Genomic DNA, 61,840 nt, shown 5'->3' on the forward strand with positions numbered 1-61,840 from the left:
AGCCCCTATTAGAGAGAATGCACAGTACATACTGCAATGTTCACTAAGAAACTCTAATGTTCTTTCCCTTGTTTTTAAAGTCTGTTTTTAATGTTAGCCTGTACTATAACATGCTGCTAGCAAAGGAAATTATAAGTTGTAGAGTGGCCATGCGTGGAACAGGGATAATTGGTGTTAGACCCATTATGCTGCACTCAAGGCCATGCGTGCAGTCCTTCCCACTGTTTTAAGCCTATTTCGCTCTTTTTTGTGAGTTTTTTTTATACACACATCCATCGATGCTAGAGCGCACAGAATCACAGAGCAAGATCAAACAGGGGGCTGAGAAGACCGTTTCTTTTGTTTGTGTTTTCTTTTTCTTTATAAAGAAAATCTAAAACCACCATGTTATTCCTTAAAAAAATGGAATATTAAATATAATACAATACAATAACAGAATGCTATAATCGACACAAAAAGAGTTTAAAATGCCATTCTTGTTCATTTTTGATGAACAGACACATGTAAGGGTTGAAAGAACATGGGCTTATAATAGTTGGGTAAATCCAATGTAAAAAAGGAATGAATGAAAATTGTAGGACAAATCAATTGTATGAGAAAGCGGTAATAGCTGGGTACTGTATAAAGGAGACTTTTCATTGTGGATGTCTTACCTATCCATTGAAACCTATCCTGAAACAAATACCCAATGCTGTAACATACTGTATGTCCTTAGCACATTGCAAGGTTATTAAACGTAATGAAAAAAGCGTGGGCGGTATACTGTGTATATACCGTATCCCGGGCTATTTTGAAATACCCATGGTATGGGCGGGTTGGACATCTTCATAGGTTTTGAAAACTATCAGGAATAAACAGCACAAGGCAGAAGCGTCAATTAACATATCACTTATTGCCACTTTTTCCTCCATAGTCGTTGCTATCGGAACGTTCAGACCGAAACTGACTCTACAAGGCGTCACAAGCGTTCCACAGGGATGCTGGCCCATGTTGACTCCAAAGCTTCCCACAGTTGTGTCAAGTTGGCTGGATGTCCTTTGGGTGGTGGACCATTTTTGATACACACAGTAAAATGTTGAGCGTGAAAAGCCCAACAGCGTTGCAGTTCTTGACACACTCAAATCAGTGGGCTACTACCACTGGCACCTACTACCATACCCCATTCAAAGGCACTTTAATCTTTTGTCTTGCCCATTCACCCTCTGAATGACACGTACACAATCCATGTCTCAAGGTTAAAAAATCCTTCTTTAACCTGTCTCCTCCCCTTCATCTACACCGATTTGAAGTGGATTTAACGAGTGACATCAATAAGGGATGATAGCTTTCGCCTGGATTCATCTGGTCAGTGTATGATGCCCTGCAAAGAGTAGGTGTTCCTAATGTTTTGTAAACTCAGTGTTTATAACTATAAGTTAATTTATTTGGCACATCTTAGATAGTAATCTCCAGGTCAGGACTCCAGCTATGCATTTGGTGGCTAGCTTTTGCAAGATCAAGCTTCTTTGTTACAGCAGAGACAATCAATCCTCTCCACTTCTCCAAACCCGACCCTGAAAAGACTGTGCCACACGTGATGGGCATCCATATAGGATGCCATTCAATATGTGCAGTTCCGCTATGCAGACAACTCCACGTCCCCCCCAATATGTTTTGTTCTTGCACCAAACTGTGAGTAGCCTTTTTAGATACAGTAGTTGTAGAACTTTATGAGCTGGATTGTCTGCCGTTGCAATTAGTTTAAGTTTGCTTGTTAGTATTTTTATTTATTTTTTACATTTGGAAAGATGTGTGCACTGCCGGTGCTACTGTTTACCCCGGTATGGTACAAGAATGGTATGAAGGTACGAACATCTGTATACTGCCCAACCCTAGTATGAGATATTGTCCTATATTGACCTGAATCCTTCTTGAAAGCCCTCCATAGAGAAACATACAGTATGTTCTACAGTGAAGGATTATTCACAGGACTGTTGCTAACAGACGCTGATCCTTCAGTTGGAAGGAGGGGGATGGGTGGGAGGGCACTGGGGAACTAAGCTACACATTTAGGAGGAAGGACTGTTACACTATTCTTTAGGATAGGATGGCCATCTGGAAGAAAAAACACTATTTAGAGTGAGTGGGCTCAAGAGATGCCAAGGCAGTGTTAGTGGAGCTGGTGCACACTCATCTTAGGGTTGAATTTGTGTTCGATGAGCTGGTCGATAATTTATTGGAATATTCTGTGTTAGTACACTGATAGTGTACAATTCTCTCTCTTTCTCTCACTTACACACTCTCTCTCTCTGAGAGAGGTGTGATTCTACAGCGGCTCCCTGTGTGTGAGTGTGTGTGAGGGTGTCCGTCCGCATGTGGAATGCTTTCCATTTGATTTCACCTGGATGCCAGACCTGTAATATGAAACAGAAAACCCTACAGGAGTCCCTATTTCAGTCTAATCACTTCAGCCCTCTCTCTCACTTGGGAAAAGTGAGAATTGCAGGTACTTCATGCAAGAGCAAATGACATGAAAGTGGATTTTTGAAATTACGATCGCATAGTGACCTTATAAAAGTTTATCCTCATGGTCGGGGGTATTTCCTAAGTCCGTATGTAGTTTGAAGGTTCACAGTTTTCATTTAAATTGCAAAATCTTTCAAAAAGAATCTTGGTTCCCGATAGCTCAGGTTGTTGGAGCATGTTGCTTGCATGCATGTCTATACAGTATATGGCTTAACTGTAAACTGCTTTAAATAACATTTGCAATGAAACAGTAATCTCATGTTTTTTTAAAACTGAAACCTGGTGCCATTAATGCTCCACTACATTTACCATATGCATTTTGCACTGAGTGAGGCCTTTTGCATACAGGCTGTGTATTTTGGTCATGTTTGACCTTGTGATGTGAACAGGATGAACAGTAGACACTTCTTTATTATTATGGTTCTCTTGAGTAAATGTAGTCGATTTGATCAACAGTGTTGACCTCCCATATTACTCTACACACACTAAGACATGTACCATCCCCATGAACGCTTCCGGTGAGCGGCCATCATATCATGCCAGAAACACTAAAATATCACGTAACATCAGAGCTGATGGAGAGAGAACGTTCTCTGCTGCGTTTATAAAACTGTAAAAAGAGCAGCATGGTAACGTTGTTTTATGTACAATGTTGTCAACAAAATTTGGTTGCGTCCCTGTGCAGAATGCAGCCTTTTGACAGCGTGTGCTAAAATCGATTTAATCCACACTTGCATTAGTCCGTTCTTTTGGTGATTAGAATTAAGGTTGTAACAACGAAAAGGCAGCAGAGACCTACAGTATCTTTTAGCAGGGAAGTTTTGTAGGGTGAACTGATTTGTAACCATGAATAATACCATTTTGTCAAACTATTGTGAATCAATAAGGTACGTTTGATTCTATAGGGGAAAGAATCAATCGGAAAATGATTTGTGAGGGTGTAGGGGCAAATTTGTGTAATTGTGTCTTTAGGAGATTTGATCTATTTACTTTATTTAGTCTAATCAGTACAATAATTATTATTCTTAACAATGGGCTAATATAGAGTAATTACTCTGCTTGTGTCTTCACAATTTTTCCAGTGTGTTCACATGTTTTAAATCTAATATTTCTAGTTTTGTCTTTGAAAATTAACTATATGAGGCTATGTATTATTGCAGCCATTCATGGACAATTTTGAATAAGTCATACAAATAAGCATTGGGTATTAATATAATTTTGTACATTTTAGTGTTTTGTACATGCTAGGCAGAGATGTTAGGGGTATTCACAACTCACAAACACATATATTTTGTCATTGTAGAGTAAGAGAATGGCAAGGATCTTCAACTAGTAGGCATAAAGTACCTGAATATTGATATCATTAGATTTTCTTAAAGGTTTGGTGATTTTGAGAAATTAATTGCTATAACAAAAACATTTTCAAACACCCAGCATTTGGGAAACATAGATCAGGGGTGGCAAACCCTCCTGGAGAACAAACAGGATTTTCTTCCAGTCCTATTTTAAAGGGATCGTTCACCCAAATTACAAAATACTAAATGTTTGTGTCTTTACCTTCAAAGCAGTCTATTGACAAGGAGACTACAATCTATGATTTGGTTACCCACTGCCATCAACTATTAATATTAGCATTTCTTGTGGAGAGCCTTGGTGAAGTGGTAGCACTTCCCGGCACATGTTGCATACAGGAAGTTAGCTTTAAAACAGTACAATCTTCCTGGGGGAGGACACCCAGTACCCCCGTCTAGGGGTTGTGCCAATGGGCATTGAAATTCACATTACAAATCTCACTCCAAGCTTTCTTCAAAAGTTGGCAACCCTGTGGAATGTGACAGGTGTAGGCATTAGTCCTTCTATGTTCAAAGAAACATGGCATCAAATCTCTTCAGTAGCCAAGGGTGATATGACTACACAAAGGAATAAAATGAACTGATCAACTAAACCCAATACTTAATGCAACTGCTATTTCATGCACTATACGTTTTGCTTAGCTTAGATAGTTGTATTTTGATCAATTGTATCTGTCCTCACAGAGAGAAGCCCATGTGCTTTGCTCCACACCATCATGGCTGCTTTTCACTTCAGACAGATGTGTGTGTGGCTGCCCTGATCTCGGTTGCCATGGTGACAAGGCACAGAGTTATTCACTGCCTGCCTGGAAACCGAGTTCCTGCTAATTGCTGTTGTCATGGCAACAAAGCAGCTGATGTAATAGTGGGAAAGGGCAAGAATCTTAACCCTTTTTAGATGCAGCCCTAAAATACCATGCACTTCTCCCAGAGCCGGGGTACGGGAGGATGTGCTGTAGTTAAATTAGTATTTGAATGAATGTAAAATATATCTATATATACGGATAACAAAAATACATTTAGGCCTCCAATTAAATATGGCACAAAGAAATTATGGATGACGAACAACAAATTTCTTATTGTGTTCTTTACACACAGTCTCAGTAATTACAAGTGGTCTTATTCTGGTTTTGTCTTAAAGATGGCAATTTGTTATGGCCTCTGGTAAACTGCAGTGTATTGATTTTTGCCAAGTCCATATGATTTAACCCTGCTGTGCCTCTACTTATGCAATCACTTGTTACAATAGAGGTTGCCTAACTGCAATGTCAGTGGTTGATTTAACAATAGCAACAGGTCATGTCATCAACAACAAGAGCCTTCGACGACTGCATCACTAACCCAACATCAAAACCAACATTCTGTGATTCTAGGGCCAAATGCTGATTGTCAATCTTTTACATGAGCAACAAGTAGAATAACATCACTGTTTCAGTATTTCCAAGGTTTAATAGCAACGTTTCAACAACTTACTGTAGTTGCCTGATGAACACAGCATGCAGGGTATTCATTTGGCATAATATACTGCTCCTGTTGGTGTTTGATTTTGTACACTACTCAATCTTGAACATGGACCAAACATTACTCAGAATTTGTTCATATTGTGTATGTACAGTTTGTGAGATTTTACTTTCTTACTCCATCCTCTTTGCTCCTTGTGGAGCATAAGTCTGCAACAAACCCACGCCACAAGGGTCCTTGTCCTGCCCCGGAGTCGTCTCCTTTGTGGTGTCCAACAAAGGACTGTCTTGACTTTGACGTCTGATTACATCCTCAGTACATGACCTAGCCACCTGAGACTGGATTGGTTGACTTGGCATGACCCAAAGCCATGACAATACGCATCTCTGACTGTAGCATGACCCTTGTCTTAAGATAACAACACTTCCAGACATAAAGGCAGTGTTTCTTTATGTGAACCACAGACATCAGAAATCCCTATCTCACCAGTCACTTCCAACAGGAAGAAAAGGGGGTTTAATGAGAGATGGCATTTTATCGAGTGTTTCTTACCAGAGAACAGGGTCCCTTCTGTCCCGCAGTGAAGGAGGTATGTAATTTTCACTTCCCCTGGGTCCTACAGAGTGACACTGTGATGGGGGAGCACCCATTGAGAGGAATAAGGTTGTCATTAATGACAAACACCTCCAGCCCTTCTACATTTAACCCTTGTATGTGACCAGCAACTCTTAACTTGTTTATTTGCAATTTGAGCGTAATCCAATGGAAAGTGCTTGATAAGTTATCATTTGTCAGTATAATTGTTACTAATTTGCAGGACTGGGCCTGGGATAGCTACTTGGATCGGATACCTCCAAGGAAAATTAAGTTGTTAGTGATTGTGTCACATACTTAGCTTCTGACTCTGTGTGGTCACTAAAGATCCTATGGCACTTGTCATTAGAGGGGCTATCGATCCGGTTTCCTAGCTTCCTAATCTGGCCCTTCATACAGTATTATCATACCAACCTAATCATCCCAGCTTCTAATTGGCCCATTCAACCCCTCAACACTCTCTTGCAAGTCTCCAGTTGGCTGTTGTTGGAAATGAGAATGCATTCTCGATCAGGATCTACGTTTATAGATAAATGTATGACAAAAAAGAGAACAGATTGAATCACTTATTCTACCAACTGTGTATCGACTACATGGACCTCTGTAGTTATTGGTGTTTTTTCCTCTAGAGCGTATCATATTTAAATCTTCTATATTGACACACCATACTTCCGGTTTTGATTACGTTGTTCTCTCTTCACAGGGACATAATTTGACATCAGCAGGGAGTGCATACAGTGCATTTATTTACTAACTAGGAGATAAGACCCTCCCTGTGCGTTCGGCTCTGACATATTCATCATCAATGATTCTGTTCCCTTTCCTCTGATGTCGCTGTCACATAGACACTGTTTTTTAATATGACGTTTTAAAAAAGAAGCATAAAAAACATAGTTAGAGAAAGCAGATCATCAGGGGAAATAGCTAAATACTTAAAGTATAAGGACTAATTGTCGAAGGGAAAATAAACAGCAATAGAACCGTCCACTTGAACCCTCTCACACCCTATTGTCAAGACTAGAACATGAAGGCTTAGGAGGAGTTTGCCCCCAACTATTGATCTCACCACATGTATTTCATTATTTCATAGCAGCTATATATCTCAGTACAGATGTTGTCTTTGAAAGCGTGATCTCCACCTGAGGAGAGGCCTGTTACAACACTAAGATGCATGGACTGCTGACAGCTGATATCAAATTGAGTGCTGTCGCCTGGTGATGCAGGCTGTGAATGTATTGGGTGAGGAGAGGAAGGCCTCCCACAGGTTCTGACAGCACCCCACAGCCCACCACACCCACCGTTCCTCACAGTCCCACCACAGCCCACCACACCGCTCCTCACAGTCCCCCCACAGCCCACCACACAGCTCCTCACAGTCCCCCCACAGCCCACCACACAGCTCCTCACAGTTCCCCCACAGCCCACCACACCCACCGTTCCTCACAGTCCGACCACAGCCCACCACACCGCTCCTCACAGTCCCCCCACAGCCCACCACACCGCTCCTCACAGTTCCCCCACAGCCCACCACACCCCTCCTCACAGTCCCCCCACAGCCCACCACACAGCTCCTCACAGTTCCCCCACAGCCCACCACACAGCTCCTCACAGTCCCACCACAGCCCACCACACCCCTCCTCACAGTCCCCCCACAGCCCACCACACAGCTCCTCACAGTTCCCCCACAGCCCACCACACCCCTCCTCACAGTCCCCCCACAGCCCACCACACAGCTCCTCACAGTTCCCCCACAGCCCACCACACCCCTCCTCACAGTCCCTCCACAGCCCACCACACAGCTCCTCACAGTCCCCCCACAGCCCACCACACAGCTCCTCACAGTCCCACCACAGCCCACCACACAGCTCCTCACAGTTCCCCCACAGCCCACCACACCCCTCCTCACAGTCCCCCCACAGCCCACCACACCGCTCCTCAAAGTCCCCCCACAGCCCACCACACCCCTCCTCACAGTTCCCCCACAGCCCACCACACCCCTCCTCACAGTCCCCCCACAGCCCACCACACAGCTCCTCACAGTTCCCCCACAGCCCACCACACCGCTCCTCACAGTCCCCCCACAGCCCACCACACCCACCGCTCCTCACAGTTCCCACCACAGCCCACCACACCCCTCCTCACAGTTCCCCCACAGCCCACCACACCCCTCCTCACAGTCCCCCCACAGCCCACCACACAGCTCCTCACAGTTCCCCCACAGCCCACCACACCCCTCCTCACAGTTCCCCCACAGCCCACCACACCCCTCCTCACAGTCCGCCCACAGCCCACCACACAGCTCCTCACAGTTCCCCCACAGCCCACCACACCCACCGTTCCTCACAGTTCCCACCACAGCCCACCACACCCCTCCTCACAGTCCCCCCACAGCCCACCACACAGCTCCTCACAGTTCCCCCACAGCCCACCACACCCACCGTTCCTCACAGTCCCACCACAGCCACACCGCTCCACCACACCGCTCCTCACAGCTCCTCACAGTTCCCCCACAGCCCACCACACAGCTCCTCACAGTTCCCCCACAGCCCACCACACCCCTCCTCACAGTCCCCCCACAGCCCACCACACCGCTCCTCACAGTCCCCCCACAGCCCACCACACCCCTCCTCACAGTCCCCCCACAGCCCACCACACAGCTCCTCACAGTTCCCCCACAGCCCACCACACCCCTCCTCACAGTCCCCCCACAGCCCACCACACAGCTCCTCACAGTTCCCCCACAGCCCACCACACCCCTCCTCACAGTCCCCCCACAGCCCACCACACCGCTCATCAAAGTCCCCCCACAGCCCACCACACAGCTCCTCACAGTTCCCCCACAGCCCACCACACCGCTCCTCAAAGTCCCCCCACAGCCCACCACACAGCTCCTCACAGTTCCCCCACAGCCCACCACACCCCTCCTCACAGTCCCCCCACAGCCTGCCACACCACTCCTCACAGTCCCCCCACAGCCCAGGCCACTGAGGATACAGAGTTTAAGTTCTTATCATTGACTGGATTATAAGTGTTCAAATTAGCATTCACAGTCCAAACAACATATCAACAACAGCTTCCTAATGGTCCAGTAAAATGCAGACACACACACAACTCCAGTGTAGATTTGGCCTTGTGTTTAGGGATATTGTTCTGTTGAAAGCAGTGGGCTGGTAGGAGGAGCTGTAGGAGGATTGGCTCTGTCACGACTTCCGCCGAAGTCGGTCCCTCTCCTTGTTTTCGGGCGGCGTTCAGCGGTCGACGTCACCGGCTTTCTAGCCACCGCCGATCCACTTTTCATTTTCCATTTGTTCTGTCTTTGTCTTACACACCTGGCTTCACTTAACCAATTACTTGTTTACTATGTAACCCTCTGTTCCCCATGTTGTGTTTGTGAGTGATTGTTTATTGTTACGTGGATATTTGTCATGCGCTGCACACTGTTATAGACAGTGTTTTTGGCACTAGTATGTTTTATGTGCTGTCATTTGGTAACCGGTATTAAAGTGCGCCTGTTTACTATACTCCGCTCTCCTGCACTTGACTTCGCCTCCCATATACACGCCTTACAGGCTCATTGTAATGTCTGGAATGGAATTGATAGAACAGTATCAAACACATCAAACATATGGATACCACATGTTTGACTCCATTCCATTTATTCCATTCCAGCCATTACAATGAGCCTGTTCTCCTAAAGTTCATCCCACCAGCCTCCTCAGGTTGAACGTTGAATTCCTCTCCCAGTGTCTGGTGGAAAGCAGACTGAACCAGGTTTTCCTCTAGGATTTTGCCTGTGCTGTTCTTTTGTATCCTGAAACACTCCCCAGTTCTTAACGATTACAAGCATACCCATAACATGCAGCCAACACAATGCTTGAAAATATGGAGAGTGGTACTCAGTAATGTGTTGTATTTGATTTGCCCCACTCTGCATTCAGGACAAATAGTTAATTGCTTTGCCACATTTTTTGCAATATTACTTTAGTGCCATGTTGCATATTTTTTGAATATTTTTAGTCTGTACAGGCTTCCATCTTTTCACTCTGTCATTAAGGTTAGTATTATGGAGTAACTAGAATGTTGTTGATCCATCCTCTGTTTTTTATCTTACCACAGCCATTAAACTCTGTAACCATTTTAATGTCACCATTGGCCTCATTGTAAAATTCCTGAGCGATTTCCTTCCTCTCTGGTGACTGAGTTAGGAAGGACGCCTATATCTTTCTAGTGATTGGTTGTATTGATACACATTCCAAAATGTAATTAATAACCATGCTCAAAGGGATATTCAATGTCTTTAAAAAAATGTATCTACCAATAGGTGCCCTTTTTTGTGAGGCATTGGAAAACCTTTGCTTAATAGTTACAAGGGTAAACCTGCTTTATCAGAGTTTTGGGACATAGCCATAGGTGTAAACCTGGTTCGTATGTAGATCTGGTTTAAGTCAAAGGTGTAGTCCGAGTTTACAGTTTATGAGTAGTCAGGCTTCGGCACATTTAGACCTGGCTTAGTTGACTAATTGGGTTCAAGCACAGGTGCAGACATTGTAGGTATGTAAATTGGAGCTGAAGTACAGGTGCAGACATTGTAGGTATGTAAATTGGAGCTGAAGTACAGGTGCAGACATTGTAGGTATGTAAATTGGAGCTGAAGTACAGGTGCAGACTTTGTAGGTATGTAAATTGGAGCTGAAGTACAGGTGCAGACATTGTATGTATGTAAATTGGAGCTGAAGTACAGGTGCAGACATTGTAGGTATGTAAATTGGAGCTGAAGTACAGGTGCAGACATTGTAGGTATGTAAATTGGAGCTGAAGTACAGGTGCAGACATTGTAGGTATGTAAATTGGAGCTGAAGTACAGGTGCAGACATTGTAGGTATGTAAATTGGAGCTGAAGTACAGGTGCAGACTTTGTAGGTATGTAAATTGGAGCTGAAGTACAGGTGCAGACATTGTAGGTATGTAAATTGGAGCTGAAGTACAGGTGTAGACATCCTTGATTGCGTTGCATTCATTGCAATACACCCTCTCAGTTCAGATGTCAGACAGCTATCTAAACTAAGCAAATTAATCTGAAACATAAATAGACATAACCTTTCAGTAGTATTCCAATATTCATCCTTGTCATAAATAAAACAAGGACATCTGTTTGCATATGTCATCACCACATTCCAGACCTAAGGTCTCATTTCCAGTGCCTTTAGAAAGGGTTCACACCCCTTGACCTTTTCCACATTTGTTGTGTTACAAAGTGGGATTAAAATGGATTTAAATGGATTTTTTTGATCTGTACAAAATACTCCTTAATGTCAAAGTGGAAGAAAAATTAAATGTGTAAAAACATTATGAAAAATAAAACACTCATATAAAATGAGTATACCAAACATTATGAACACCTTCATAATATTGAGTTGCACCCCTTTTCCCCTCAGAACAGCCACAATTCATTTGGGGGCATAGACTCTACAAAGTGTCAAAAGCGTTCCACAGGGATGCTGGCCTAGGGATGCTGACCCATGTTGACTCCAATCAATCAAATCAATCAAATGTATTTATAAAGCCCTTTTTACATCAGCCGATGTCACAAAGTGCTACACAGAAACTCAGACTAAAATCCAAAACAGTGAGCAATGCAGATGTAGAGGCATGGTGGCTAGGAAAAACTTCCTAGAAAGGCAGGAACCTAGGAAGAAATGTAGAGAGGAAACAGGCTCTGAGGGATGGCCACTCCTCTTCTGGCTGTGCTGGTGTCGAATATAAGAGTAAATAGCTGTTCGTTCTTTAGATCGTTCTTTAGATCGTTCTTTAAGATGTTCAAACCTTCATATATGACCAGTAGGGTCAAATAATAATCACAGTGGTTATAGAGGGTGCAACAGGACAGCACCTCAGGAGTTAATGTCAGTTGGCTTTTCATAGTCGAGCATTCAGAGGTTGAGACGGCAGGTGCGGGGGAGAGAGAGAAAGAGCGAGAGAGAGAGAGAAACACACACACATCGTTACAACACTGTATATAGGCATAATATGACATTTGAAATGTCTCTATTCCTTTGGAACTTTTGTGAGTAATGTTTACTGTTCATTTTATTGTTTATTTCACTTTTGTTTATTATCTATTTCACTTGCTTTGGCAATGTAACATATGTTTCCCATGCCAATAAAGCCCCTTAAATTGAATTGAAATTGAATTGAGAGAGATATGTCCTATGGGTGGTGGACCATTCTTGATACACATGGGAAACTGTTGAGTGTGAAAAACCCAGCATCGTTGCAGTTCTTGACACAAACTTGTGCGCCTGGCACCTACTACCATACCCCGTTCAAAGGCACTTACATTTTTTGTCTTGCCCATACACCCTCTGAATGGCACACATTCTCAGTTGTCTCAAGGCTTAAAAATCCTTCTTTAACCTGTCTCCTCCCCTTCATCTACACTGATTTGAAGTGGATTTAACAAGTGACGTCAATAAGGGATCATAACTTTCACCTGGATTCACCTGGTCAGTCTATGTCAAGGAAAGAGCAGGTGTTCTTATTTTTTTTTGTATACACAGTATATCTTGATTAGATAAGTATGCAACCCCCTGAGTCAATACATGTTAGAATCATCTTTGGCAGCAAATACAGCTGTGAGTCTTTCTGGGTAAGTCTCTAAGAGCTTTCCACACCCGGATTGTGCAACATTTGCACATTATTATTTCCAAAATTCTTCAAGCTCTGTCAAATTGGTTGTTGATCATTGCTAGACAACCATTTTCAAGTCTTGACATTTATTTTCAAGCAGATTTCAGAGAAAACTGTATTCAGCCACTCGAGAACAGTCACTGTCATCTTGGTAAGCAACTCCAGTGTAGATTTGGCCTTGTGTTTAGGGATATTGTCCTGTTGAAAGCAGTGGGCTGGTAGGAGGAGCTATAGGAGGATGGGCTCATTGTAATGTCTGGAATGGAATTGATGGAACAGTATCAAACACATCAAACATATGGATACCACAGCCATTACAATGAGCCTGTTCTCCTAAAGTTCTTCCCATCGTTCTCCTCAGGTTGAAAGTTGAATTCATCTCCCAGTGTCTGGTGTTGTACTCCCTGTTCACCCACGACTGCATGGCCAGGCACGACTCCAACACCATCATTAAGTTTGCTGACGACACAACAGTGGTAGGCCTGATCACCGACAACGACGAGACAGCCTATAGGGAGGAGGTCAGAGACCTGGCCGGGTGGTGCCAGAATAACAACCTATCCCTCAACTTAACCAAGACTAAGGAGATGATTGTGGACTACAGGAAAGGAGCACCGAGCACGTCCCCATTCTCATCGATGGGGCTGCAGTGGAGCAGGTTGAGAGCTTCAAATTCCTTGGTGTCCACATCAACAACAAACTAGATTGGTCCAAACACACCAAGACAGTCGTGAAGAGGGCACGACAAAGCCTATTCCCCCTCAGGAAACTAAAAAGATTTAGCATGGGTCCTGAGATCCTCAAAAGGTTCTACAGCTGCAACATCGAGAGCATCCTGACCGGTTGCATCACTGCCTGGTAGGCAATTGCTCGGCCTCCGACCGCAAGGCACTTCAGAGGGTAGTGCGTACAGCCCAGTACATCACTGGGGCAAAGCTGCCTGCCATCCAGGACCTCTACACCAGGCGGTGTCAGAGGAAGGCCCTAGAAATTGTCAAAGACCCCAGCCACCCCAGTCATAGACTGTTCTCTCTACTACCGCATGGCAAGCGGTACCGGAGTGCCAAGTCTAGGACAAAAAGGCTTCTCAACAGTTTTTATCCCCAAGCCATAAGACTCCTGAACATCTAACCAAATGGTTACCCGGACTATTTGCATTGTGTGCCCCCCCATCCCCTCTTTTACACTGCTGCTACTCTCTGTTTATCTTATATGCATAGTCACTTTAACTATACATTCATGTACATACTACCTAAATGGCCCGACCAACCAGTCACTTTAACTATACCTACATGTACATACTACCTCAATAAGCCTGACTATACAGGTGTCTGTATATAGCCTTGCTACTCTTTTTTCAAATGTCTTTTTACTGTTGTTTTATTTCTTTACTTACACACACACACACACACACACACACACACACACACACACACACACACACACACACACACACACACACACACACACACACACACACACACACACACACACACACACACACACACACACACACACACACACACATACCTTTTTTTTCTCGCACCATTGGTTAGAGCCTGTAAGTAAGCATTTCACTGTAAGGTCTACACCTGTTGTATTCGGCGCACGTGACAAATAAACTTTGATTTGATTTAGTGGAAAGCAGACTGAACCAGGTTTTCCTCTAGGATTTTACCTGTGCTGTTCTTTTTTTTATCCTGAAACACTCCCCAGTCCTTTCAAGCATACCCATAACATGATCAAATCAAATCAATTTGATTGGTCACATACACGTGTTTAGCAGATGTTATTGTGAGTGTAGCGAAATGCTTGTGCTTCTAATTCCGACAGTGCAGCAATATCTAACAAGTAATATCTAACAATTCCACAACAAATACCTAATACACACAAATCTAAATCTAAGTCAAGGAATTTAATTAAGAAAATATAAATATATGGACGAGCAATGTCAGAGCGGCATAGACTAAGATGCAGTAGATAGTATAGAATACAGTATATACATATGAGATGAGTAATGCAAGATATATAAACATTATTAAAGTTACATTCTTAAATTTTTTTGATACCCCCTTTTCTCCCAAATTTCATGGTATCCAATTGGTAGTTAGTCTTGTCTCATCGCTGCAACTCCCGTACGGACTTGGGAGAGGCGAAGGTCGAGAACCGTGCGTCCTCCGAAACACAACCCAACCAAGCCACACTGCTTCTTGACACAATGCCCACTTTACCCGGAAGCCAGCCGCACCAATGTGTCGGAGGAAACACCTTACACCTGACGACTGTGTCAGAGTGCACTGCGCCCAGCACGCCACAGGAGTCGCTAGTGCGCGATGGGACAGGGACATCGCTGCCAGCCAAACCCTCCCCTAACCCGGATGACGCTGGGCCAATTGTGCGCCACCCGTGGGTTTCCCGGTCTCTTCCGGCTGAGACAGAGCCTGGAATCGAACCCAGAATCTCTGGTGGTACAGCCTTATACCACTGCGCCACTCGGGAAGCCTAAAGTGACAATATTAAAGTGACTAGTGTTCCATTTATTAAAGTGGCCAATGATTTCAGTCTGTGTATGTAGGCAGCAGCCTCTCTGAGTTAATGATGGCTATTTAACAGCCTGATGGCCTTGAGATAGAAGTTGTTTTTCAGTCTCTCGGTCTCAGCTTTGATGCACCTGTACTGACCTCAACTTCTGGATGATAGCGGGGTGAACAGGCAGTGGCTCGGGTGGTTGTTGTCCTTGATGATCTTTTTGGCCTTCCTGTGACATCAGGTGCTGTAGGTGTCCTGGAGGGCAGTTAGTTTGTCCCCAGTGATGCGTTGTGCAGACCACACCACCCTCTGGAGAGCCCTGCGGTTGATGCAGCCAACACAATGCTGTATTCAGGAGAAAAAGTGAATTGCTTTGCCACATTTTTGCAACATTACTTTGGTGCCATTTTGCAAACATTTAGACCTGGCTTAGTTGACTAATTGGGTTCAAGCACAGGTGCAGACATTGTAGGTATGTACTGTATATTGTAGCTGAAGTACAGGTGTAGACCTGGTTTGTATGAGTATTGGGGCTGAAATGCATAAGTACACAATTTTTTTGACAATTGGGGCTAACATGAAGGAGTATTCCTGTTAATTTATTTTTTAAATCAGTACTGGGTTAGACATGCAGGTGTACACCTGGTCTGTAAGAATATTGGGGCTGAAGTATGAGTGTAGACCAGGTTTGTATGAATGTTGAGGCTTGGTCACTGGGGTAGACCAGTTTTATGTGAGTATGCCCATGGATTTACCTGTTCTATATGAGTATGCCCGTGGATTGACCTGGTTTATATGAGTATGCACATGGATTGACCTGGTTTATATGAGTATGCCCATGGATTGACCTGGTTTATATGAGTATGCCCATGGATTGACCTGGTTTATATGAGTATGCCCATGGATTGACCTGGTTTATATGAGTATGCCCATGGATTGACCTGGTTTATATGAGTATGCCCATGGATTGACCTGGTTTATATGAGTATGCCCATGGATTGACCTGGTTTATATGAGTATGCCCATGGATTGACCTGGTTTATATGAGTATGCCCATGGATTGACCTGGTTTAAATGAGTATGCCCATGGATTTACCTGTTCTATATGAGTATGCCCATGGATTGACCTGGTTTATATGAGTATGCCCATGGATTGACCTGGTTTATATGAGTATGCCCATGGATTGACCTGGTTTATATGAGTATGCCCATGGATTGACCTGGTTTATATGAGTATGCCCATGGATTGACCTGGTTTATATGAGTATGCACATGAATTGACCTGGTTTATATGAGTATGCCCATGGATTGACCTGGTTTATATGAGTGACTTGGGGAATAGAGGCCTAAGGAAAGTGGGTAACAGTGCTGAGATAAAAAGTAACAGGGATGATGTGTATTGGCAAAGGAACTGGGGTCTATGAGTAACAAATAGGGCATTTAGGGCTAGGAAATTTACATTTACATTACATTTAAGTCATTTAGCAGACGCTCTTATCCAGAGCGACTTACAAATTGGTGCATTCACCTTATGATATCCAGTGGAACAACCACTTTACAATAGTGCATCTAACTCTTTTAAGGGGGGGGGGTTAGAAGGATTACTTTATCCTATCCTAGGTATTCCTTAAAGAGGTGGGGTTTCAGGTGTCTCCGAAATGGGTGTATCGGTACTTTATTGTATCACCATTAGGATATTGGCTTGTGGGTGTTAGGGTTAGGACATGGGCTGGGGTGTGTGGATAATTAGGTTTAGGTGTGTGGGTAAGTGGGCTGAGGAATATAGATATTGGGGCTAAGGAATATGGGTAAATGTCTGTTAATTTTATTATAGGCATAGGATTTATGTTCCCATTGGTCAAGATCGAGAATACAATAAAAAAAATATATATATAAATATATATATATATTTTATATATTTTTTTATATTTTTTATTGTAACGGAATTCTTCGTCCTCCTCTGATGAGGAATAAGAAATGTCGGACCAAGATGCAGCGTGGTGAGTATCCATTTTAATGTGAATACTTGAAACAAACAAAATAACGAATAAACGAACGAAGACGAAACAGTCCCGTAAAGTGACAACACAAACACAAGAACAGGAACAGGAACAGGAACAATCACCCACAACCCACAATACAAAACAGGCTACCTAAATATGTCTCCCAATCAGAGACAACGACAAACACCTGCCTCTGATTGAGAACCATATCAGGCCAAACATATAGAAATAGACAAACTAGACAAACAACATAGAATGCCCACTCAGATCACACCCTGACCAAACAAAACATAGAAACATACACAGCAAACTATGGTCAGGACGTGACATTTATATATATATAATACACTACTGTTCAAAAGATTGGGGTCACTTAGAAATGTTTTTGAAAGAAAAGCACATTTTCTGTCCATTAAAATAACATAAAATTGATCAGAAATACAGTATAGATATTGTTAATTTTGTAAATGACTATTGTAGCTGGAAACGGCAGATTTTTTATGGAATATCTACATAGGCGTACAAAGGCCCATTATCAGCAACCATCACTCCTGTGTTCCAATGCATGTTGTGTTAGCTAATCCAAGTTTATCATTTTAAAAGGCTAATTGATCATTAGAAAAACCTTTTGCAATTATGTTAGCACAGCTGAAAACTGTTGTCCTGGTTAAAGAAGCAATAAAACTGGCCTTTTTTAGACTAGTTGAGTATCTGGAGCATCAGCATTGTGGGTTCGATTACAGGCTCAAAATGGCCAGAAACAAAGGACTTTCTTCTAAAACTCGTCAGTCTATTCTTGTTCTGAGAAATGAAGGCTATTCCATGCAAGAAATTGCCAAGAAACTGAAGATCCTGTACTACTCCCTTCACAGAACAGCGCACACTGGCGCTAACCAGAATAGAATGAGGAGTGGGAGGCCCCGGTGCACAACTGAGCAAGAGGACAATATATATATATATATATATACTGTATATATAATATACTTTTTAATATGTATAAAAAAGTCAATATGGATGACATGTTAGGCTTACTAATTGCAAAATATTTGCATAGTGTCATGTCTGTGAAAAATGTGGGAACAAATGGGTTAAGGTATTTAAAACCATCATACCTGCAAGTACAATTTCCCTGAGCATGATGTTGAGGAAGAAACAGATGGCCTCACTCTGGAGCTGTAATTGGGAAAGCTTGTGTTATTTCTGTCACTGAGCCACAGTAATCACACAGACATGCTCTCTCCCACACAGTAAAGGTAGAAAGATACGAACAACCACCTGTTTGTGAGCTTGACTGTCTAATAAGTGATGGAGGTAGTACGAGAGGGATGAGGAAGAATAACAAACTAGAAGAGGAAACATACTGCAAGCTCTATTTGCTGATGAACAACAGCTAATAGATGGAAAGCAACCTGAGTCTCTCATGCTGCAGTCACAGGAAACAACATCAACCTCTCTGAAACCATTGATTAACCTGATATCAACATTTAGGATCAATAACAGGAGAGACTTTAGTGTTACGAGTACTTTATTGATTAATTTGATGAGATGATTGTGAGATGTGAGTCCTTTTAAAAGTGATATTGAATTCACAGCAAGGGAAACAGTTTTAACTTCATTTTAGGAGCTTTGGAGAAGCAGTAGCAGCTCAGGCCACCATAATAGTGAATCAATGTTCACTGGTGCTGCCACCTTGTGGTATAACACTATTATTGACCAATCTTACATACCCGGTAATTAATAATTTGACATCAATTAAACAGGGGGGGATCTATAGGGGAGGCATGTTTGGTGAGAGGTATGCTGTTCCATTAAGATGATGCCTCCACATAAACCCATGCATAAACCCCCTCAGGCTGGTAAAGTGCCTTGTTCTTGACACTAGGGAGCAGTGCAGGTCCATGTGACTGACTGGTAAACGTATCTTCAAATCAAATCTAATCGAATTGTATTTTTCGCATGCATCGAATACAACCAGTGTAGACCTTACAGTGAAATGCTTACTTACAAGCCCTTAACCAACAATACTTTTTAAAGAAAATTACTGAAAAAAAAGAAATAAAAGTAACAAATAATTAAAGAGCAGTAGTAAAATAACAATAGCGAGGCTGTATACAGGGGGTAGCGGTACAGAGTCAATGTGCGGGGGCACCGGTTAGTCGAGGTAATTGAGGTAATATGTACATGTAGGTAGAGTTATTAAAGTGACTATGCATAGATAATAAACAGAGAGTAGCAGCAGCGTAAAAGAAACAGAAATGTAAATAGTCTGGGTAGCCATTTTATTAGATGTTCAGGAGTCTTATGGCTTGAGGCTAGAAGCACCATCAAGAGCATCCTGACCTATATAATAGGCGGTGTCAGAGGAAAGCCCATAAAATTGTCAGAGTCACCCAAGTCATAGACTGTTTTCTCTGCTACCGCACGGGAAGCGGTACCGGAGCGCCAAGTCTAGGACCAAAAGGCTCCTTAACAGCTTCTACCCCCAAGCCATAAGACTGCTGAACAATTAATCAAATGGCCACCAGAATATTACATTGACCCCCCAGTCCATTTGTTTTGTACACTGCTGCTACTCGCTGTTTATTATCTATTGATAGTCACTTCACCCCTACCTACATGTATCCCCTGTATATATACCCTCGTTATCATTATGTTATTGTGTTACTTTTTATACTTTTTTACTTTCGTTTTTTTGGTAAACATTTTCTTAACTCTTCTTGAACTGCACTGTTGGTTAAGGGCTTGTAAGTAAGCATTTCACGGTAAGGTCTACACTTGTTGTATTCGGCGCATGTGACAAATAAAGTTTGATTTTGATTTGAATAGTTGTGCGAAGGATGTGGTTTTCTGCACTCCAATCCACAAGTCCACTCAGAGAAGTGAGGAGATAGTGGCCTGCACAGTCTGAAGTGCTGCCAGGTGCCTGGCCCCTAACAACGTGCCCCTTAGCAACCATCAATCAGGGCCAGGTCACACAGTTCAGGGAGAGTTTGAGAAGCCGGTCTAAGGTGCTCCTACACACTCAGGCTTCGGTCGTGGGGGATTGGGAGTGGAGTGAGCAGCTTGGAAGGGCTGTGAGGTGCTGATAACAGTCACCAGCAAGGAAGGAGAGAGAGAGTGTCCCGGGGAGAGGAGTAAAGGACAGTTAGAGGTCAGATCAGACATCTTCTGGAACAGTTCCTCCCCTTCCCCCACTCCACACCCACCTTCCTTACACCCCCACATCCTGTTTGCCGTACTTGGCTGCATATGTTACCTGTTCCTGGCTCTAGGACTGGGGGACTGACGTGGGCACAGTCAGGGCTTTGTTGGCCCTGGCCGTACTTCTCACAGACCTCCCATTGTAACAGCTGGGCACTGCTGCCATGCATACCAACCCCCCTCACCTGCCCAGTGCGCCCACCCAGGTTGGGCCTCTGCCAGCCAAACTCTGGCTCTAGATCTAGGCCATGTCTCAGTTTGCCTGGGCCCAGTCAACAGACAAGGGTCTGGGCCCCAACTCTCCTTCCTTCCCTTAAACCTACGACAGGGACGGAGTGTCCCCTTTCACATACAATCATGATGTCTGACTGAGAGGGGCTTCAAAGAGGACTAGGTAAAGGCTTATAGGAGTATAAGCTCTTATTGTGTGGGGAGGCCGGACTGGAATGAGGATATTGATTTCAGAGAGTTGGCACCGCTGGCACTCAGAGGTTTATCTGCTCAGAGGGTGACTCATCCACCACATCAGACAGAGAGGGAGAGAGAGAAAGATGGAAGATGTAGGGAAAGAGAGAGGAGAGAGAGAGGGATAGGCAAAGAGAGATGGAGGGAAGCAGAGACACTCTAGACCTGACACATGGGCACCCACAGACAGGCCGTGATAGATGAAATCATCAGAGCACCCTATTGACTGTACTGTGTGTGTGTGTGTGTGTGTGTGTGTGTGTGTGTGTGTGTGTGTGTGTGTGTGTGTGTGTGTGTGTGTGTGTGTGTGTGTGTGTGTGTGTGTGTGTGTGTGTGTGTGTGTGTGTGTGTGTGTGTGTGTGTGTGTGTGTGTGTAGGGGGATACAGAGGAAGAGAGCTTGGATCTCTTTGATGTTGTTGGAATGGAATGGTGGTCTAAGGTTACTAATGGATAAAGAGTACTGGAACGCTCGCTACTGTTTCCAACTCTGTTTTCAACTCAGACCCAGGGTGTGTGTGTGTGTGAGTGTGTGTGTGCGCCTGGGTGCTCATGCATGTTTGAATATGCTTGTGTTTTAAAGGCCCAGTGCAGCTGATGAAACTAACACTGTAAAAGTGTGAACAAATGTATCAGTGTTATCTCCTGATAGTTGCTGAATTAAAATACAATCTTCCACACAGGACCTTATAATTAGCAGGTTTGTATGGGTGGGAGTTTTGGCTTTCCATGGTGACATCACCGTGCAGTAAATTGGTTAATAAACCAATTAAATTCTTGCTTGAGAAATAGTTTAGAATTTTTGCCCATTTTAATGGAAATCTATTACAGTAAGGTACTTATGTGTTACCCAGAAAATATTTGATATTGATATAAAAAAAACAGTTGCATTGGACCTTTAATGTGTATGTGTGGGGTCTGGGACAGATTGAAAAGAGGAGAGGAATGGGGTCAAGGTGTAGGGTTTGAATTCAGGACAGGAGGAGGGTGTGTGTGAGATACAGGTAGTCCTGGGTGGGCAGAGACAGGAGGGTTAGGAGGGGGTGAGGAGAGGAGAGGTGTGGAGGGGGTCAGAGAGGATATAGGGACGGACTAATCACCACATCAGCTTTGTTCCTCCCCCGGGGACAGACAACATTGGGACAGGCTGCCATTCAACTATACATCTCCTTACTTCCTTTCTCTTTCTGTCCCTTCCTTTCATCAAGACAGAAAGGGAGAGAGATACAGACAGAGTGAAGAACAGTGAGGGGTCTCTTTCAGAGCAGAAATAGAGTCTCTTAATTCACAGCAGCCCTTAGCCGATGACTGACTGACCGCTGTGAATTGCCTGCTATTGATACCACTCTATTCAGCCATCATTTTCTCTTCCTCTATCTCTCTTTATCATTTCCCCCTGTCCCTCTGTGTGCAATCTCATTTTGGGATCCTCATCCCCCCTGTGGTCCCCTAGTGGGTCTCAGCCAGGTCAGGGGAGTCCCTCCTCGTCTCTCTCAGCCCAACATGGTGACTCCGAGGTGGGGCTGGGTTCAGTGTGTTAGTGCCTGTTTGTCTGAGGCACACTGTCACGCCCTGATCTGTTTAACCTGTCCCTGTGATTGTCTCCACCCCCTCCAGGTGTCGCTTATTTCCCCCAGTGTATTTATCCTTGTGTTTCCTGTCTCTCTGTGCCAGTTTGTCTTGTATGTTTAGTCAAGTCAACCAGTGTGTTTTTCACGGTACTCCTTTTCTATTCTCTTTTTGCTTGTCTTCCCTGTTTTGACCACTGCCTGACTCTGGACTACTTTCCCACCTGCCTGATCATCCTGCCTGTCCTGACCTTGAATCTGCGTGCCCTTCGGTACCTATTGGACTCCGAACTGGTTTTGACCTTTTCCCTATATACGACCATTCTCTTGCCTACCCCTTTTTGGATTAAACACATTATAAGACTCCAACAATCTGCCTCCTGTGTCTGCATCTGGGTCTCACCTTGTGCCTTGATACACACTGCCTAGCTCTGCGTGGCTGCATTGGACTGGTTAACCCCTCACACTCTACACTTACATCAGTGCCTATATAAAGTACACTCACTGTGCTGTGGTCATTGCAGGGTGCTCTATGTTGAGGGAGCTGTGATGTGGGATATCTTATACACTACTGGTCATTTATTGTGTAAGAATTTGTGTGTATGCGTTCTCACACCACTACTCACAGGGATCTTGTTTGTGTGTGTCCGTGGCATTGGCCCTATGTGTGGTGTGGTGTTAACCAGGGTTTTCACGTCCGTCCAGATGATAGAGTGCAGAGAGTGGGGAAGGTTTGTGGGCAGCCTGACACAGGGGTGAAACATTTCATCAGCATCCTCTACAACCCACGCCACAACAACACCAGCCAAATCTACAGTACATCTCCTCACACACACACACACGCACGCACGCACGCACGCACGCACGCACGCACGCACGCACGCACGCACGCACGCACGCACACACACACACACACACACACACACACACACACACACACACACACACACACACACACACACACACACACACACACACACACACACACACACACACACACACACACACACACACCTAAGCACCCAAACACCCAGTGCTAAAAAGGTGGAAAAGAGCATTTCAATTTGTCATATCTCATTAAGTAACAATATACACTGTGTTTGCTGGTTTAGCTCATGCATACTGTAAGGATCTAGGAGCTCTTTGAGCAGAGTGACTTTGGCTGTCTGTCTGCTGGACAGTGTAGCTCTGTACTGCCATGCCTGATGTCTTCCCCAGATCTGCACTACTCGTACTGTACATCATACTCCTGTTTCAGCCTCTATGACGGACAGATCATCTACAGGTCACAGTTCAAGGCAAGCCCCTTATACAGTCCTGTGCAGAGACATAAGTGTATATGAAAAGTAAATAATTAAACCCTAGAAATCATACAGTATTGTTTTGATTACATGTTTAATAGTGCTTTCTCAGATAAATAAAAAGCAGATCACAAACAGGGGTTTACAACACCTTCAAAATAAATATATCAAAACAAGTTTAACACAAGACCAGGAAATATAGGATTGTCAATGTGTAGCTTCATGTCTTCTCATCTTACAGATATTGATTGTTACTTTGTCATATGTTGGATGTAAAACAATAAAACCAGTTAAGGACTTCTGCTTGTATTTACATGCCCAGCTCTCTCTCACTCTCTCAGCTTCAGTGAGGAAACATTCAATATTCACCACAAGTGGCCATTTTCTCATTTTCATGTCTCTGACCCCGTGTCCCCATCCCTAATTTCTCACCCCCCTAAACCTTACCTGAACCATTCCCTTTCTGTCATTATAATTGATACAACTCTACCAAATGCATCCGTTCCTGCCATACCTGTATGTCTCGACTAAACTTCCCCTACCTTTAGTCCTTCTTTGTTCCTTAGGACTTAGTGCCTCACCTCTCCCAGCCCCCCAGCCCTAGCCACTGCCCCACTCCAAAACTCTTACCACAGTACTCCCTCCTCCCTCTCTTCATTCCTCCCTCTACATCCCTACCTTCCTCTCTCCCTCTCTAGAACTCGTACTGGGAGATGAACATGGTGATCTTGGTGATGTACCGCCCCATCTGGACCCCTTTCTCCAGCTCGGTCATCTCCACCTCTGCCTCCAGTGTAGCAGGGCCTTGCACCGGGCTCCCCAGCACCAGCTGGCCTGTCTGGCGGTCCGACCGCTGCACTGTAAAGTGGCGTCTGGCCTGCCCGCGGCCCAGCAGGGAGAAACGCAACGTGTCCCCCATGAGACGGAGGGCCGACACACGGAACATGGTGCGTGGTGCTGACAGGTTGGATACAACAGACAGGTAGTGGTGGGAGATGGAGTTAGGGGCCTGAGAGCACACCCTGTTGTCCACAGAGCAGGGGTTACGCTCACAACGCCTGGGGAACAGGGAAAGAGAAAATTATATAGGCATTGAGAGGTGTATTATTGCAAGAGAGTGATAAAGAGTTACATGTTATCAAATATATTCTTGATTAACTATAAGAGAAGGTACTCACAGGGGTGAGGTTTTGCTGTAGGTGGCGTTTCGTATGCGGGGGCAGTCCACACGTACACATTGGAACCCTCCGTAGGTGTTTATACACATCTGGTCCCGGGTGCAGTTATTCAGTCTGGTGGCACACTCATCTATGTCTACAGGCCAGGGAGAGAGAGGGAGAATAATGTGTGTAAAAGTGAGGGAGGGACAGATAAAAAAAGACAGAGAGAAAATAGAGAGAGCGAGACAGAGAAATAACTGATTTATTGTAATTGCCTACAAAAACAAACATTTATTCAGACCAGATGTATGGTTTGTTTAATTATTCAGCCAGTGGATAACAGAATTGCATGGAATTACAGATACAACGGATAGGAAATAATAGGAAACATTCATTATCCTTCAGCCAAGTTATCTTCTTTCTCTTTGTGGTAGACTATTCAAATGTTTAGTATTCATCTGGCATAACTGGCATGTTTTGAGCCAGAGGATTTGATGGTGTGTGTGTGTGTGTGTGTGTGTGTGTGCGTGCGTGCGTGTTCAGCATTTGAGACTTTGGTACAGTGTGTGTGTGTGTGGGTGGTCTCCTTTCACCTTTGCAGTTGCGTCCGTCGCGGGTGACATTGTATCCAGCGGGACAGGTACAGCGGTAGCCTCCAGGGGTGTTAACACAGGCATGTAAACACAGCCGGCCAGCCTGACCCATGTGGAACAACTCACACTCATCAATGTCTGAAACACACACACACACACACACACACACACACACACACACACACACACACACACACACACACACACACACACACACACACACACACACACACACACACACACACACACACACACACACACACACACACACACACACACACACACACACACACACATATCAATTGCCATTGATGTCAGTTACAGTATATAACATTATGTGGTCATACTGTGTGTCTTTTTATGTTACCATAGCAATGGTAGCTGATTGTGGTGTACCTGTGCAAGTGGTGCTGTCACGCCCAGAGATGGTGTATCCGGGGTCACAGGTGCAGTGGGTGGTGCCCTGGACCTGCGTACAGCGAGACGGACGGACAAACGGACCAACAGTCACAGCCGGGGGAGAGATGGCAGCAGCCGCAGAGGAGGTGGCAGACGAGGTGTTCGTCATGGTGACAAAGACTGGAGAAAAAAGAAAGAGGGAGAAAAAGAAAGAGAGGAATGAGGAGAAGAGTGATACTAAGGATGATTCTCATTGATATGGAGGTTTCTGACTGCAGTCTGAGGGCATGGCCATCTAAACATCTCCATCTTCAAATCAGTACAGTGCAGCTTCTTTCTTTATAAAACACTATGGATACCATGTGAACAAAGAGTTACAAATTAACTATTGGTTCCCAGGGTAACCACAGTGTTTGGAACAGTGTTGTGTTTGAGACCACCTAAAGCGAGACCGATTCATGACCAAGACCGGAGCAAATCTCGTCTGAGTCAAGACCGAGACCAGAGGGGGACAATGGGTACGAGACCGAGTCAAGACCAAGACCAGAAAATGGGAGTCCAATTCAAGACCATGATTGTAATTATGTCAAATTGCCACCATAATAGCAGTTCAAAATGTCCAGTATTTCTGTGTTTATATTTCAGAAGAACATATGGATTCTTTATACATTCAGAATGATGAAAAAAAGGCAGGCTGAGGGATAATAGAGCCACTCTACAATTTGTGAATAACCCAAACACAGTGTGGAATAATGAGGGCCTTCTACACCTTCAGAGAAGGGCTAAGGATTTATAAAATAACTATAATTAATTATATTATTTTTTTCAATTAAGTTTTTGTTGGAAAGGAAACGGTTAACACTGGAGAGAAAAAAAGATCCAATCAGGATTTTTCTTTGCTGGTCTCTGGGGAGATAAATCTAGCTAGCTAAGTCAGCCATTGGCTAGGCCATCAGAAGCTAGATAGCCTCCAACACTCTACTCAACAAATTGGATGCAGTCTATCACAGTGCCATCCGTTTTGTCACCAAAGCCCCATATACTACCCACCACTGTAGCCTGTACGCTCTCGTTGGCTGGCCCTCGCTTCATACTCGTTGCCAAACCCACTGGCTCCAGGTCATCTACAAGTCTTTGCTAGGTAAAGCACCGCCTTATCTCAGCTCACTGGTCACCATAGCAGCACCCACCCATAGCACGCGCTCCAGCAGGTATATTTCATTGGTCACCCCCAAAGCCAATTCCTCCTTTGGCCGCCTTTCCTTCCAGTTCTCTGCTGCCAATGACTGGAACAAACTGCAAAAATCACTGAAGCTGGAGACTCATATCTCCCTCACTAACTTTAAGCACCAGCTGTCAGAGCAGCTCACAGATCACTGCACCTGTACATAGCCCATCTGTAAATAGCCCATCCCCATACTGTATTTATCTTGCTCCTTTGCACCCCAGTATCTCTACTTGCACATTCATCTTCTGCACACCCTACCATTCCAGTGTTTAATTGCTATATTGTAATTACTTCGCCACCATGGCCTATTTATTGCCTTACCTCCCTTATCTTACCTCATTTGCACACAATGTATATATAATTTTTTCCACTGTATTATTGACTGTATGTTTGTTTATTCCTAGTGTAACTCCGTGTTGTTGTATGTGTCGAACTGCTTTGCTTTATCTTGGCCAGGTCGCAGTTGTAAATGAGAACTTGTTCTCAACTAGCCTACCTGGTTAAATAAAGGTGAAATAAAAAATAGATACATAGAAGGCCTCTGCCATTCAACTGAATCAGGGCAACATTTTGGAGTGACAGTGGAATCAACCAATCACATTTTGACTTGTAATGGGTGGACTGTTTTTTACAAAAAAAATATGGAAACATCTGCTTTCTGAAAAGCTGACAGGTCACTGCGCAATAGCAAGCAGTAGTTTTCCTATGGTGTAGCTAGCTATCTTTTGTTGTAGGCTAGTTTGTAGCGGCTGCAGCAGGTGTTATAGAAGAGGATGTTACTAATTTGTTAGCTTCTCCCTTTTCAAGAATAACTTCTTGAATAAGTCCAAATTTATCCTCATCTTTTGAGTGGAACTGTTTATTTTATTTCAGCTCCCTTGCTGTTGTTAGCCATCTCTTTGAAAATAACTTATGTGTGAAACATTGTTGCATTTAAACTTTAGGTCACCGGTTACTTTGTGTGCTAAACGTTAAATATTTTTTGCAATGGAAATTAATAGTTGTACATTTCGATTAAGAAATGCTTAGCCTAATGGTTGTGTTTTAGTATTCTTATGATTGGAACCCACTGGCTTACTATGTCAGAGTGATTGGACTGCTTATTCTTTAACATCATGCTGTGTGTGACTGCTGTCTTTCCATCGGCCCTATGCCGTGGTGTAGTTGAACCTGGAGAGGTAGGTATACTCACATTTTGCAAAAGAAATCTCAAATGGCCTGCCAAGCGAAGGAAAAATCTTATGTTCTTCTATGTTTTTTAGATTTGCATTCTCTAAATCACACCTTTTTTTTTTTAATAGAAAAACAACAAAAATGTGACGTTCTAAGTCCACAACAATGCTTAAAGCACATCAGGAGACCCTTTTGGAGGTCTGACAATATAAATAATATATATTTTTGTCATAATCATGTATTCTTTTTCTGTTTTTGCTCAATCTGATTGGGTGGTTCTGGCTCCCCAGTGGGTGGGCCTGTGTCCACCCAGGCCCACCAATGCCTACGCCACTGATGCAAACAGGGTATGATGACTGAATCGCTCATCACAATAGCCTACTGACTTTGGATCAAACCCTTGTCAATACCTTGTTTGCATACCCATTGTTGCCATAGTTAGCATTTACTGGTAGATATCATACATTGAAAAGTATTTCCAACCTACCCTACAGGCTACCAATGTCATTTTTCTGTGAGCTGCTCTATGCCAAAAAAACAGTTGAGAGCTGTGCGCTCTTGCTGCCTGCAGATGACATTCCGTTGAAACTAGGCTATGTGTGCGGCGCGTGTGAATATTCAGCTCTGGAAGAAATTAAGAGACCACTGCAAAATTATCAGTTTCTCTGGTTTTACTATTTATAGGTATGTGTTTGGGTGATTGAAAATCAGGGTTATTCCACCAAATATTGATTTCTGAACTTTGTCTAAGTTAAAACATTAGTATTGTGTTGTTTAAAAATGAATATGAACTTATTTTCTTTGCATTACTCCAAGTCTGACAACACTGCATCTTTTTTGTTATTTTGACCAGTTGTCATTTTCTGCAAATAAATGCTCTAAATTAGAATATTTTTATTTGGAATTTGGGAGAAATGTTGACAGTAGTTTAAATAAAAAATTTAAAAAATGATAATTTTACCCAAACACATACCTATAAATAGTAAAACCAGAGAAACTGATAATTTTGCAGTGATCAAAATTTTTTCCAGAGCTGTATGTCACGTACTTTGCGATTGTGTAGGCTACTTTATGCATGGTTTCTTTATTGTTATACGTAATTGATAAGTCATATATCTCCACTACACTACTTTGATATGCATCACTGGGGATTAAGAAGTGAGTATACACAATGCCCATAACAAAGTGGGTTTACGGTGTATACCTGCATATAGCCTCCACTACGCCAGTGGCCCTTTGTTAAAAAAAAAGTGCAGTCCTAAATGAGTCCGCTGGTATGACGGTTGCTGTCCTTTCAGCATCACGAACCTGTCACACACTGAAGGCCTAGGTCCAATAGGTTCGCCACTGTACTAACCTGTCACACACTGAAGGCCTAGGTCCAATAGGTTCGCCACTGTACTAACCTGTCACACACTGAAGGCCTAGGTCCAATAGGTTCGCCACTGTACTAACCTGTCACACACTGAAGGCCTAGGTCCAATAGGTTCGCCACTGTACTAACCTGTCACACACTGAAGGCCTAGGTCCAATAGGTTCGCCACTGTACTAACCTGTCACACACTGAAGGCCTAGGTCCAATAGGTTCGCCACTGTACTAACCTGTCACACACTGAAGGCCTAGGTCCAATAGGTTCGCCACTGTACTAACCTGTCACACACTGAAGGCCTAGGTCCAATAGGTTCGCCACTGTACTAACCTGTCACACACTGAAGGCCTAGGTCCAATAGGTTCGCCACTGTACTAACCTGTCACACACTGAAGGCCTAGGTCCAATAGGTTCGCCACTGTACTAACCTGTCACACACTGAAGGCCTAGGTCCAATAGGTTCGCCACTGTACTAACCTGTCACACACTGAAGGCCTAGGTCCAATAGGTTCGCCACTGTACTAACCTGTCACACACTGAAGGCCTAGGTCCAATAGGTTCGCCACTGTACTAACCTGTCACACACTGAAGGCCTAGGTCCAATAGGTTCGCCACTGTACTAACCTGTCACACACTGAAGGCCTAGGTCCAATAGGTTCGCCACTGTACTAACCTGTCACACACTGAAGGCCTAGGTCCAATAGGTTCGCCACTGTACTAACCTGTCACACACTGAAGGCCTAGGTCCAATAGGTTCGCCACTGTACTAACCTGTCACACACTGAAGGCCTAGGTCCAATAGGTTCGCCACTGTACTAACCTGTCACACACTGAAGGCCTAGGTCCAATAGGTTCGCCACTGCGCAAACATGTCTATACTAGATATAAAGACTGCCGGTATTAATGTTTCAACAAAGGAGTGTATATATTTGGCCTGGCAAAGCGGTTTTATGTGCTGACTGAATGGAAGCTGATAATTAAGAGTTTTTTACTGCGCTGGTCTCGGCTGGTCTCCAGAAGAAATTACCAGTTGTCACTATCCAAGACTGAGTCAAGACTGAGCACAAATGTATTGGACACGGAGATGAGACACTCAAAATGTTGTCTGGAGGCCAGACAGGCGGATGGTCTCGACTGACTTGCAACTTAAGTTAGGCTACATTAAACTTTTAAATATTAAACATTCATGCAACACTGTAGTTTCCCAACATTTCCTGACTTCAGTGTTCACATCCATTGCACCGTGCAGCCCTCTATCAGTGGGCTGTGTGTGAGTGGGATGATAGACTTATAGAAGGCTCCCACACAGTGCAAGCAGTGTTAGTCATGGTCAAAGTCCATCTAAATCCCCATTAGTCTGTGTGTGGTTCTCACTTACAGCAGTGTACTGTACACAGGGGGGAGAAATGAAAACAAACAGACAGAGAGAAACAAAACAGAGAAAAACAAAACCTAACTGGGCCATATTGATTCGCTGGCTCTGCCTGGAGCCCTTAGTGTGTATGATAGCCCAGCCAGCCAGAACCAGCGAGAGGGAGTGGACATGGGTCTCCCTCGGTGTCTGGCCCTTGTGTGTTGTTGTTACTAGTTAGCCATAGCATAGAGATATATAGGACTGTAAGTCCTGGTTCCAGTTTATAATATAAATAAGGCACCTCAAGGGTTTTGTTGTATATGGCCAATATACCACGGCTAAGGGCTGAGTCCAGGCACTTCACGTCGTGCATAAGGACAGCCCTTAGCCATGGTATATTGGCCAATATACCACACTCCTTTGGGCCTTATTGCTTAAGCATTTCTACCTACATGTTGGCACAGGGCTCTGGCAGGTGGCTCCGGCCCAGCCTTTGGTACACGTGCAGGAGAACTGGTTCACCTCGTTCACACACGTCCCCCCGTTCAGACAGGGAGACAAGGCACACTCATTTATGTCTGAGGAAAGACAGGAGGAGTAAGGGATTAGTCAAGAGAGGAGAATTAAGTAATATTAGCCCTGATGTAAATGTTGGCTAGGTAACTCACTGACAAGCACAGGTGGAACCTTATAGCTCTGATGCATGAACCAAAAGAGAAAAGCTCCTTCTCTCTGTGTGTGTGTGTGCGTGCACACACTTGTGAGCGTGAATGTGCATGCGTGTGAGTACTTGACATAACCGGAGCGAAAGGGAGGGCCTGACTTTTAGTCTCACAGAACGTCTTTGAAGCATTATCTAAATGTTAGCGAGCTGTCAAGACAGAGGGCTGCTATCACTATGTGTCACAGTCACTGGATTCAATAACCCATTCTAGATGGCCATGAAAATACATAAAAAGGAAATTTGATAATGAAACGCATATGGATGCAAGCCATCTTATCTAGATAAATGTTAGTAATATGCATGAAGTTTAAAATGGGGGAAAGAGAGATACAGAAAAGAGAGGGGGACACAAAGAGGATGCTGACAAGGACTTGAGAGAGATGGTAGAGCAGATAAAGAGATGAGTGACAGAACAGAGAAGAGGAATGGAGAAGAGAAAAGGGTGGGGGGGAAGAGATGCCAGAGAAAGAGAAGAAGTAGATGGTAGTTGACAAAAGATAGTGATTTCACGTCAGATGTGTGTCTCCCTAATGGTTAAGGTTTGGATTAGGGGTGGGGTGATCTGTAACAGATGGTAGGGTCACTCACTGCGGCAGGTGGGCTGCTGGCCGCTCCAGGTGAGGCTCTCCTGACACATCCTGCTCTCTGCTCCCACCAACTCATAACCCACATCACACAGGAAGTGAACCTCGTGACCTGGGGTCTGCGCCTTTCCCAACTTCCTGCTGTTGGCAGGCGTGTCCAGCTTTAGACAGGTATCTGTAAAGTGGTGGGGGGTGGTTGGTAGGGGGACATAAGCCAAGACTTAACTCTCCAGCCGTAGCTCCATAGGAGCTCAATGTAACATTTCTACCTACCGCTAACCACCAAATGTTAAATGACATACCAGTAGTAGCAAAGGAATAATAATCCACCAGAGTAAACATTTTTAGAACGCAGCGTGACACTGCTATTAGCATTTTTACAGCTAATTAGCATTTTTACCAGGACTAGTCGGTCCGGCTGGGGCTGTGTGTAGGCCTACACAACTTACTGAATCACGATTGGTTCTCGTTCATGAGGTTGACAACAATAGCAAAAACATTAGTAATACAAAACTTCTTCACATTCTTGCAACTGGTGTTTTTTGGATTCTAAAATAAAAAGCAGCAGGCCTACTGAAAGCCATTTTAGGCATTTCAGTGTACTTTTAAAAAAAACGTGAAGAAATCGAATTTAAGCCTATGGCTAAAATGATAGGCTACATGTTGCTTCTTCAACCGATGTTTGGGCTGTGTGCAGACTTACCATTGTTTGCTTTGCCAGTCTGTTTGGTGGCTGTGTTTTGTAGCAAGTTGAGTTTCTTCCTCAGGGTGCGGAGGCTCTGAAGATATGCAGCCTCGTGGGTCGACAGCAGCTTCTGGACCTGCTTTAGGGAGCTCTGCATGTCCTGCCTGCTGGGACAGTCCTACAGGGACAGGGCATGGTAACCAGGTGAAAACGTTTTTTGTCCAACAGAAACAGGGGAAGCCAGTGGCAGTCGAACAGTTAAAAAGTGTTGTACAGGGATAACTTGACAAGAGAGTCATCCCCAAAAAGGCAATTCATTTGCAGAGTTACTGTATTTTTAAAAGCAGTAATACAGGAAGATCTTAATTGGTTTTTAGTGAAGGGGCACGTTACAAACGTGGGTTGAGGAACATAAGGAACATGCACGTTTATTTTCCTATGCTGACATAGGCTACACAGAGCACATTCATTGCCTAATGAAATGCAGTTACAGTTGATAGACGGCTGCCTAATTTAAACTCAAGTCAGGGACCGTGAGACACAGGTGACTTGGTCAGAAGATGGAGGCAGAACTAACTCTTACATTAGCTTCCTAGAATTTGACATCACTCAGTTATACAAGACACATTCACTGCAAAAGCTTGGCAAATGTCCTCGCTACCTAATCACTGGACAGAACAGAGAAATGACCTCACCAACAAGTTAATGTTGGAATAACAGGACAGAAGTACAGCAGCTACTGTACATTGGCTTGAGTTATGAATGATAAACTAGCAGCTGGTGAGCCACATGAAGTGATTTGTTACTGCATTTAGAAAGTATTTGAGGGGTTTTCCTAAGATAGCACTGAAAGGTAAAGAATGTAGTGTACAGTACCTAAAAGTTACTAAAAAGGCATATGGTCACTGGTCTGGGTTTCTAGGGAGACCAGAGGAGAGACATCAGAGTAGACATACCTGCTTCAACACTACCTCAGCACTCAGAGGGTCATGTTTTTAATCTCACTGTACACAGTAGGCAGCCTAGTCGATGTGGTGAATGAATGAATTGAGCGGCGACATCATCCCCCTGGTTGTCTGCCCTACACGTGAACCAAGAGTTCTGGGCACGCATGGGCATCTCAACAACCCCTACCACCAGCTGAGGAACTTGAAGTCAGAGGTGGCTGTAGTGTTGGTAGGCTGTTGCCTTTGTGCAAAGTGAGTTGTTCTCTAGTGGTAGTAGTTTTATGTTCTGGAGGTTGTGTGCTTATGCCCCTGGTGAGGTTACTTGATGGTGCCAGAGAGAAGTCCTGTAGGCCTCCTGTATGGTCTAAGGGGGTTGCTGTGAAACACTGAAGACACACTCCATGAGAGAAAGAGTGGCTCCAATCCAATCTGGACTCATTCTCACAACAGATTCCCATCACACTAAATCCCCTCCCAGTCTGTCTTCTCTCATATCCCAGCCTATCTCTGCTGTTCTATCTCTTTAGCCCATAAGTCTCTGGAAGTTCTGACAGTCAGTGGAATGATCTCCTTGGAGGCATAAAAAATTGTTGCTTGCTCATAGCGTTCATCGTTTGATGCAGGGGTGGGTGTACTGTAGGTTTTGATAAAGGGTAGGGAGGCTGTTTGGGGTCAGATGGTGTGGAATAAACACCCAGAGGGTAAACATCACCTGTGTATGAGGCACAGCCTCTCCTCCCATTGGCTGAGAAAATCAGGGAGTGTTAGTAGTATATTTTTCCTAAACTCTCACTCCCTCTTTCAACTCTCTCCCTCCTCCTCTCTGTCCTCTCATGAATGTTTTCAGAAAGCCAATTAGTGTTTTCATCTGGCAGAAGTTATGTAAGAAAAGTAAATATTTGGTCATCCTGTGAAAACACCTGGCTGATTGAAACTGGAGCAGGGAGCTATGCTGCTGGAGCGACATCAGTCAGGACGGAGGGAGGGAGGGAGGGAGGGAGGGGCTGCTGTTTGTGTGCCCCAGCGATAATGTCCTCTTTCTGCCTCCGCTGCAAAACATTTCATGTGTTTGCATTTCATGTGTCTGTGACATTATCTTGGTGTGCCTAGGTAACATACCTATTGCCTCCTTCAGTAAGTTCTGAGCTGCTCTTTGAATCGAGAGGTGTGCAGTGCAATGATGAAGGCCAAAGTAGCATGGTGATCTAATCCAAGGATTCTAGATTGTTCTAAGTGAATTCTGTGATGCAGAAAGGTTTTGCATAAAAGGAAAAGTGTCCTGTAGCTAATAATACTCTGGCTGACATTGTTCAATTATGTAATCACTGCATGGCTTCAATTCTGCAGTGTGAGTTGTGCCATGACAAGAACAAGCCAAAGATCACTAATGAGACCTCAACAGACTCCTCATACACACAGCTCCTTACCACACAGTACGTCATGATCTTAACTAAATGTGGACAAAAACTAAATTGAGTCCAAATTTGACATTCCACATGAATTTCTAACTGAACAACAGAAAGAGTACAGCATAGCACACACACACACACACACACACACACACACACACACACACACACACACACACACACACACACACACACACACACACACACACACACACACACACACACACACACACACACACACACACACACACACACACACACACACACACACACACACACACACACACACACACACACACACACACATACCAGCCTGCTGTAATATAGACCCTTGTCCTTGGACAAGGTAGAGAGGTTTAGCGGTTTTGTGCTGAAACACGTCAGAGGTGTTGGGTCTATTCATAGTGATGGGCCTCTCGGTGTCTGTACATGCATGCAAGGGGCCTTAGTAATTGTTTGTGCAGCTTGCCTGGGAATTGAGGTCGACCAAACACCAGTTCTATCAATGGGTGTCTGTCCATGTCATGATGCATGGATAATGACCTTATAGCTGGACTTGCAGGCTCCTGACTTTGACAAGAGATTGACACTTCAGCTTGATGCGTTTTGACCTTCAACAACACCCAGACATCAATGCTGCATCCCTCAGTGTTAGATGTTGAACTAAAGCCTGTCCACGAAAAGGGCATTCAGACAACCTTTCTCTCAGGTCTATTTTCTCAGTTGTAAATCTGTGTGATATTTACCCACTGTCTTTTCAGGTCATTACAGATAATGGCAAGAATTTTAACTATGGCCTGAGGCTATATGTGATAGTTAATTGGTCTGGAAATGTTTTCTGAGTTTATTACATTAACGGACTATCTAAACACGTCAGAAACCACAATAGCCTACATTAAATCGTAACACACTCATAGAGATTATAATGGTAATCCATGATCATATCAAATTCAGTAATTTACTGAGATTTTACGTTTTACTCTGTGATATGTAGTGTAATATGTGCTTTTAAATCAGCTACATTTTTGATTGGACCAACCAGCTGTGCAAAATATATCCAAGAAACACCATATCTTGTCTCTTAATAGTGCCCAGGGTGCCCTCATGACACTGACAAGCTCAGGAAACACTCACCTGCCCAAACGCAGCGTGGATTGGACAAAGACACAGGAACACAATGACAGCGTGCGTCCAAATCATTTTCAGTTAATCCTGTACTGCGTTTACACTCAGTCCCGAAGCGTGCTGGGTTGGGTATCTTCTGGGTACAGTGAATTTCCAGTGTGTAAAATGCGCTTATAAGCACCTCAGTGGTATTTGTGAGAAATGCTATTAATTCATTCACATGTCAGACAAGTTGCCAAAGCGAAACTTTATGGAATGTAGGGTTTACTCGTCGAGAACCAATCAGGTTATGGGACTAGAAGACCTGTTGACCACATTTGACAAAATAACCATTGCGTAGGCATGTGTATTTTTTTCAAACTCTTTTCCTTTTTTTGGAAGGCACATGGCAAATTTCCTCCCTCATGAAAGCCTCTCAGATGTGGAATTTGTAAACTGAAGAGAAAAACAAATTTATCAGGAAGCTTGGATGGATTGATGCAAGCTCCACTGGGCAGTGGGCATTGTGGGAAGGTGACAAGCAGGGTAATGTGAGACACAACTCATACAGGTTGCATCTTCTCATGATTTACGAGGAAATGTAGACCCATCTTTCATTAGGGAAATAACTATGTAACACAGGAATACATATAACCTACTTGAACAGCACACACATTTTGTTGAATTAACTCAGCCTTGTGGTTATTACCAGGTAATTACAGTAGCCTAATGGACAATGAGTCTGTGTTCCAATGTGTTTTTTTGTTATCTTGAATGGCAGACATCCTGAGAGTAAAAGTGTACTGTTGAGTGAGCATAGAAAGTGGGGAAGGTGTGCCCTCTGCAGGGAGTAAGTGTCCATCACCTTGCCATCATCTAATACAACGGTTCTGTTCTCATCTCCCCAGCAGAACACACCTAACACCACCACTACCATGGAAGTATAGCTGAGGTTAGTTGTTCTGTCGTACCCCCAGCCTGGTGAACGTTCTCATACCATAAAAACATTCTCATGCCATAATCAGCTCCAGATAGTAAATCACCAACTGCTGAAGCATCAGGAGTCCTGTTTCATCACAGACCTGTCAGTGAGTTAGATCTGATTCCACCTGTAGCTGATTCAACCACCCACCCACGTAGTATAGACCCACTGTGACTGCACTGAACTGTACTGCATTTACTGGCCTCTACTTTACTGCTCCTTGCTTCTCTGCTTGCTCAGCTATAGTTCTCTCCCACTGTCCATTATGATACACATTTATCCCTTCTGCATTCTATTCTATTCCAGGGCTTGTGGTTCTGCATCACTCATCACAGGGACCTCCGCACCCGTCCTCTTGGGTAAAATCTGTCTCTTTCACGACTCATTGACATGATGGTCTCAAATCCCCCAGGACAGCACTGAAGACAACAGTCACACAACAGTAACTTCCCCACTACCACCCACCCACCTACTCACCCATGTACAGTACCCCATCCTACTGAAAGCCCTTCACTATGCCCAGGATGTGATATAAGCATCACTCCCATGTCTGAATCTCTGTCCTACTCACTGAGGTGACTCGGCGCTACTACAGTACCTTCCCTAATCCTAGTAGGTGATGTCACTATGGGAGGATAATGGGAAGAGAGCTGCATGTAGAATCAATAGCCCATGACCAGTGAGTGGTTCGTGACTGATTGGTGCCTCACTGCATGGGGGTCTCACTCCACAATGTCTGTTCTTTTATATCTTTGAGAATTTAATACAGAAACACGAGATGGCTCTCAATCCTGTGAGATCCTTCTGTAATGAGAAGCAGAACAGCACAGTTAGTTGAGGTTCTGTTGAAACTGGTTCCCCAATACACACCCCCTACCCCCTGTCTTTCAGTTTCTGTGGGGAACACACATACAGTATGAACCCTCAAATTAAATCACAGAGTCTTGAGAATACTCAAGTTTGGAGGGATTTATTGTGAAATGTCATTTTTGATTACATTTGCGCATATTATTTCCTACTAATGGTCAAGACATTTGATATGTTTGTGTGTCGTGCGGCGGGGGTGTAGTTGGAAAAGTTGGGGTTTTGATGTGATGATGGAGAATGATTGGGTATCAGAACTCTTCTGTTCAGCAGACGTTTCATAGTTTCACTGTGGTGATTATATTGTCTTGCTGACTTTGTGGGGATCTACTGCTGTAGTAGACCACTACGTAACAAAGGATTCCTGAAAAGATGGGTGAGATTTCTCGTCATGGTGTGTGAGCATCCCTGATTATTGAAACTTATCTCATTCTATAGTTGTACTTTGTGTTTGCAGAGATTAGCCACATAGAGATGGCATAGGAAAACCTCTGATTATTTGGTCTCTCTCACAGTGTTACCCACTATTGCATGAAGGCGGACTGAGCCATTTCTTTCAGCGCTACACTCTGCAATCACTGTAGTTACCTATCCTGAGGAAATAGGACAAGCGGTGCAGAATTCTCCAAATGAATGCCATAGTTAGGACTGTACTGCCAGTCATTGGTAGCCCAGTCTCATCAAATGAACACACACACACACACACACACACACACACACACACACACACACACACACACACACACACACACACACACACACACACACACACACACACACACACACACACACACACACACACACACACACACACACACACACACACACACAAAATATCTGTTCTTTGGAAAACCTTAATTGAAAAAAAGCCACATGTCAGATATTTGTTATGTCTGTTGCCTTCAGTGAAACATAAATATTTTCATTGTGAGTCCATATAAGTTGTAGATGTTATTCTCATGGATCAGTGACACTGATGTCTGCTCTGTTTGGGCTCCTTGTCTATCTCTCAAGTACGGTATATGTTCTTAATAAAGAGTTTAGGCTACAGTAATTGACTTGTGCTAACACGGATGTAGCCTACTGTTGTATGTAGCTTGCCCTACGCCACACCTGGGATCACTCAGATAGGCCTACTGACAGTCACCTTTGGCTTTTAATTTATGTTATCTTGATTGTTTTACATAGGGTATACATTGGCCTTAGGGCTGGTCCAGACTAAAAAAACTATTGATTAATCAAAAGTCGTCTGCTTGACCAAATCGATTGGTGGACATTTTTTAAGGTCTATTTTTCCATATATACACACATCCTATGTGTTTTACAGTGGCGACCTGTCATTCAGGACAGATGGGGCTCTGTTTAGCTAATATATACAGTGGGGAGAACAAGTATTTGATACACTGCCGATTTTGCAGGTTTTCCTACTTACAAAGCATGTAGAGGTCTGTAATTTTTATCATAGGTACACTTCAACTGTGAGAGACGGAATCTAATAAAAAAATATCCAGAAAATCACATTGTATGATTTTTAAGTAATTCATTTCCATTTTAAGTCATTAATTTGCTAAATTAAATTGTAGACCTACACAAGTCTGGTTCAGCCTTGGGAGAAATTTCCAAATGCCTGAAGGTACCACGTTCATCTGTGCAAACAATAGTACGCAAGTATAAACACCATGGGACCACGCAGCCGTCATACCGCTCAGGAAGGACACGCGTTCTGTCTCCTAGAGATGAACGTACTTTGGTGCGAAAAGTGCAAATCAATCCCAGAACAACAGCAAAGGACCTTGTGAAGACACTCTTGACATTCTCTCAATGTAGAAAAAAGTAAAAATAAAGAACCGTTGAATGAGTAGGTGTGTCCAAACTTTTGACTGGTACTGTATATGTATTTTTTACATATCAAATATCTGTTTGCAAACAATGTAAAAAACTGTTAATAAAGCCACATACAACATGTTCTCTTTTTAGCTTTATTGAGTGAGGCAGCTCCAAAATGCAGGTGTTTCAGCCTAGCTCAGTACTTTCTGAAGTGATGGGGCAGCCAGCGGAAAATACAGAGCGTAGGGGTTGGTAATGTTCTCTAGTTGCGCTGTGATTGGCTCAGTGTTCTGTCACTCATGGGGACACCTCGTCACCGAAAAAATCTACAGGGAGAGCTAGAAAGTTCAAGCCCCTTTGGGTGCTGGCATAGATTTACGGTAGAAGGGCCCGTCCAATAAGGCTCAAGGTCATTGGCCACAGATCAAAGGACGTTTTATCTACCATAGCTTTGATTAGGATGTTGACATGATCAGTTCACTTTCAAAATATTCGCTATCAACCTAGACAAGCAGTCGTCATCATGAATCGCGTTGAAAATCTACTGGCAAATCCTTTTCAAACCTTTTCATATGAAGAGAAATAAAACGTCTCGGTACTCATCGGCCATTGGACATAAACATTACAAAACAAGTCGGAAATCGCAAAAGTGGTTTGGAAGGAAGCAGTGGCGATTTAGAGTCTCATAGGAAAGGGTCTGAATAAACAAGCTATTACAGTTTTTATTTGTAATAAATTTGCTAATATTAAAAATGTTAAAAAGTTTTTGCTTTGTCATTATGGGGTTGTCACGTTCGTTATATGGTTGAAGAGTGGAGGACCAAGGCGCAGCGTGATAACAATGCATTCTTCTTTTAATGAAATGAAACAAAGAACACTTGACAAACTAACAAAACAACAAACGAACGAACGTGACGCTATAAACAAATAGTGCTGACACAAACACTACACATAGACAATCACCCACGAACTACCTAATGAATATGGCTGCCTAAATATGGTTCCCAATCAGAGACAACGATAGACAGCTGTCTCTAATTGAGAACCAATCTAGGCAACCATAGACATACATACACCTAGACTAGACACTGCCCCATAAACATACAAAACCCCTAGACAATACAAAACACATACATCCCCCATGTCACACCCTGACCTAACTAAAATAATAAAGAAAACAAAGATAACTAAGGCCAGGGCGTGACAGGGGTATTGTGTGTAGATTGATCAGGGATTTAAAAAATATATATTTTAGAATAAGGCTGTAACGTAACAAAATGTAGAAAAAGTCAAGGGGTCTGAATACTTTCCGAATGCACTGTATATTCTCTGTAGACAACTTGAATGAGTTGAATTGTCTCACCTAATTTTTCATGGGAATGGTTGACATTTACAATTTTGAGGAACAGACGAAACATTTTCACATATGAGACCAGTGACGATTTTAGCATGTAAATCTTGGTGGGGCAAACTCAACCATTGTTTTTATGCATGCCAGCAAAGCCACTACACAACACAGCACATAACAATACATTCACTGCACTATAACGGTGACAAGAAAACAATAAACAATGCTTGCAATATCAACTGGAATTACACGGGTCTATTACTGAACTTTTTGTTGAAAACAAATATTTGAATGGGAAGCGACTGTCACTGGCAAGCATGGTTACAGACCCAACAACATTATATAGTATCCCTCCTCGTGAAGAAAAGCACATGAGCTAATTTATGCAGCGGCATACAATACATTTTTGGACTCACCATTGTTGCGCTGTCCTCACTTGAACAGGAAGGTGGCGTGGTGGTGCTTCTTGTGGGCAAATTTTGTCATCAAAGGTGCTTTCAAGACAACTGGAAACAACCATAAAAAACACAGTTGAATCATGATGTCAGTGATCTTCAGGTCTTCAGGTTGAGAGAATGTCAAGAGTGTGCAAAGCTGTCATCAAGGCAAAGGGTGGCTACTTTGAAGAATCCAAAATATATATATATTTTGATTTGTTTAAAACGTTTTTGCTTACTACATGATTCCATATGTGTTATTTCATGGTTTTGATGTCTTCACTATTATTCTACATTATAGAAAATACTAAAATAAAGAAAAACCCTTGAATGAGTAGGTGTGTCCAAACTTTTGACTGGCACTGTATATATATATTTTAGCTAAACAGACTTAACAGCCCCACCGGGTCACCACTGCATGACTTAATACTGATTTGATTTGATTTGTGTGGTTAAAAGGTCAGCCACGCTTTTAGAAGTTTGGTTGTGCATGTGGGTTTATCGCTGATCGTGTATCATTCATTCAACTAAAGTTTGAGTAGCGGCCAACTGTGTGCGCGTGAGTGGATAAGAACAGTTGCAAAATGTTGACAACTCGTGGGAAGGGGAGAGAGAGAGAGTGAGTGGGAGTGAAAGAGAGGGAGAGAAGAGGAGGGTAAAAGAGGGAGCCACTTGTCCACGAGGAGTTTAGAGTACTTGGCACAATTTACCTCAGTAGCCATGGGGTCTCTAACTGGTCCCTCGTGTCTGCTTCTGTTTTTCATGGTGACCCTCCAGACCCCGTACAGCACCCACGCGAATAGGATAATCACGGAGAAACCGAGCCGCGCTGATTCATCTGAGAGCGGTAAGAGCGCGCTGTTCTGTGTTCGGCTCAGCACTGGTGAGAGGAAAACAGCAGGGTGGCCGATGCACGCGATACAGTATATGTGAAGAAAAGTGTGATGGTTTTTATTAACTTCTCTTGCAAAGAATCCTCAAACTATTCTAATTAATGCAGAACATTTCACTCTGCAATGTTATTTAATTTACAGTGGATATAGGCTAACATTTTAGCAGACCCTCTCATCCAGAGCGACTTATCGTAATGAGTGCATACATTTTCATACTGGGCCCCCGTGGGAATCGAACCCACAACCCTTGCGCCATGCTCTATCAACTGAGCCATACTGGACTAACTAACTTATTTTAAGCAAATACAACTTGTAAGTTGTCATCTGTTTCCTACATTCCATCTTAAATTGTAAATTGCTAAAATGTGATTAGCATTTAGGCTAAACAGCCGATAACATTCATTAGTAAATTATGCTATGCTATGTTTAATCAAAATAACCTATGCGATTTTTCTTCTTACCCAATAAAATAAAGAATGCTATAGGACTCTGAAAATTGTAAGATTTTGTTATATTTCTGTCACATTCCTATTTGGGAAAAACATCCTCAGTAAGGCTACAAGGCCTATATATTGAATAGAGATATTAGTTCTCCAATGATAGGCGGCAATACACATTTCAGTTCTCCAAATGATAGGCCATACAAATTTGTTTAGCCTATGGCATGTACAGGCTGTGGATATACACTGTCCCAATGTTGTGGAGTGCTACTGTATCAACAGACCTTTCAACCAACCCCCTTGTCCCCCTTACAGACACTTGCATTCCATTGCCATGGCGACCAGTCCTAAATAATTGTGTGCTTTTCTTTATTCCAGGGCTTGGGTTGAAGGAGCATTTTCTGATTGTTACACAGCACAATAGGCTGCGCAGCTGGGTCACCCCCATGGCCGCTAACATGCAAAAAATGGTTAGTTGCCTTGCCTGCCTTTCAATATTTTCCTGTGTGTGTGTGTGTGTGTGTGTGTGTGTGTGTGTGTGTGTGTGTGTGTGTGTGTATGTGTGTGTGTGTGTGTGTGTGTCAGTTTGTCTGTCTGTTTGTCTGTCTGCCCCTCTGATTGGGGAGGATAGGCTGGTCCTAGCTCTATGATGGCAACTTCTACCCGGAGCTGTAAGCAAATGTAACTATGCCGACTGCCGTGCTGCCATGCAGGCTGGCCCCTTTGAAACACATCACTGAGTTACATGGCTGCTGCTGCCTGCTGGACACCAAGGTCACCTGAAATAGAGCCCTGCCAGAAACCCTCCCCTGTGCTCTTTCCCATGCTCCCAATTACCGTTTGTCACAGAGTCTGTCTCTTGGTTAACCGAGCCCTCGGTAAAGGCCCTCCATTTGTTCCATGATTTATAACACAGCTATATATTATATCCAAAGGTACTGTACAGATCAGTTGAAATCGTATCCTCATAAGTAGTCACAGTTCCTCCCTCTCTGAGGGTATCCCCATTTCCCCATCTCTAACAACTAAACAAAGGCAGCGACACCAGAGATTTCTCACAGGGTATCTTCTGTTGAAACGTTGATATTCCCAACAGTGAGAGACAGTGAATATCAGTGTGTTAACGAAGACAGTGCATGTTGCAGTCACAGGGGCACTGACACCACAGCTGTTCTGTATGGTGCTGTCTCTGGCAGGGTGTTAATGCTGAAGGCCATCAACACTGTGTGGGGTGGATCTGGGATCTGTCCCTGGGGCTCTGAGATAGATATACCTGTTAGGGACCAGGAGGATTACATACTGTGTCTCTCTGTCTCTACTCAAACTAACAGGCAGGATAGATGTTATATCAGTGTGTGTAGATGAAGTCAATGGCAGCGCCTACCTGGCGGCTCAGTTAGATTTAGGGTTTCCTCACTGTTAGAATCGTTGTTTGCCCGCAGACTGACTAGTCATGTGAAAATTACAGCGACTAGTTGTATACAGTGCCTCAGAAAGTATTCATACCCCTTGACTTATTCTACATTGTAACACAACAAAATGTGGAAAAAGTCAAGGAGTGTGAATACTTTCTGAAGGCAATGTAAATGAATCTTAACTGAACTTAATTGAACTAAATTGAAGAAGTTGTAGTTTTCATCACTGATTAGGTAATGCAGACTAACGGTCTCAGGGATAGTCTCATGATTTCCACTTAAACACTCAGATAACGTGAGACAAAACAAGCATGTTACCCAAGGACTGAGTGAATAGTGAGGGTAGGCACTGTGCAGCCTGAAACGACACTAATGTGTGACAAGCCTCCAATGATAATCCCCCTGTTTGTTGAGTCAATGAGAACCACTGGGCATTTTCTCCATATCTGATGCCATCTATTTATCAGGGATCAAGGTAAGACCCAGATGCAGTCTGTCGAAGTAACAATGTTTATTGTGGCACAGGGGCAGGCAAAGACAGACATGGGTTGAAAATCCAGGGTAAGGCAAAGGTACAGATAATTGGGAAGATGGGCGACACCTGGAGGGGGGTGGAGACAAGCACAAGGACAGGTGAAACAGATCAGGGCGTGACACTATTACTGTGCCAGTCTTATCTCCCTTATCTCCCGCTTACATTGCATGAGGACAGACGACGACAGAGGACAATCAGTGGATAATGAAACACAAAACGGTGGGGTTGAATAGTATGTCCTAGAGGCCTAATGGCCGTTTCGTCCAAAACATTCACTTATCATAGATTGCGTTCTCAAAGCCCATGTATACAGATAGAGCAGAGTTCCTAGACTGCTGCTAAGCATCGGCAAACTGCACATAGCTGATAACATGTAATGAGAAAAAGAGGATGAGGATATTATCATGCAGCATTCAGGACTGTGGTATTACAGGTAATTTGCTTGCGAAGGCCGATGGAGGAATCCGGGCGAGCTGATGAAGCATATTAAGGAGCTTTACTGATAAACGCTTAAAAGGCTCAGGGCTTTAGCTGCGTTTGTGATTCTCTTTGAGGAATTTCCACCCAGGCATGGCAGCAGGTGTGGGTAAGCGCTGTCTCATTGTGTCGGTAAAGATATTATAGTGTGGCCCTGCAGCAGCCGCCCTCTTCTTCTTCTCTTCAGGAGATAAAAGAGCAGCGCTTCACACAGTTTCACAAATGAGGCTCTTCTCTCTCTGTACTCAGTCCATGCCCTCTGGAGGTTCACCGAGGGCTGGGGAAGCCTGTCTGACAATAGGAGGTACTTTGCTTCAAATACAGAAATGGAAATTAAGTATTTTCTTTTGGTGTAAGACAGAGGGAGGCGTTTGTATTACGTCTACTCATTGCAGAAACTAATTTTCTCGTTGTAATGACGTAATTTCAAGTTTTGCATGCTGGATATGTGTGAGAGAAAGTATATAGGCTATGTGTGCGTCTGTAGTTAAGTAATTTACAGTACTTTAGGTCAAAGTTCAACCCACTTAATGTCTCCACTTAGCTGAGGACTCCCACGGCTAAAAGACAGTTTTGAGTGTGCATGAAAACATCGCCTGGGAAACAGTGTTCCTGCTGATTGTCACTTTGCTATTAAAAGCTCTGTGCTGTCTTGGCTTATTTTATGGTCTGCACTCCTTGCCAACATCAATTCCTCAGCTATAAGTTGTTGACTTTACGGACCATAACAGAGTAAGACTCAACATACTCCTATGTCTGGTCTTTGCTTCACTCCTGTACTTACTTAATTCCTTGCGCTGATGCATTGTGACGTGAAATGGAACATTCAAGAAGGGGACTTGCCCGGTGACCCTGCTCCCCTCTGGCGGCATCAAAGCGTGCGTTGATGATTTTGACCAGAGGACATCAGGGGGAACAATGTGCTCAAAGGGGCTTAGCACACTCTTAATTAGCTGTCACTCCCCTGACATCTGGACATGCCTCCATTCATCAAACAACAAATGTCCTATGATGAGGAAGTAGTGCTAATGATGAAGTTAGTCCTACAGGAAGCAATATCATCCTTTCCAAGCTCTTTATAGTATGGCATGTATACTCCCATACACTGGGACTGTTGTATTCTCTCCAATGTTTTCGTGTGTCAGTCATAAGACCTTCATCTGAGTTTTAGTAGGTATTTTCCTTAATAAATTGAAACACATGGCTACAGTTAGTGTTTCTGACTATTGAGGATCTCTTACTTCACTGCAAGGTTGAATAATTGACAAACGGGTCAGTGTTCCCTTTTAGAAGGCCCTTAAATATTAACACAAATGTGCCAGAGGAAGATTTACTTAAAAGGTGACAAGATGAAAACTCCCCTCTTTTCACCTGTCAATGGACCCATTCAAGCCACTATGGAGGAAATGACACTGATTTGTTTGGCTGTCTCATTCTGGCTCCTCTCTAAGGGGGGTGTTTTTTATAACACACATTCAGGTGAAAACACCAGCTGTGAGCTCTGCTGAGTACACACAGGCAGGCTGTGAGATGTGGCTATCAGTAGGACAGGAGTGGCCTGGAGAGTCTGTTTGTGTTGGGGCCCTCTCAAGGTGATGGAAGGCTGGCAGAATCTTTGAGGAGCAATGTTGAGAAGGTGTGGAAAGATGTGACTGGTGGGGGCTGTAGTAATGGTGAAGGAGAAGAGATGGGGGTCAGTGAAATGGAGAGATGGTTGTATGTTGATGGCCTGGCAAAATTTTAGATCTCTCTGAAGAGCGAGTGGGAGTCGGATAGCTTTGCATGACATCCCACTGATGTGTGCCAGGATACCCTCTCCCTCCCCCTTTCCTCCCCCTCTGTCCCCTCTCCCCATCTCTGAAACAGGACCCCTTCTTGGGGGGCCAGTCGTGAAACGGCATATGTGGAAACACCCCCCTTTCACGCTCAGGTCCTGAGTGCTGACAGCCGTCTCCACGGTAACTGGCTGTGGTTGCCGGGGCAGTTCACGCTGAGCGGAGACATTCTGCTACCACTCGACGCGCACAAGATGAGACAGGGGTCAAACAGCTTAGTCAATGAGTGACAGCCACTGTCCGTCTACCTGTCCTAACAGAGGCAGAGGCTGCCTCATCAGTTCCTCATCAGCAAAACAGAAAAATCCACACTGTTTATATGCTGCTTATACAGTGCATTCAGAAAAGATTCAGACTTTTTCCACATTTTGTTACGTTACAGCCTTATTCTAAAATGTATTATATAAAAAAAATCCTCATCAATCTACATACAATACCCAATAATGACAAAGCGTAAACTGTTTTTTTGAAATTTTTGCAAATGTATTGCAAATAAAAAATATTATTTACATAAGTATTCAGACTCTTTGCTATGAGACCCGAAATTGAGCTCAGGTGCATCCTGTTTCCATTGATCATCTTTGAGATGTTTATACAACTTGATTGGAGTCCACCTGTGGTAAATTCAATTGATTGGACATGATTTGGAAAGGCACACACCTGTCTATATAAGGTACCACAGTTTACAGTGCATGTCAGAGCAAAAAACCAAGCCATGAGGTCGAAGGAATTGTCGAAGAGCTCGGAGACAGGATTGTGTCGAGGCACAGATCTGGGGAAGGGTACCAAACATTTTCTGCAGCATTGAAGGTCCCCAAGAACACAGTAATATATCCTCACGTACATTTTTTACAAATTTGCAAACATTTCTAAAAGCCTCTTTTTGCTTTGTCATTATGGGGTATTGTGTGTAGATTGATGAGGGGGAAAAAACAATATAATCCATTTTAGAATTAGGCTGTAAAGTAACAAAATGTGTAAAAAGTGAAGGGGTCTGAGTACTTTCCAAATGCACTGTATGCTTATAAATGTGTCTACTGGGACACTGTTTAGACACTCAGTTCTTCATCTGCCTCAGTGCCTTGTGTCTCTTTAGTGGGCGGATATCCCAACTCAGTACTTGATACTGACAGGCCCATCATGTCTCTGACTGTACTGTATCTTTAAGCATAACCCTGTGAGTCTGTCTATGTTGTAGCAGGCTCTGTGCCAGGAGAGGAGAGAATGTTAATAGGTGTGTGACGTTGGGGTTTCATTTGATCCCTCCACTTTAGAGACACACACCTCTCACCAGACCAGGGCATTATTAAAGGACGCTAACCCGCCCAGACTGTCCCGCCTGTGGCCCCCTACTCCCCACCCCCATTTACCCCTACACTCCACGACCCCTTCTCCAACTCTCTAAGCTCCCCCTACATCCCAGTCTACCAGTGTCTCTGTCTCTCCTCTCATAGTGAGAGGAGAGACATAGAGGAGCTCAATGGGTGTAACTTTTGTTGACAATTTCAATACCTTTTGGATACAAAACATGTTTTATAAGGAGGATGGGATCCCCCGAAATCATTTGGGTTCCTGGATCCTTTCACAGCATTATAAGGCTGCGTTGAGACAATGACTTATCAATGTCCCAAGCCCAGCTCAGTTACTTCCTACCATTGTGACACTGAGTTGTCATAATGCTTCAGCAAATGTACATTATAGCAGGGACATTGGTAGACAATGTAACTAACCTAATTTATGCCCCTATGACTTTGCTGATCCTACAGCTAATGTATGCACTATGCAGTAATCATGTACCTATGATGAGATTCATACTGTTAGCACTGAGCCGGTGTGCCCTAGTAGGAAGTCCACTGTGTGCATCTCACCCTGCACTAACATAAATAACATGAGCATATCTACTTCTGCTAAATTCTCCAGTAATGCAATGAAAACAAGTAAGCATCCCAGAAAAGTGCTCAAAATAGCCCACGTTAACATATGTAGCTTAAGAAACAAGGTTCATGAAATCAATAATATGACATTCATATTCTGACTATCGCTGAAACTCACTTAGATAATACCTTTGATGATACAGTGGTAGCAATACAAGGTTATAACATTTACAGAAAAGACAGAAATGCCAATGGTGGAGGTGTTGCTGTTTTATATTCAGAACCACATTCCTGTAAAGCTTAGAGAGGATCTCATGTTAAATACAGGTCTTCACAGTCCCCAAGTCCAGAACAGACTATGGGAGGCGCACAGTATTACATAGAGTCATGACTACATGGAACTCTATTCCATATCAAGTAACTGATGCAAGCAGTAATATTAGATTTAAAAAACAGATAAAAATACACTTTATGAAACGCCTGTGAAGAAACACTAACATAGGCACAGTCACATGCATACACACACACGAAAACATACTCACTATACACACACACGTACACATGGATTTTGTATTGTAGATATGTGGTAGTGGTGGAGTAGGGGCCTGAGGGCACACAGTGTGCTGTGAATGTATTGCAATGTTTTTTAAATTGTATAACTGCCTTAATTGTGGTGGACCCCAGGAAGAGTAGCACTAATGGGGATCCATAATAAATACAAATACAGGGCTCATAGGCCACCTTGCTTAGCCGGAATCCTGCCCTAAGTGCACCAGCTTTAAAAGCAGAGATCACCTTTCAGCCTCCCAGGGTGTTCGCTGTTCACCATACTGACTGTGTAGTTTCTTTAGGACTGTCTTGTTTAAGATCAGGTACCATCACATGGCCTGTGCTGGCCTTTAGCGATGGATAGCACACTTGCTGTTGTTGATCTATTTAAGACCTATGAGGATGAGATAGTATACTCAGTGACCCAATGGTCTGCTGGCGGAGCAGCAGAGTCACTGTGCCATGGTCTGTGCTCATACAACCAACTTTATTTATTTATTTCCCTCTCATACTCCCACACAGTCTGTCATTTTATCGATCTCCCCATCAGTCCCTAAATACTGTATCCATTTTAGGCTATCGATTTCCAGAGCCCTGCGACTAAGTCTTCAGAAGAAACCTTGTCAGTGAACATTAACAATAGGTGGCTAAATGGAGAGCCTGGCATGGGAGTGTCCCAAAAGCAAAATGTGTCCCTGAAAAAGAGCACTTCAGGTCACAAAGAGAGGAAGTCGGTCTGTCACCCTCAGTCATGGGAAGGTAGTTCCCCATTCTATTTGTTTAAACATGTGTGTGTGTGTGTGTGTGTGTGTGTGTGTGTGTGTGTGTGTGTGTGTGTGTGTGTGTGTGTGTGTGTGTGTGTGTGTGTGTGTGTGTGTGTGTGTGTGTGTGTGTGTGTGTGTGTGTGTGTGTGTGTGTGTGTGTGTGTGTGTGTGTGTGTGTGTGTGTGTGTGTGTGCGTGCGTGCGTTGTCTCCCCCCTTCCCCATATCTGTAGGACTGGAGTGAGAAGCTGGTCAAACTTGCCCAGGAGAGGGCGAAATCCTGCCACACAAATCCCGCTCCTCAGGACCAACCGCTCCGCCACATTGGCTGGAACACCCATCATTCAGCTCATGCCACCAGCTCATTTGCTGAGGTCATTGACTCATGGTTCGAGGAAGGGCGGGACTACATGTACCTGAGTGGGCAATGCAGAGAGAATGCTACCTGCCAACACTACACACAGGTAATGGTTAACAGTACTGGATCTGTCAACTGTGCAGCAAGCCTAAGTAACTTTGTCAAAACAAGAAGTCTCAATTCAACTCTCAATTCAATTTGAGTAATAATTGGCGGGATTGAGTTTGTGTTGCCCACATGCCAATACATTGTGTTGCCAATATACTCTCTCTCTCACTCTTTCTCTCTAACTCTGTCTGTGTGTCTGTCTGTCCGTCTGTCTGTCTTTCTCTCTCTCTGCTGTAGTTGGTGTGGGCCACCTCCAGTAATGTGGGCTGTGCCAGACAGTTGTGTCTGAGGGGTGATGCTCTCTGGGAGCTATTTGTCTGTGCATACTCCCCTGGGTAAGAACACTACTAATATACCTAATGTGTGTGTGTGTGTGTGTGTGTGTGTGTGTGTGTGTGTGTGTGTGTGTGTGTGTGTGTGTGTGTGTGTGTGTGTGTGTGTGTGTGTGTGTGTGTGTGTGTGTGTGTGTGTACATATACATGTGTGTGTGATATATGTCTCTCTGCAGGGGTAACTGGGAGGTGAATGGGAGGTTGGTGGTGCCCTATGTGGCTGGTTTCTCCTGTTCTCTCTGCACCTCTTCCATGTCAGGCTGCTTCAGACTGTGGGACCATGTGGGAGGACTGTGTGGTGAGACCCCTATAGACAACGCTCTCATTAATTAAAGATAGACTCAGTGATATTATGTTGCCACGAGCAGCACCGCAGATATTGTGATGAGTGAGAGTATCTGCACATGTGCATGGGTTTGCTTCACACTGTTACAGTGGTGAAGTTTAGCCTCGCACTTCAACGCTCTTACATGCTGACCAGACCGGACACATCGCGTGCGCGAGCGTCGCAAAATACATTTAGAAAACCATGTTATTCAATTATTGCACTCATACTGCTCGCGCGCGCCAACGAGCATCTGCGTTGCCACGGGCTAAAATAGAACTTCTTTCTATTTCTGACGCAGATCGCACTGCAAGTCCTGCCTCTCCCATCTCCTCATTGGTTTATAGAAGCAGGTACCCACGTGCTATCTCCTCATTGGTTATACCCACGTGGGTGATTGAAAGACAAACTGTTTTGCGGGTTGTCGTGGTAATACTATGAAAGTGTAGATGCCAATCACCATATACAGTAAGTTCAAAGATGAAAAAGCCTGGAAGGAGGAGAGATGACTAGAAATGATTCGGTTGACCATTTTATGTGTGGATTAATTGTCGGAGTAGAGGACCTTGTGCATTTCAGGTAAAATAACAACTCAATGTTTATATCCCAGGACAAATTAGCTAGCAACAGCAAGCTAGCTAAATAGGACAAATTAGCTAGCAAGTGCAAGCTAACTAGCTAAATTGCCATACATGTTTAATGCTTTTCGACCTGTCCCCAAATGAATGTCATTGGTTCAGAGTTTGTTTTGATATTTTAACCTGCATGTCGTGATCGCGTTTGGTGTAGGGGGACAAAATAAATGTATGCACGATAGCGCACGATGGCGCACACGCGCAGCCGGTTTGGGTTCCGTGTTAGTTGTTGCGGAAATTGACCCACTATGCTGTTAATTTTGTGAACCTATGTCATATAAATGAGTCTATCTTTAAATTAGTGAAAAATGTTAGCATTTTAATCATATTAGCTGTTCTTTACTCAAAGTAGTATCTATTTCAACCAACTCTGTTCTCTACAGATTTTTTTCTTAGAATCTCTTTAGTGCACTAAAAGCGACGTATCACCTCTATTGAGGATGACAGTTCATTATCTATTTTGAGCCAAAGACGTTAAGTGTATTTTTTTCCTCACTTAAAGTATTGTCATGTGAAGGGGTTTTCACCTAATCCGGTTTAACAGTATAGCCAACACTTAACCACTTACCATGCAATGATGGCCTTGTCAGAGAACAAGCACCAACTGGAGGCTAAATGTATTCATGGAAAAATGAAGACTTTTAAGCAAAGGTATTTAGAAAATTGTATCTGTGTTCCAGAGACCCCCAGGAACCCATGTCGTATGAGCTGTGGGCAGCATGGTCGTCTGAACATCTCCTCCTGCCAGTGTCATTGTGGACCTAGGTTCACCGGACGATTCTGTCAGGGTATCAGTCTATGTGCCTGTGTTTACCAGTCTGACAGTCTACTACAGTCATTATTACCTCTGTGTGTCTGACTAGGCATGCTCTGCAGTGTGTGTGTGTTCAGGTATCTCTGTAGGTGCATCATGGTCGATATACGGCGGCAGGGTAGCCTAGTGGTTAGAGCGTTGGACTAGTAATCGAAAGGTTGCAAGTTCAAATCCCTGAGCTGACAAGGTACAAATCTGTCGTTCTGCCCCTGAACAGGCAGTTAACCCACTGTTCCTAGGCCGTCATTGAAAATAAGAATTTGTTCTTAACTGACTTGCCTAGTTAAATAAAGGTAAAATAAATAAATAAAATACTGTATGTGACTGTGTGTGTGACTGTGTGTGTGTGTGTTTCAGTGCGCTGCAGTGTGAAGTGTGTGCACGGCCGCTACAAGGAAGAGGAGTGCTCCTGCAAGTGTGATGTTGGTTATGGGGGTGCTGAGTGTGCAGGTGAGTGTGATGTTGACTATGGGGGTGCTGAGTGTGCAGGTGAGTGTGATGTTGATTATGGGGGTGCTGAGTGTGCAGGTGAGTGTGATGTTGGTTATGGGGGTGCTGAGTGTGCAGGTGAGTGTGATGTTGGTTATGGGGGTGCTGAGTGTGATGTTGGTTATGGGGGTGCTGAGTGTGCAGGTGAGTGTGATGTTGGTTATGGGGGTGCTGAGTGTGATGTTGGTTATGGGGGTGCTGAGTGTGCAGGTGAGTGTGATGTTGGTTATGGGGGTGCTGAGTGTGATGTTGGTTATGGGGGTGCTGAGTGTGATGTTGGTTATGGGGGTGCTGAGTGTGATGTTGGTTATGGGGGTGCTGAGTGTGCAGGTGAGTGTGATGTTGGTTATGGGGTGCTGAGTGTGCAGGTGAGTGTGATGTTGGTTATGGGGGTGCTGAGTGTGATGTTAGTTATGTGGGTGCTGAGTGTGATGTTGGTTATGGGGGTGCTTTACTGTTTGAATGTAAATGGAATTGACACCAACCCTGGTGGGAATAAGTTTATGTAGCCAATGTGGCACTGTCTCACCATTACTTTAAACCAGAATGAACCAGACTCCTATCATCATTGTATCTAAGCCAATGCACCCTCTTTTCTATTAAGCTTCAGCCTGATTAGATTCAAGTTGTATCTGCTAGTTTGAGCCCGTTTGGATTCCAATGTTTACTGTGTTATCAAGCCATATGCATCTCAGGGGTTTTTCTTGTTTGGGCAAAAGACCGTCCTCCATCCTCTCTTCTCCGTCCTCTCCTCCATCCTCTCTCCTCCTTGACCTGGAAACTGATAATTGATCGAGTGGTCGAACAGTGTGTCAATTCGTCAGTAGGAAGAGTGTCCTCCCCTCCTCGATAGCCACCTTTCATCGAGGATACTTGTGTATCCTACCGCGGAAGAGTTTTGAAGTCTGTCACACCCCCTCCCTTTGAATCAGCTTTTGTTTTTGTCAGACTAAGAACATGCACACATTTAAAAACAATATGCTACTTATTGTTTTATCTATAAAATATCTTCCACAACTAACTTAATTTGTTTTGATCACTTTACACATTTATTATGGGATCCACCTCTGTAAACGTAATTTGCCTATTGACGCACAAGTGGAGAAGGACCGTCTCATTTCAAGCAAGTGCATTTTCATCCACCTTCACTCTGCTTGCCGACTCTCCTCGATTAACTTGGATGTTTTCAAAAGGAGGCGAGAGAGGACGGAGGAGAGAGGACGCAGGAGTTGAGCAAATCAAAATGATAAAAGGTCATAGTGTTTATTGTGACCAGAATGGACTGCGGTCTGTACACTGAGTTTGAGCCAAGATGGATGGTCAGTGCCTGGTGTCTCTTTACTGAGGTCTAATGTGTGTTGCTTATGTTTCTGTAGAGAAGCAGCAGTTTCCCTTCCACAGCTGTGATGTGAGGATAGATGGAGAGTGCTTCATGGTGTCTCCAGAGGTCGACACCTACTATGGAGCCAAGACCCGCTGTCAGGTTAGAGAGAGTGAGAGAGAGAGAGTGTGAGAGTGTGAGATTGTGAGAGTGTGAGAGTGTGAGAGTGTGAGAGTGTGAGAGTGTGAGATTGTGAGAGTGTGTGAGTGAGTGTAACCCATGTTGTGGTTTGTGTTTGGACCCCAGGAGCGAGGGGGGATTCTGGCCCAGATCCACAACCAGAAGGTTCAGGACATGCTGGCATTTTACCTCAGCCAGCTGGAGACCAGCAACGAGGTCACAGACCCCGACTTTGAGACACGCAACTTCTGGATCGGTATGTCACTTTCCCTGTCCTTCTATACGTACAGCCAAATAGCTTTGACAGACTGACTTTGTGAGTTTGTGTGAGCAGCATTGAGATGTGTCAAGGTGAGATAAGGATACGCGTCCTGTAAGGCTGTGTGTATTGTGTCCAGGGCTGACATATAAACCTCTGAAGGACTCTTTCCGCTGGGACTCAGGAGAAATCCCCACATACAGCAGCTTCGCCTTTGGACAGCCTGACAACCAGGGGTGAGAGAGTCATAACTTTTGACAACTTAATGATAATAGTAACAACAATTATAACTTTCTATTATCACATCACCTTGTTGAATGGATAATCATAAAATAATATTATTGTTGTCAGAATCTACAGTAAGCAGGTGGAATGAGGCACTGCAAATGCGACTCCACTATATTTTTTACTGGAATTAACATATTTTCTACCACCATGGTTATTCTATACTGTGTGGAACACAGGTATAGTCTCACGTAGCCTAACATTATCACCTCACCCTCTGTGTCAGGAGGAGAGAAGCCTGGGCCCATACCCACAAAGCATCTCAGAGTAGGAGTGCTGATTTAGGATCAGTTTTTCCTTTTAGATCAAAATGAATATGATTATATGGACAGATCCTAGATCAGAACACCTTATCTGAGATGCGGGCCCTGGACCCTGAGGCGGGCCCTGGACATTGAGGCTACTGTGTTTGAAAGCAGAATGTTATCTTCTGTCTGACCACCAGATGTCTCTGTGTCCCCTCCATCTCACTCTTCCTCCCTCTCTCCTCTCCCTCGTGTCCCTCTCCCTGCAGCTTTGGGAACTGTGTGGAGCTGCAGGCTTCCAGCGCCTTCAACTGGAACGACCAGCGCTGTAAAACACGCAACCGATACATCTGCCAGTACGGTGAGAGAACACAACTCCATGAGAGACAGAGAGAGAGGTGAAAAGAGAGGGAGGGAGAGAGAGGTGGAGAGAAACACACAGAGAGATGCTGAGATATTCTAATCAAGGAAATCTGTCCTCACACTGCATCCAGACTCATTACCATTAGATGTAGCATTCACTGATATATCTTAAAACTCTCTAAACCTGCAGGTGGTTTAAAACACCTGTTGGACATTGACATCACCATGACAACAGATTAAGAGAGAGACTGACAGCAGCTTCTAAAAAATCCTGACAGATGGAGAGAAGTTCAAACACTATAGGTAGAAGTTACCCATACAACACAGATCTAGGATCAGCTTACTATCCCCAAATCCTACCCTTACCATCACAGCAGAAAACACAAAACTGACCTTAGATCAGCATGCAAGGGAAAGACATCAGGACCCTAAATCTTTACCTGGTGTCTCTGGCTGAGGGATGCTGGAGTCAAAGTGAGTGTTCAGTATAAAACCCGAGCAGAGAACACATAAACAAATCACAGCCCTAACTCTTGATCTGGGTGCTGTGTTTACCGTCTGTGTTTATGAGGGAGAGGCTGTGACACGGCCCACACATTTTAATGATACACTCAGCTGGAATCAATGGCACTCAGGGCTCCTCATAAAGAGCCTTCTAGAGATCGATATACGTCAGGCCTACAATTGCACCAAGTGTCTAAACACACACACACATTTCTCCCCTCTATAATTCACCAGTGTGATGGAGTCAGAATTGGAGGGTGGTATTGTTTGTTTGGTTTTGGTTAATTGTGTGTGTTCTAGGCAGGTGGCGAGCTCTGCAATCTCATATTGATCATCCAGGGCCGTCCTAATCCAGTCAGTGTTGCTGGACATTTTTAACAGCTCACCGTTTAAAAGCTCTGAATCTCCTGGTGCCGATTGATGGAAAACCATCGGTTCTCTCTTCTTATAGAGAGAGAAGCCTTTGTGTAGAGAGGGGTCAGTGGAGAGGAGTGTGTGGGTGTGTGGGTGGGTGTGTGTGTGTGACCAGAGCTCAAAGTGGAGTGGTAAGGCTGGTGAAAACAGAACACATGAGAACACAGCTGGACTAGCTGGGATCATGTTTTACTCAACCCCCTCTACACAAGCACTCTAAAACAAAAGATTCATTGGAGCAACAAAGAGTGAAATGAACGGATTTGACTGTGATTAATAGCTCCCCTACACACACACACACACACACACACACACACTCTCTCGTACCCCCCTGAAGGTATAATTGTGAAGCTGCATTGATGTGTTCTGTTAATTGCCAATAAAATGATAAGTGGAAAGCACAGGGAGCCTGAGGGGTGCACACAATTACCCAGATAGATAGAGAGAGAGAGAGAGAGAGAGAGAGAGAGAGAGAGAGAGAGAGAGAGAGAGAGAGAGAGAGAGAGAGAGAGAGAGAGAGAGAGAGAGAGAGAGAGAGAGAGAGAGAGAGAGAGAGAGAGAGAGAGAGAGAGAGAGAGAGAGAGAGAGAGAGAGAGAGAGAGAGAGAGAGAGAGAGAGAGAGAGAGAGAGAGAGAGAGAGAGAGAGAGAGAGAGAGAGAGAGAGAGAGAGAGAGAGAGAGAGAGATTGTGTTTTAGGCTAGAGCCACATCTGTTTGTATCCTCCCCTCCTACCCCTTGACTGTTGGGGGTTCCATTTTGGGCCCTCATTGCCCAAAATGAAAACAAGGCCCAATGAGAGATTACTAGGAAATAGTTTTGTGCACGCTTGTTTGCACTCGTGTATGTATGGTGTGTATGTACAGTATGTGTGGGTGTGTGTACAGTATGTGTGGTGGATGTGTACAGTATGTGTGGTGTGGGTGTGCACAGTATGTGTGGTGTGTACAGTGGGTGTGTACAGTATGTGTGGTGTGTGGCTGTGTACAGTATGTGTGGGTGCACGTGGGTGTGTACAGTATGTGTGGTGTGTGTGTACAGTATGTGTGGGTGTGTACTGTGTGTGTGGGTGTGTACAGTATGTGCGGTGTGTGTGTACAGTATGTGTGGTGTGTGTGTACAGTATGTGTGGGCGTGTGGGTGTGTACTGTGTGTGTGGGTGTGTACAGTATGTGCGGTGTGTGTGTACAGTATGTGTGTGGGTGTGTGTGCACGTGTGTGTGTACAGTATGTGTGTGGGTGTGTGTGCACGTGGGTGTGTACAGTGTGTGTGGTGTGGGTCTGTGTACAGTATGTGTGGTGTGTACAGTATGTGTGGTGTGTGGGTGTGTACAGTATGTGTGGTGTGTGGGTGTGTACAGTATGTGTGGTGTGTGGGTGTGTACAGTATGTGTGGTGTGTGGGTATGTGTCTATAGAGAAAAGGTGCTCCATTCTTAGCGTCCTCCACTGTGTTGTAGAATATTAATGTCCTCTGCACACTCACGTCTGAATGGAGCGCAGGCTACGATTACTGGGGATTTGGGATACAAACCATACCATTTATTCCCTCTACTCTGTCTCTCTCTATTACTCCTCTGTGTGTGTGTGTGTGTGTGTGTGTGTGTGTGTGTGTGTGTGTGTGTGTGTGTGTGTGTGTGTGTGTGTGTGTGTGTGTGTGTGTGTGTGTGTGTCGGTGTGTGTCGGTGTGTGTCGGTGTGTGTCGGTGTGTGTGTGTGTGTGTACGTCCACAGGTCCAGAGCACATTGCCCTGTGGGAAGTTGGCCGGTGATGAACTCGACACTCGAGGGTGGAGAGCACAGCATTGGAGCGGTTGGGGAGGTGGGTCGTTTGGGCCGTTCGTTGGACCCGGTCTGGGTGTGTGTCAAGCAGAAGCTGCTCTTATTGGTCTTATTTCATCCAGTGTTTTTCACTCCAACCCTTGTTGCACATATCCCCTGTTGCCGGTCAGGACTGGGCCTGTCTAACCAGTGCAGGAAAAAAGCACACAATGGGAGAACTTCCAAATCAACAGAATTTGAGCTCAACTGTAGATGGTTCATGGCAGCATAAATCTGTGTTTTGTACTGTACTGGTTTTTGTATTGCATATTATTTTTTTCAGACTTAGCTAAATTATGATTCATTTGTGATGTTTTCCATAACTGCCTCCCTGCATTGTCAGTTTGATTGTACAATTCTCCCCAATGCACTGAATGTACAGTGCCATGACAACCACTATTTTTGCTTTCTCAGTCATCCAGTAAGTGAATTAAAACGGTTTGCTACAATGTGTTGTGGGGTATTTTTCCAGACTGGGTAATTCTATTGGTCTCTGTGTTTGTGAGAGTGTGTATGGTTTTTAGTGACATTTTTGTGTTCTAGTATGTGAATGTTTGTTTGGAATAGTTTGTGAACGTGGCACTGTGATGTGTGTCTTTCTACACTAGTTTGGGAAGAGGCCAGTTTTACTCCTGTGTGTTGGGAGCATCTCTGAGGTCTCTGAGGTGACATCACAGACAGTGTTCAGGAATCCCTATGGGCCAGGGATGAGTGTGTTCAGCTGTCTGGCAGGCAGCGCTGGGAGGGGGATGAGGGTGGGAGGATGAGGGGAGGAGTCGGCTGCAGAGAGAGGGATTAAACCAACCTGCAGTGCTGCAGTGGAATCATGCAAATGCACAAAGCTGGGAGAAGGTCACCAGGTTAAACAGGTGGGCAGTGGAGGAGGAAGACGAGCAATAACAGTGTGTGTGTGTTTACCATACCTGCATTAATCAGTGGTGTTAATGCCAAGCCCACTGCGTAGCTGAGCTGCCACTCAACAGCTGATTGGTACAAAATACAAAACTACTGAAATAGTTGTTTTTAAAATGGAAGTACAATCACCCATATTCACCACACAGCAATCAGACTTGAACAATCGCTATGAATTTACAGTAAAGGCAAGAATACAGGGAGGCATTTTGACTTACAGTTGTTCATAGTCAGGGTTGTTCTGCTCTACATTGAACAAACTGATAACGTGGTATTGATTGTAGATGCAGAGAGAAATGTAGATACTGTGTTCATGTCTTTGTGTGATAGACGAGCCTGCCATAATGCAGATGATACTGGTTTTAGAGGTCCTAACTGTTTGTATGACAATGCGTGTGCTGCGACTAAGTCTTCATTTACATGTATGCATGTAAAGTGTGTGGGTGCACTAGGGCTGGCTGATATGGCCTAAAAATCATATCTCCATTTTTTTCACTTATGGGCGATTCATGGTATACAGTATCTAGATTATTTTAGGTTTTTCTAGCTAAGCTTTGTTGTACAATTTAAGGTCAAATACACTGCATTTCAAACAGTCAGCAATAATCGAATGAATTCAGGGCTTATGAAATTATGACTAGGCTAAATATAATTATTTTATCTAAATAGTTGAACTGGCTTTTTTTTTGCAATAATCACTGATCTGACTTTCAAGTCTGTCTATGAGAAAGCCATTTTTGTTAAAAACCATGCATAATGTACATTCACTAATAATGACTAACTTATTGTAGCAGGCATTATATTAACACAGGTCTCAAACTAATCTTTATATTTCAAGTTTAGCCAACTTGGATCTTCAGTATTTGCTAGCTTACAAAGCAAAACCATTAAAATGTTATGAACACATCCTTCTGTCTGTCTCCAACTGTTTGAACTGCATGTTAGCCTGTCCACTGTTACTCTGTGCAGAGCATTGCATTTCCAGAATCAATGTTCATTGAGACTCCCGTTTTAGAGAAGTTGAGACATAAAAAGAGTATCAATACCTTCTACTCTATTACAGTAAAATAATGTCTCAATGTGTTTCGGTGTCCATATGACCCATTTTGTTGGACCACCAAACTTCAAATGCAAATAGCGTGTTGAAACCGCTTATCAGAGAGGAAGAAGTGATGTCATCTTTGTTGTTTTGAGAGGCAGGGGGAGGGGCTTGGTGTGTGTGTAAATGGGAAGGTGCACACCGCCAGAGATCTGTATATAATGATGAGATACTCATGTCTCCACCCTAACAATGGGAGTCGTTGTCCCAAAGATGGGAAGGACGGCGACAAGCTTAGGTCCAAAATAAGCCCATAGAAACGCATTGAGTTTATTTTGGACAGATTCTGGAGAGAGTGAAACCTCTCGCTCCGCCAGAACGAGTGAAGGAGACGAGACCAAAAAGACAACATGAGAACAAGAGGACATAAATGCTCATTTAAAAAAAATGTAATACAGCCATTTGGAATATCGCGCAAAAACGTATATTTGAATTAACCAAATGAATGTGATCGCCCAGCCATAGCGTGCACTGGATATACTACTGTATGTGTGTATCATGCATGTTATAGAAAGTGTGTGTTTGCCCATGCTCTATACGTGTGTGTGTGTGTGTGTGTGTGTGTGTATGAGAGTACCTGCACGTGTGTGTGTGTGTGTGTGTGTGTGTGTGTGTGTGTGTGTGTGTGTGTGTGTGTGTGTGTGTGTGTGTGTGTGTGTGTGTGTGTGTGTGTGTGTGTGTGTGTGTGTGTGTGTGTGTGTGTGTGTGTGTGTGTGTGTGTGTGTGTGACTGTGCGCCCATGCTCCATG

The 61,840-nt window shown here is 43.9% G+C and overlaps 3 protein-coding genes across 3 annotated transcripts; 2 read left to right on the forward strand and 1 right to left on the reverse strand.

Annotated features, from left to right (window-relative positions):
* Positions 1–7,142: 7,142 nt before the first annotated feature.
* On the forward strand, positions 7,143–8,900 carry LOC139575295 (uncharacterized). Its single transcript, XM_071400246.1, has one exon. It carries the CDS (start codon positions 7,143–7,145, stop codon positions 8,898–8,900), a length of 1,758 nt encoding a protein of 585 aa, XP_071256347.1.
* A 14,837-nt stretch (positions 8,901–23,737) lies between these two features.
* On the reverse strand, positions 23,738–36,599 carry LOC139576122 (fibulin-7). The gene is made up of 8 exons (XM_071401805.1): positions 36,425–36,599; positions 32,953–33,112; positions 32,254–32,424; positions 31,394–31,519; positions 25,814–25,996; positions 25,418–25,555; positions 24,843–24,978; positions 23,738–24,722 (listed from the first exon to the last, which is right to left on the reverse strand). Exons 1-8 carry the CDS (start codon positions 36,488–36,490, stop codon positions 24,359–24,361), a joined length of 1,344 nt encoding a protein of 447 aa, XP_071257906.1. The 5' UTR covers positions 36,491–36,599; the 3' UTR covers positions 23,738–24,358.
* Positions 36,600–42,459: 5,860 nt separating this feature from the next.
* LOC139576123 (C-type lectin domain family 18 member A-like) lies at positions 42,460–59,529 on the forward strand. Its single transcript, XM_071401806.1, has 12 exons — positions 42,460–42,699; positions 43,564–43,655; positions 50,866–51,096; positions 51,336–51,433; positions 51,607–51,728; positions 53,071–53,178; positions 53,562–53,654; positions 55,070–55,176; positions 55,321–55,450; positions 55,593–55,689; positions 56,253–56,344; positions 58,994–59,529. The coding sequence occupies exons 1-12, from the start codon at positions 42,573–42,575 to the stop codon at positions 59,029–59,031; spliced, it is 1,335 nt and encodes a 444-aa protein (XP_071257907.1). The 5' UTR covers positions 42,460–42,572; the 3' UTR covers positions 59,032–59,529.
* Positions 59,530–61,840: the final 2,311 nt, after the last annotated feature.

Source organism: Salvelinus alpinus, chromosome 5, assembly GCF_045679555.1.
Source record: "Salvelinus alpinus chromosome 5, SLU_Salpinus.1, whole genome shotgun sequence".
Lineage (NCBI taxonomy): Eukaryota > Metazoa > Chordata > Actinopteri > Salmoniformes > Salmonidae > Salvelinus > Salvelinus alpinus.

What these genes read in the sequence shown, in the direction of transcription:
- LOC139576122 (XM_071401805.1), bottom strand. Translation starts at nt 36,490, where the DNA reads ATGATTTGGACGCACGCTGTCATTGTGTTCCTGTGTCTTTGTCCAATC. An exon ending in TCCACGCTGCGTTTGGGCAG is followed by an intron (nt 33,113 to 36,424) that starts GTGAGTGTTTCC and finishes CTGTCCCTGTAG; the next exon opens with GACTGTCCCAGCAGGCAGGA. An exon ending in TGACAGCACCACTTGCACAG is followed by an intron (nt 25,556 to 25,813) that starts GTACACCACAAT and finishes TGTGTGTTTCAG; the next exon opens with ACATTGATGAGTGTGAGTTG.
- LOC139575295 (XM_071400246.1), top strand. Translation starts at nt 7,143, where the DNA reads ATGTATTGGGTGAGGAGAGGAAGGCCTCCCACAGGTTCTGACAGCACC.
- LOC139576123 (XM_071401806.1), top strand. Translation starts at nt 42,573, where the DNA reads ATGGGGTCTCTAACTGGTCCCTCGTGTCTGCTTCTGTTTTTCATGGTG. An exon ending in CCTGCCAACACTACACACAG is followed by an intron (nt 51,097 to 51,335) that starts GTAATGGTTAAC and finishes TCTCTGCTGTAG; the next exon opens with TTGGTGTGGGCCACCTCCAG. An exon ending in CCGATACATCTGCCAGTACG is followed by an intron (nt 56,345 to 58,993) that starts GTGAGAGAACAC and finishes GTACGTCCACAG; the next exon opens with GTCCAGAGCACATTGCCCTG.